At 33.8% G+C, this 72,089-nt stretch overlaps 1 protein-coding gene across 7 annotated transcripts; it reads right to left on the reverse strand.

Annotated features, from left to right (window-relative positions):
* Positions 1–8,917: 8,917 nt before the first annotated feature.
* On the reverse strand, positions 8,918–39,346 carry LOC110659866 (uncharacterized protein At2g02148). Of its 7 annotated transcripts, none has more exons than XM_058135691.1 (10): positions 39,218–39,346; positions 38,738–38,930; positions 37,882–38,005; positions 37,408–37,749; positions 36,996–37,158; positions 12,713–12,824; positions 12,380–12,436; positions 11,242–11,502; positions 9,331–9,424; positions 8,918–9,232 (listed from the first exon to the last, which is right to left on the reverse strand). In XM_058135691.1, exons 2-10 carry the CDS (start codon positions 38,918–38,920, stop codon positions 9,210–9,212), a joined length of 1,359 nt encoding a protein of 452 aa, XP_057991674.1. In that variant the 5' UTR covers positions 38,921–38,930; positions 39,218–39,346; the 3' UTR covers positions 8,918–9,209. The 7 variants fall into 7 exon arrangements, with proteins under 7 accessions (XP_057991674.1, XP_057991673.1, XP_057991675.1 ...); XM_058135690.1 differs by having other exon boundaries at positions 37,849–38,005; XM_058135692.1 differs by having other exon boundaries at positions 37,585–38,005.
* Positions 39,347–72,089: the final 32,743 nt, after the last annotated feature.

Consider the following 72,089-nt stretch of genomic DNA (forward strand, 5'->3'; position numbering starts at 1 on the left):
ACTATTGTGATGTTTTCATGCTTAAGAAGGATGTGATTTGTTATGCTTTGACAAATTGTGTTTTTACCTTAAGTTTTGAAATTTTAGTTATGCACCACTTAGTGATATACTCAGCGATAGCTTATTTATGCTGTCGCAGGAAAGGGAAAGGAGAAGGCTGCTAAGTGAGAGACTTGGAAGTAACATTTTGGTTTTGATTGTGGGTATATATAGTAGGTATACCTCTGTAATTTCTTTTCGATGTATTTTGTACCTATATGTATGGATGTACGGACATTGAGCAGTTTGTATTTAAAAGCAATGCATTGCTATCACATTTTGAGTTTGTAACTATTTTGTATTTCACTTTGAAACTTATAATAATGTAACTTTTGCAATATTTATTCTATCACTATTTCCAATGAATGTTTACATGGAATTTTAACTATTCTCATGCAATTTTTCGCAACAGAATTGATAAGACAAAAAGCTATGATTTGTTTTAAAATCCCTTGTAGCATAACTAATGGGTTATCGGTAGGTGTAGTTCGGTAATTCATTAGGTATGCTACGGGAACATGTCATGCCTTACCAGGGATAAGGTGTGACAAGAAGAGTTCTTGGAGAGAAAGCATCAGGGGTTATCTTAACCCTTCCCTATATATGATGTATGGGCAGATGGACACGTATTTTATGAATGGATAGTTTGTGCTAGTAATTTAAGGAAAAATGTAATAATTATTTAAAGTATAATGATGTTTATATTGTGTAAATCCTTTTAAGGGTATGCATGTTGAACTATTATACTTTAGATCTTATGTATGTTAAGGTTTAAATTATGAACTATTTTTATGTTATGAATGTTTGTGTATGGATGAAAAGACTAAGGTATAATAGTTTGGTTTATGTTAAGATAGTGATATGTAGGAATGGTTTGATGTATGTTTCACAGGTTTTAGGCTTGTTATAGGTTCCAGCATCCTTAAGCTGACTCGATCCTTAGCATCGGTAATGGTTCCTGGTTTGGGTCATTACATAAGCAGTCTTCAAGGCAATAATATATTAGATTTCATAATGCAATAGTGTCGTATGATTTCAATATGATCAATGAAGACCATTGCGTGTATATTAAAAGATCTAGGGACAACAAATATGTAATCTTATAATTATATGTAGATGATATACTGATAGTCAAAAATGATAAAGAGTATGTTAAGAAAGTTAAAGGATGGTTGTCATCTAATTTTGAGATGAAAGATATGGTTGAGGCTGCATATATCCTTGGAGTTAAGATTTCAAGGAATCGCTATAAGAAATTGTTATCGCTTTCTCAAGAGTTATATATCAAGAAGGTTTTAGAGCGATTTAATACACAAGACTGCAAGGCTATAGATACTCTTATTTCAAAGGGTGAAGTTTTAAGCCAAAGATTATATCCTCAGACTCCATAAGAAAAGGAACAAATGAGGAATGCTCCTTATGCTAATGCGGTTGGAAGTATGACGTATGCCATGATGTGTACTAGACTTGATATTTGCTATGCGATTGGCATGGTAAGATGATATCAATCTGACCCGAGTCAAGCACATTGGAAAGTAGAGAAAAGAATGCTGAGGTATCTTAAGGGCATAGTTGATTACTCATTATGTTATCTACGAAAACATCTGCAATTGAGAGGTTATAGAGATGTTGATTGGGAAGAAGATTTAAATGAGAGAAAATCTACATTCGGATATGTTTTCTTACTAATGGTGGCACCATATCATGAAGTAGTAAGAAGTAGTCGTGTATAGCTTTATCCACAATGAAAGCTGGGTTTGTAGCATTTTTAGCTGCTGTGCAGGAGGCAGTTTGGTTAAAGTGATTTTGAGTACACTTGGGAATCTTTGATAGTGCTATTGAACCAATAATTGTATATTGTGATAGTCAAGCAGCAATAGCCTACACGAAGGATCCTACAAAGGATCCTAAGTATCATGGGAATACCAAATACATCGATATCAAGTATGATTTTGTTAAGGACTTGGTTGCGCATAAAGAAGTGAACATGAAGTACATTTCTATGTACGAGATGATAGTAGATCCATTAAATAAGCCTATTGTAAAAGATGTTTTCTATAGGCATGTAAAATTTTTGGTTTTGCGTAGATGTTAATATACTAGAATAGATTATTTCCCAAGAATGTTCATGTAAATGATGTTATTTATGGAAATGTTATTTTCTATTTATTGCAATTTGTTGCAAAACATACATACATATTCTTAATAAGTACCTAAGATAATTTTTAAGGGAAGTATGTCAGACAAATAAAAATTTTGGTTTTCTCACATAGGCAATCATTTTATTATTTATGAGGTGATGAAAATTAAACTATTATAAGTGTTAGCATCTGGGAGATAATATTGATAGCTTCAACTTATAACACAAATAATCATATCAAGAGAAATATGATTAAAGAGTCATTGTAATAATTATATTGACACTGTGTGAATAAGTCACATTATTTGTCTTAAATGCCAGTTGTGAGTTTCACATGATATTGAGTAGATAAGGAAACTTAGAAAAAAAAAAAATCCAATCATTAGATATGCTTGAATCATCATTTGTACTGTATCTAGAATAGAGACATACACTCTATGGGAAAGGAGTTGATATTATAACATGTGATTCATACCACATGTGCTTGTGTCCAAAGAAAAATACAAGTTTGAGATCTCTACTTGTTATTGTGTGAGAGCCTAAAGATCATAAGTAATCTTTACCCGTACCCTCATGACTCCAATATGTTACTTAAGACTTGATTTAATGGTTGCTATCTTAGGGTGTCCCTAAAGGATTATGTGAGATATGGTTTGACGGGGCAATCTTAGAAAAGCGAATTAAATCAAAGTTGAGAGTATCGAGAGAAGAGAAAGATCATTGAATATTATAATATTAAGTTTGTGTTCATCAATTATGTTTGTCAATGGATATAACATAATTATAAACTCAAAATACATTTAATGAGATCTAGAGAGATGTAAATGTTATAAAATGATCTAGGGTGCTGTATACTATATCTACACTAAATCCATCATTCAAGTAGTTATATTATCCTAACATATATATATATATATATATATATATATCACTGTAGTAATTCCACACATTCTACTATTCCGGTGACCCGTGTTCGTCTGGACAGCTAGAACATCTGGAAAAAAATATTTAGACTAGAGTGAGGAGTCATAAATAACTCAAATAAGTATAAGAAAAATTAAGGAAAAATTTTAGAAATAAAATACAATCAAGTTAAATGAGCCGGTGCCCTAGCGATGGGTAAATCAGACAGAAGTATCCAGAAGACAGCGATTCACCCTGCACTCGGGAGAAAATTCATGAAATAATTATTGAGACTCCAAAGAAGAGCCATTGAGATTTCTATGGCATTAGAATGCCAAGAAAAGATTTAGAAAATTTTTTCAATCGGTATAGACAATTTTAGTCTGTTAAGCCAAACGGAGGGCATTTTGGTCATTTCATCTTCAGAGATGATTTTTGGCCGACTTGTCCAGTTAAGTAAATAATTATTATGATCCAAAATATGAATAAATATTACTAAAAATTAAATTAAAAATGAGTAGAGAAAAGAAGAAAAGAAAATGAAAGAAAATACCTAATTATGACATCATATGATGTCATTAAAAACCTATCCACCAATCACAATTAAGCACCACTTAAATTAAATAATAAAAGAGGATAAATGATACAAAAAAATCAAAAAGCAATCTGTTTCTTCTTCACCCAAACAAGACGTCTCACTCTCCCTAACCCATTCCTCCATGGAAACTTAAGTCAAGCTTGAGACAACCCACCAAATCACCTCCAAACCCTAACTTCTCTTCATGAAAAATTATCCCTACCACTAGAGCAAGTATTGGATACCAACTTAAAGAGGAAAAAAGAAAAGTTTTGGCAAGCTTGGGAGTAGCTCCAACAAGGTTAGTGCCTATACTCACTTCCTTATCTTTTTAATCCTTGTTAGAAAGACAAATTAAATGAGAGTTTGTTGAAAAATTGAACAAAACAATTATATTGAAGTATGTATGAAAATCGACAGCCATGGGAGAAGGATGAGATTTGTTGATTTGTATGACTTGAATTTTTTAGAAGTGGTTTGTGATGAGATAACTTGAGTTAGATGTTAAACTATGTGTGTTGGATGTGTTAGATGACATGAAAAGCATGAATGGACACTTGGGAATTAGGGTTTATGAAAAAATTGGAGTTTTACTTATGAAATGGTATATTAACCTTGTAATAGTCAATTAGTGACCATTTGAATGTGTGTGAGGAGGAATTGAAGTGAGTAAGGATAATGGAGTTGAGTTTAGGCATGCTGCCCTTGGTGACCTACAGGACTAGTTGTGAGTCCAGCAGATTTGGGCAGCCATAAATGGAGTTGTATAGGTTCAATTAGTGCAAGGCCAATTGGACATGAAACTAAACACATAATGGCACAACTTTGGTGAAGAAACCCTGCCCAGAAAACCAAACCAAGTTGACCTAAAAATTACCCTAATCTGGGTGACCAATATGCTGTCTCTGGAAAATGACCAAATAAACAGTGTTTGTTCAAATGGTCATAACTCAATGTAGAAAAGTTCAATTGATCTAAAATTTTACCAGCAGAAATCTGAGACATAGCCCTACAACTTTCATGAAGAACACAAATCCAAATTCTAACCATAACCTCGTCAAATTGCCAACCAAACTTAGGTCACTAAATCTGGCAGAACCAAATTGCCCAGAAATTCTAGGTATAGGTCAATCCGGCCAATTATGGTAAAATGACTATAACTTGAGCTACAAAACTCCAAATGGAGTGATTCAAAAAGGGAATTAAATAAGACACAATAAGGAATAACTTTGATGAAGAAAGGTTAGCCCAGTTTCCATTGTAAAATTGTCCAATGGAACAGTAAACTTAGGTAATCAAAACTAAAAATTTAGAAATGCATCTAGGGGACTTTAAATTGCAATTGGCAATTAATACTAGCAAATGTAAAACTCAAAATGTGGGATCTTAGTGTAATGAGAATTAACATATCCATTAAGTATGAAAAAGTCAATATTTTGGTTGACTAGTAAAGTGAATAGTAATCAAAATTATTAGCAAATTAAGATGAAGACCTAGAACCAATTCTAAGATTAAATGCTTAGAATTGTATGACAAATGTGGACTATGCATCTTAGTCAAAATTGTTAAAGGGAAATTAAGGCTATAAATTTGAAATCTATGAAATGTTCATGGATTACTTGAAACATGAAAAATAAGTTACCTAATTGATGTGAATAGATCGTTAGGGCTTATATGCCCATCACAAATAGAATTCATAAAATATTAGTAACTCAACTTGAAATATAAAATTTGTAATTACATAAGTAGATTTTTGAATGTATAAATGAGAAAGGAAAAATGTTTTGAATACAATGGTACATTTGAACCATTGTTTTGAATTGTGATCAATATGAATAAAATAATGAATGAATAAATGAACCATATTAATATATGAATGAGACATTAGTTCTCATTATTGTAAAAGGAAAAGTACTTTGAGTATAATAGTATAAAGGATAATTGATGTAAATTGTGATCATATAAATGATCAAATGAATGTATAAATTATAATTAAAATTTATCATGAAATAATGAAGTCATAAAACACAATATATTAAATAATTAATATTTAATGATATTATGTGCCCTTATATTGCCTAGACATGTATGTCAGATTGGATAGTTTGGCATGCCAATAGGGTATTGTTTTAGCAATACTACGAAAGGTTTTATGCCCGCATTCATAGCTTTATGCCCGCATTCATAGCTTTATGCCCGCATTCATGGCTTTATGCCCGCACTCATGGCTTAATGCCCGATTATGTGTTATCATGACTTTTTAGCCATACTGACTGCATACGTGGTTGACGTTCTGCGTCCCATGGTATAACGGCCCGAGGCACCGCGATGTCCAGTGCCAACAACCTGTTATCCAGTTTAGTCAGCCTGTCATAGGTTTATTAAGATAAGTTACGAATATTAGCAATTAAAAATGCTAGAAAGTAAATAAATGAGAATAAGTTCTGAAATAAATTAGATTAACTCCAAAAATTTGTTCCTTAGAATGATATGAAGTGAATTAAATTAGTTCCAAAAAAAAATTTTTAATATTATGAAATGATTGTAAACAACTTAGAAAGTATCAAGAAAGTGATAAAAAGACTAGTAGAAGAATTATAACTTAAATAACATTACAAATGTGACTTTCCTAAGAATATAAGTATAAGTATAAATTTTAGATTTATTTGTACATTATATAAATGATTATTGTAAACTTATGAAAGAAGTGATTCTATAGAGCAACATAAATGACGAAAGATATATTGTATGAAAAATTTCTTATGAACCCAATAAAATTCTTGAGTATAGAAAATATGCTCCAATTATTTTTACTTGTTATATTATTTCCTTGTTATATTATTGCACCACTAAGCAGCAATACTTAGCGCGATGGATTTGTTTCCTTACGCAAGTACTGAAGATAAAGCCCAGCGAATACCAAACAGAGATTTTGGAGTTCTGATCTGCAGAGTGTTGAAGGTTGTCACCTCCTCAACAATACATGTAGATAGGGCCCATATAGATCTTATTATGTATTTTATACATTATAACTAGTTATTATTTGTAATGTAAACTATGAATTGTATGTTGAAATATAGATTATGGAACTGTAATTAATTTATAAATCATGTAAATTATAAATTTATATAATCAGTCTGTAAATCATGTAAATTAATGAAATTTGAGAACTTATATATATAAATTGTGCATGAATGGAAATGCATGGAAATGAATATGAAATTGAGATATATGAATGAGATGTGAATAATGAGAATAATTGATGAGATTTTTATTGTAAAATATTATTAAAAATTTCAAGCAGGTGAATAGTAAAATACGTTAACTGATAATAAAACAGGGGAAACTCTGCTGGTTTCTCCGTAGAAAAATAATTGATATTAAAATATAACGAGATCAAATTATTAAAATAATAAAGTAAGACAAGATAGAGTGCTCCGGCACCGAATGTAGCACACTTCACTCGGTTACACTGTAGTCAGGTGGAGGATGTTACAATATATATATATATATATATAACACTTAAGCTATTGAAATATGTACATATATATATATATATATATATATATATATATATATATATATATAACACTTAAGCTATTGAAATATGTACTAGTCACAGTCTATTTTTTAAGTATGAAAATTGCAGTATTAGAGAAAGAAGGTTAATCTCATCGTATGTGACTAGGAGATAATGAAATGAATTCCACCATAAGGGTTCATGAACTCAAGCCCAATATAAAGGTTATAAGCTTTAAAGAATGAAGCCCGTTATTAGCAAGTTTTAAATAAAAAATTGCACAAATAGAAGCAGTTTTGTCTCTCTATTATGCGGGGAGGCTGCTTTGGTGGTGATATAAAAGATTCAAAAACTGATATTGCATGAGACGGTTAGTAGAAAATTTTGGTGCATTTTCTTCTTAGAAATAAGTGGATGAGCAAAAAGCAATAGAAGGCAATTCATTTTCTACTTGTGTGATCATCTATATACAATTACCGGTGCAAAGCTTGTTTGGTGTTGGAAGTTCATTTGGGTGACAACTCTTTCTCAAGCTCGTTTTGTGTAGCTTACTTCAACAAGGAAAAGGTAACACTTAAATTGTGGACAATTAGTTTCTGATTCATTGTTAATGTGATCAAAGCTACACCATGCAATACAAGTTGGATTGTAGATTTAAAATGCATGTGTATATTATTTCTATAATTCTTGGCATGTTTTAAGTTTCTAACGCTTACTATCAAAAAAACCTTATTACTATTTATCAAAATAAAATTATAAAAAAGTTAATAAATATGGTAAAATTAAATTTTCAATGGTAACTATAAATAAGTTTAAAAATAGATTTCAAAATTCAATAAAAATTAAATAAAATTTTATAATTTTTATAAATTTTGTTAATTTTGTCAAGGTTCAAATATTTGAATTAAATTGTTAGAATGCGACAAAATTGAGATTTTTTTTTATTTTTTTATTTTTTATAATTGGGCCCTTCCAAAACCTTTGCATTAGAAAGGCTCCCTTTTAGCACTTTGATATCAAATTTTATGTTCCTTATCTTCTTATATTGCGAATCTAAGCGATCAAAACGCAATCTAACATTTTGCAAGTTGAGGGAAGATGTCGTTTGGCTTCAAAACGTTGCAAAGGAAAGCAATCGAAACCCCTGCAAGAGTTGCTGTCAAATTGCAATCTCACATTCCCAGTTATCATCAAAATCTAGCTTAATAAACTTCAGCGGAGGGGGGGAACACATTAAACAGTCAGATAAGGAAAGGAAAATTAGGGCTTTCATCTTAAGGAGCTTCATTGCAGAGTACTCATAAAGAAATAAATTTTGTCAGTTCAAATCGCTGATAGTTTGGAGAATGCGGTCAGATATGTTGGTGTATCAAACCAAAGGATCGCCATATATAACTGACTTATAAATGCTAAGCAAAGTCACATTAAACGCAGCTTTGTCATCATTTGTTCTTCACTAAATTGAAATGCAATCTTCAAAAATTAAAGATGCGATATGTACTCAAAAGAAAATTGTAATTCGATTGAGCAACTAGTTTTGAAAAAGAAAATACAAAGCTTGACATTGAAATGGAATATCGGAAAATAAAGCAAGAATTGGAATTGAAAATGACAGAATAATCGTAAAATGCAAGGCTGAATTGAATTGATTGAGCTCATGCTGATCGATTGAGTTGTTTGGATGAATTGCAAACATCTAATCAAATACAGTCTCACTTTATAAAGAAGCGCATCGACATTAAAAAATTTATATGCGTATTATGATATTCTATAGAAGTAGATTGTTCCCCATAGGAGATGGAGAATCCCATAAAAAATCTATATGCGTATTACTAGTTCGCTAATTACCCAGTCAGTTCTTACTTACGAGTTTACAGGGGATTTTTGAAAGAGTTCTACAAGCAGATCGGACTGGCTCAAACTCCAATTCTCAGTTAAACTAGTCCAATCGCCTGGTTCAATCCAGATTTGACAACTATGACTCTAACCACAATCAATCTCAGCTTGAAAGGATCCAAAGAGAGCCATCGCTAGCAAGAAACAAGACTAATCCCTGCCTAGTTATATAACCAAGATTTACAACTTACAATGGAGGAAACGGTTTAATACATTTACAGATCTTCATAGAGATTTTAAGATCATGTCACGTACCTAGCCTTTTTGCACCACATTCTGAGCAGAATTTAGAGGTTTCTCTAAGATATGGAGAACCACATTCATCACAAAACTTTGCCGGGCTTGTAGGCTGCAAGTTATGGATGGAAGCATGGTAAATAAAGCTTTATTTCATCCATAGGATTTTTATATGCATAATTCATCTATTGTTTTAACAACCTAAGAAAAGGGGAGCATAGATAAAATACTAATGAAAATTGACTTTTAAAACAATCAATTTCAAACACAACACAACAACAACTAAGCCTTGATTCCAAAGTAGTTGAAGTTAACTATATGAATCATTTTTCACCATTTAACTCTGTTGGATAGAAACAATTAATTTCAAATAAAAAAAAATAATTATTTTATTACCAAGTGATATAAATACAAATGAAAATTGGCTTTTAAAACAATCAATTTCTAACACAGAACAACAACAACTAGGTCTTAATTCTAAACTATTTGGAGCTAGTTATATTAATTCTAAACTATTTGGAGCTAGTTATATGAATCCTTTTTTGCCATTCAACTCTGTTAGATAAGAACAATCAATTTCAAATTGAAAACAAATAATTATTTTGTTACCAAGTCACATAAAATACTAATGATAATTTAGCCTCTATCTCACTCCTTCTGACCATCCTCCTACCCCCCTCTCTATCTCAATTTATATACATATATATCCTTGTAATAACACAAAGGTCAACTTGGATTGTGGTAGACTTTTGGAAGTCCTTTGGTCTGAACATTTTGTATAATCATTGAAATAGAAAGACGGAGAGAGAGAAGAGGTAAGGGAAAGAAAAAGAAACATCAACTATGGAGTATAATCATTGAAATAGTGAGCCAATTGTAATAATGATAGTGTTTTGGATAGTTGCAAATCATAAAACATGAACTATGTAAATTCAAGACAGGCTGTTGCATGATGTGTAAGAAACACCAAAAGGCAAAGTAAAAGAAAGGAGAATTTTTTTGAACAAATTAGTGACACCATGAGATTATTTCCATAAATCAATTATATAAATTGATATATACAATAAGAACAAGTGTGTAAACTAATTTATGTACTAGTTAAGAATTGAGAACAAATAACCTACAGCAGTTTATCTTGAAAACATATGTTTCAAATTAATTTGTGCAATATTACTGGAAACTTGACTATCTATTCATATTTGTGTGGGTGCATAAACAATCCATCTTTCATTTTTTTTTTTCTCCTGGTTATACAAGGGGGATCAAAGGCCTACAATACACCAAAAACAATGTAAACATCCTAGGAAAGACGACTCCGATTCTTATTTCCTAAAATGATTCCTTCCAAACCTAGATGGATGCTATTATACATAATGACACCCTACTTCTTATTGTGAGAAAGTGATTTTATCTTAAAGATAGAGGGTTATCATTCATGTAACTTATATGAAAACATTCAAGTACTACATGACTTGTGTGTGTAAATACAATCACATTATAATCCTAGTTCAATTAAAATCGTATTCTTTTACTTACAAACTTGTCAAAATGTAAATACAATCACATTATATGTCCAAAAATTTATAATGTAGCCATAGCTGCCAATCGGGAATATCACACAATCATTTAGCAATTATTTACAATTGCATTAGTTAGAAAACTTGGAGAACAATCTTGTACAAAACAAAGACACGTATTGCACCCTTCCCATTGCATACTGAACTTCACAAACACATGCATTGCTTATAGACATGATTGATTCAGGGTATAAACGTTATTTAGTCATTAGCATGTTTTATTTAGGCATCATGAAGCATTATCTAGTGTAATGGGAAAATGTTGTATCTCACAAAAACTATATATAACAAATCAATTGCTTCAATTGTTTAAAATAGAATAGAGAATTCAATCTATCAAAGGAATCCTCACCATTAAATGCAAGCGCCCTCCAACATGACCTCCTGTGAGGGGTTGTAAGTAAGCCATGTGTTGTGGAATGCCAGGAGACTGATTAGCATGGGCGATTTCAGGCAAGTGTGAAGTTGGTCCACATTGTTGACTTTGAGAAAACTGGGTTGCATGTTGACTTTGGTGAACTTGATGATGGTTCTGATGAATTGGGTGAAACTGAGGCTGATGCGACAAAGAATCAACGTGATGCTTCGAAGGAGTCTGCTGCTCATTTTGTGGCTACGTAAATTAAAAAAGAGCACATAAAGTCTTATATCTTAATTAATGATGCCCAAATATCAAGCAGATACAAGCATTTGCCTCAAGCACGATATAGCCATTTCAGTTTTTGGGCCAAATTGAATGACAATGTTTAGTGACTACTATCCTGAATGCTTCTATGTACCACTTATGCTTGGTAGGGCAATTCATTGAGTCAGAATACTGTTCATATTACATAAATAGGTAGATAGCATGTTCACAAAGTTTTCTAGTATTAACGTTGATGTTATAGTTATGAGTTAACATGTGAAAATAGAGCATATTGATATTGTTGGTGAAATTGAATCAAGAGGTTCCACTAGAAAAATAATCACATCAATCAGAGACTAGTTTCATATTTTTCAACAAAAATTCACCATAGCTCAAGAGTAATTTAATGGGATCTAATCATCAATAAAATAATGGGTTGATAAAGTTTGATTTTGGCCCTAAGCTAATGAACATAAGTGTGTAAAATTTCTGTACTGTTTTGAACATAACGACACTCTTTCAGCCACAGTTCAAACTTTATTAATGAGGTATACAAAGACAACAAGGTGCCTGAGGAAACTCAAACCAAGGAACTTAGAATTCTTTAAATCTGATGATGTGGCAGTTCAGTTGTCTCACTAATGGGGAAACTGACAGTATGGTATGATTATACAATCCTCAAAAGTTCACAATTTAATTGGTTTTTTTTTTTTTTAGGGTGGAATTGCAAACTTTTTGAAAGTTCAAGTTTTTTTTTTTTTAAAAATAATTTCCCCTATGATATATGAACAATTATATGATACACAATCACGTCTTACAATCCCCAAAAACTACAAATAGATGAGTTGAATTTGACTTCACTCACAGATCTAAATCCTTGTGCAGTAGCAATCGTAGAAGAATTGTCAGTAGCAGGAAGTGTCTGAAAGAACACAAAAATGGTCAATCACTTCCACCTTCAAGACTAGCAACAAGGCTCAACAAAATTATGAATAAATACATATCATCCTCCATGTGACAATAGAAATTATGTCAGTCATTGTCATAACAAAATTGAATTAAGAAAATCTCATGAAAGCTCTAAATTAGACCAACACATACATGTACTAGTAGATACTTTTATCTTCAAGAAATGTCCAAATTAGACCTTAGGTTTTAAAATGGTAAATTAACTTGCATATAAGGGATGCAAACTTACTGGCAAACCAGGAATGTTGGACACAGGACGTCTATACTTGTGCCTTGGAGAGTAGAATTTATAGTCTCGAGCAGAGACAACAACCTCATTCCGACCTGTCAATCTTTTAAACCTGCAAGTTTAGTAACCAAGCCAGAGTGAAGTTGGGTTAGTTTGGAGTTGTAGTATGGTATGGCAACTTATGCAAAATGTGATGGGAAAACGTTTTACAAAGAGGTTGATTGCCCAACTTTTAGGGAAAGAATGAAATTGACACTTTCTCCACAAGCAAGCCAATACCATAAATGGGTTTGCATAAACAGCTGAAGATCTATTCTTTTAAATCATCATAACTACCTATAGTTAAAAAGTACACAAAATCTGGCTAAGCACAAGGCTATGAATAGTGAAGCTAAAAAGTACAACCTTAATCCTCAACAAAGAGTTGTTCTCTAAAGAAAGATAAACAATTATTTTACTTAATAGAAGAAAAAAAGTGAAACAACATGAAATAAGCACCTTTGAATATATCACTATCTATCACATTAGTATAATTGAGTTCATATGATATTGAGCATTTAGAAGAGTTAATGATAACAGTTTCTATGCTACCTAGGAATGAGTAGTGGATAAACTATGAACTATAGATATGAAGATATACAATGAAAAAGGGGAACCTACAATATCTAAAGCTCAAATACACCTCATCAACAATATAACTACTGAAGCAGAGTGACACCATAAATGTGTTTGTAGTATGCCCTAGAGCATATCATTGTATTGTATCTTGTAAACATTCATTTCCCATTTAATGGCAAATATTCTTTTCTTTTAAATTTGAATGATTTGAATTTAATTAGAAAAAATCCTTTAATATCTTGTTAGATGTTCTATTCTTAAGTTGTTAAGAATACGAGTGACAAAACATTCTAGTACAAGTATTATAAATTCCGTTCACAATCTAGGATACTTCATTGGGGATGATTTATCCAGAAAGATTGTCACTTATGTTTGTTTCCATTTATTAATGTGAGATACTAATAGGATGGAATGGTGAATCTCATGCCATATGACAAACATGGTGGGCACAAATAAGATATGTAGGCCGAACCAGTGACACAAGATGACTTGTACATGGAGTTTACTCTTGTCAATACAAAGTTATCTAGATCATAATAGTGCATATAATCCCTTGACCTACGATAACACAGTTATCTTATATATAGGTAGTTTGAGTTTGATATTGCTTTCATACTTGTACTATGTATGGATATATGGGCATGTGTTTGCTCCGACTAGTTATATATGGAAATAGGTGTTACTCAAGATGGGATCCGTTATCCTAAGTAAATAAAGATAAAATCTTATGTCCATTTAATTGTTCTTGATAATTCAAGTTCCTGGCCAAGATAGAAAAACTTAGTTAGAAAAAAGTTTCTGACAGGAAAGTCTTATTAATCAAGAATTAGAATTAAAAGAGGACATATGATTCTAAGCAATAGGAGTTTAACATAAACTATGACTCTTGCTAGAATTGGGAACATAAACTATGACTCTTGCTAGAATTGGGATTTTATAACAGAGAGATTTTAATGCATGGTATGTATGATCAAGGTTCATGAATTGGAGAATTAATTCATAACTAATTGGGTAGTCTTGATATATTATGCTAAATGTCAACCATGATTTATGAGAACTTAAATAAAAAGGGAATTTCATTTGAAGTTGGAATGGTTTCAATAATATTGAGGAGTTAATATTATTCTCATAATATTGAGGAGTTAATATTATTCTCATTGCCAACTAGTAATAAACCTACTAAGTCACACACATAAGAGCAACTTGATCAAAGCAAAATTAGTTTAATTAGTTAATTAAATGGTTTAATTAATTAATTGAATTAATAAATCTAGTTTGTAATTAGATTACAAAATCTCTAGCATGACTTGAAACTAAATTTATCAATAAAAGTGTTCAAGTTAACATTTAAAGTTTTTAAATATAAACTTGAATAATTAAGCTTATAGAAGATTATTGACTTGGTCAAAATTACAAGTTTAACTTATTAAATTTTGACAATTTTGACTTGAACAAAAATGGGAGGAAAAATGCTAATTAATTAATAGTTAATTAATTAGTTAATTAGTATTTAGAATACTAATTAATCAAGTTTTAATTTTCTTAATTAAGATTAAGGTATGACAAATGGACCAATCATATGATGAGAACACATTCAAAGGTTGAATGGTTGTTGGACACTTGTCAATTTAATTTTAATTAAGTAAATTAAAGTGAATAAAAGGAAAATGGAAGAAGACAAATTTAATATTCTTCCTCTTCCTTCTTGGCCGACTCATTCCTCTCACTATAGAAAACAATTCCTCTTCCTTCTTCCTTGCTTGATTCAAGAATATTAAGTGTTAATACTCTTGAATTTCAAGTTGAGAAAGTGTTTCTCATCTCTTCCATAAAAGGAAAACCAAGAAAAACCAATCCCTTGCTTCTTTCCATCTTGGCCGATTCACTTAGAGAAGAGTTCAAGAAGTTTTCTTGATCCAAAGGTGCTTTGATCCAGGGGCTTGTGTGGACAAGCTAGAGGGCTAGCACTTGATAGTCTTCACTCTCTGTAATTGGTGTAAGAATTTTATTTTGCGCTTTAAGGGGTAAGAATTTCCCTAAACCCTAACTTGTAGGAATTTAGTGGTTTTATTTCCTTATGGCAAATTAGGCTTGTAAGCAATTTAGAAATATGTTTTATGACCAAAACTATGTGTTTTTGCAATAGTATAAAGTATTTATGCATGTTGCATGAAACCTAGGATAATAAAATTTAAAATTTCTAATCTTGTACCTTTTTGGGCTCTAAGGTGCATTTTTCTTTCAATTGGTATCAAAGCCACCCTAATTTACCATTAGGAACAAGTTATCATGTTGTATGATGTTTGGGACAATTATATGTTGCATGAGATGCAATTGAAAATAAGAAAATTCAAAGGCAAAATGGTTAGAAATGGTTCGGCCCATGGTGGTAACCATGGGGAAACCATTTGGCCAAAATTAACTTGGCCAAATAATTTTGTTTTGTGTATTTACTTGTTTTGTGGTGTTTAACATGTATGAAATGCAGTTTGGAACCATAGAAATCCAAGAAAAATCATCAAATTTGGTTAAAGCGCTAAAAGGCCAAAATGGTAGGACCATTCGGCCCATGATGTGATCATGGTGCTTGATCAAGTTTCATGGCTTTTCTTAGTGATTAAAATGTTTAATCTAAGTCTCAAAATCAGTATAACATGATTGTGAATGAGATTCATGGTTAATATATTTAATTTTGAATATGAGATATTTAGAATTAAATAGCATGTTCAAGTGTTGAATGTAGAAATTGGCATGAAGAATGATCACGGACTTTAGAAAACCAATGTGCTTGATTCCTTATTCATTTCTATGGGATTGTAATAATTATTTAAATTTTGGTTGTATCATAAAGTTGTTGTGATAGCTTTAGATTGTAATTTATTTATTTGAGCTTGAATGCTCAATTCTATTATAATTTTCACCTTGGTATGCCAAGGATATGTGATATAATTGACTTGGTGGATTTTACAACAAGAAATGGAGTCCAACACATTGATGGTGATCAGTGGGAGTACAAGCTTCAAGAGTTGAAGATTGTCAAAGCAAGTTGCAAATAGATGAATGATAACCTAGGATACCCTATAATCTAAATCCTTTTAGCTAGGATTGGATTTTCACAGAATAGTCTATGATCATGCCTTTTACTTTTTCATTTTGATGAATGTATGTATAAGATATGTATGTTCATGATGTGTATGAGATATGCATGCAAATTGGTTAATGTGCAAAGTGAGACCGAATAGTAATTAGGTCGGCCAAGGAAATCTTCTAATAAAATGATTAAGTTGGTAATGGTGTAATTTTAGAAATTGCATCATGATCCTCCACTAAGGCAATTATTTAAGAAGTTTTAAACACTTACATTGTTGGCTATAGTTACATAGGAATGATGTATTTGATTTAAGAAATCTTCTTGAAATAATTGTTAAGCATGAGATGTGATTATGTAAATACTTTGGTGGCCAAGAATGGATGTACTTGAGGTTATTAAGGTTCAAATTTGAATGCTCGCTGACTTAGTGGGCTCAACTTAACTAGTGCAAGATAAACCAAGAACGGATGTACCTGAAGTTTTGAGCATTAGGGGCCAAATAATTTATTGAACCTCATATAAGATATGATGAGTAAAGAGTTACTTATGAATTGTTATGTTTCCAAGAATAGATGTACTTGAGAATGATTAACAGTTTATAAGAATTAAATCACCAACTAGAAATCCAACTCAGTTGGGATTTCATTTCGTACTTTGAAAGTGTAGGATTCGCTAAATTAGTAGGAAGACCAATTTGATTAAAAGACCATAATCATTTTGGTAATATACTTGATACAATATACTAATTAGAATCTTATTATTTTTGATAGAATAATCTAATAAAATGAGCACACAACCACAACCATCCAACGTATTAGCAGGCATTCTTGACCATAACAGGCTAATTGGTCCAAACTTCTTGGATTGGTTAAGAAATTTGAGGATTGTCCTGAATCTAGAGCGTATTAGATACATTCTAGATTCGAAGGTTCCTAGTCCTTTACCTGAAGGGGCTACAGAAGAGGAATGGGACACCTTGGATAGATGGAAGGAATATGACATGCGGGCTAGGTGCTACATGTTGGTTTCTATGACTAATGAGTTGCAGAAGCAGTATGAAAAGATGCATTCTGCATCTAAGATCCTCGATCACCTACAAGAGTTGTATGGTAAACATAGCCGAAATGCAAGATATGAGATATCAGAGTAATTATTTTGGATGAGGATGACTAAGGGACAGGAAGTGGGAGCCCATGTTCATAAGATGATCAGATTGATAAAGCAGTTGGAAGCTCTTGATTTCACTATGGACTTCCAGTTACAAACGGATTTGATCCTCTAGTCCCTACCTGAGTCATTTGGATCTTTCATCACAAATTTTCATATGACTAAACAGAAGTACACCTTAGTAGCCTTGTTAAATTTGCTGGTCATTACCCAAAAGAATATGCTTGACAACAAGGGAACGGAAGTAGCTTTGGTTGCTTTTTCTTCTTCTGGAAAGTCCAAAAAGGAAAAAAGTAACAAGAAAAAAAAACCTTCTGTCCCTGGTCCATATGGCAAGATAGCCAAGAACCAGTCCAAGAAGAAGAAAACTGAAGCTGTTTAAGACAAGAGAAAGTGTTTCTACTGTCAGAAAGAAGGGCATTGGAAGAGAAATTGCCTTGAGTATTTGGAGGCTCTAAAAGAAAAAAAGGATAAACCTTCTGAAAGTATGTTCATTTCTTGTTATTAGATTCAGATAATACTCCTAATTTATCTATAACTTGGATTTTAGATACTAGTGCAAGTTCTCACATATGTTTTTATCTATAGCTTGGCTGCATAGGATGTCAGACTCAAAATTGGCAATGGAGCAACAATTGCAGCCTTAGCCAAAGGGTCTAAATATTTATATCTAAATGGACATGTTTTGTATTTGGATTATGCATTGTATGTACTTAATACTTTTAAAAACATCATTTCTGTATCTAATTTGACTAGTAATGGATATGAATTTCGATTCATAGATGATGTTTACAATATTTATTTTAGAAATAAAATTATTAGCATGAGTAATTTACATTATGGTCTTTATCATTTAGATAATAATTACAAAACAGCTCCAAGCAATCAAATTGAATTTAATGCCATCATTGAAATCAAATCTAGTCCAAAATATCTATAGCATTTAAGATTAGGTCATATTGCGAAAGATAGAATTATAAAATTAGAGAAAATGGGGATTTTGTCCTCAGTAGGTTCTGAACCTACTCCCACTTGTGAATCCTGCCTTCAGGGCAAAATGACTAGATCTCCCTTTGTTGCACAAGGGTTAAGGCCTGAAAAAGTTTTGGAACTGATACATAGTGATGTATATGCCTATGTGGTCCATTTAAAGAAATGGCAGGAGGAGACTATCACTACTTCATTAACTTTATTGATGATAAATCAAGGTATGGGTATTTGTATTTGATGAAATACAAACATGAATCCTTTGAAAAATTCAAGGAATTCAAATCTGAAGCAGGAAAACAAACAGGAAAGAGTAGTTAAACTCTATGATCAAATCAAAGATGAGAATACTTAAGTACTGAATTCCATGAGTTCTTGAAAGAACAAGGTATTGTTTCTCAATTAACTCCTCCAGGAACACCATAATTAAATGGTGTATCTGAAAGGAAAAATAGTATTTTATTGGATATAGTATGAAGTACGATGAGCTACACAGATCTTCCAATCTCCTTATGAGGATTTGCACTGGAGACAGCTTCATATCTTCTAAATAGAGTCCCTTCCAAATCAGTCTCTTCTACACCATATGAGATATGGCATCGAAAGCAACCAAATCTTAAGCATGTTAAGATTTGGGATTGCCCAGCTTATATAAAAAGCTAAAGATTGATAAATTGAAAATCAAATCAGAGAAGGAATGATTTGTTGGATATCCAAAAAATAGTTTTGGATATTATTTCTATCTTCCTTCGTCACAAAGGGTTGTGATAAATAGAAATACTATAAGCAGGGATGCTATCTTTTTTGAAAAAGAATTTATTTAAGAAGATGGTAAAGGAAAGCAGATAGAATAGGAATTAGAGAATTCTGATCAACCAACAGGCTAACTGGATGGATCTATGGATATAGATCCATCCAGTGAGCCTACACCTATTGATGATATATCCACTACACTTCCTTGAAGATCAACCAGAATATCTCATCCACCAGAGAGATATGGATTTCTTCACAAGAATGAACAAGAGTTATTTATTCATGAAGAAATAGATCATGGTAATGATCCTATGACCTATGAAGAAGCTATATTAAATATAGACTCTTCAAAATGGATTAAAGCAATGAAATCTGAAATGGATTCCATGTACAAAAACTAAGTTTGGGATCTAGTTGGCCCACTTGAAGGTGTTGTACCAATAGGGAATACATTGATGGAAAGGTAGAGACCTATAAAGTAAGGCTAGTTGCGAAAGGGTTTCGCCAAAGACAGGAAATCAATTATGAAGAGACCTTCTCACCTATAGCCATGCTTAAATACATTAGGATTTTATTGGCAATAGCGGCATACTATAAATATGAGATTTGGCAAATGGATGTCAAAACTACTTACCTCAATGGATACATAAAGAAAAACATATTGATGGAACAACATAGGGATTTTGAATCCCAAGATCGTTCCAAAGTATACAAGCTTAAACGATTCATTTATGATTTGAAGCAAGCTTCGAGAAGTTGGAACATCCGTTTTGATGAGGCCATTAAGTTTTTTTAGTTTATCAAAAACGAGGATGAACCATGTGTATACAAGAAGGTTAGTAGGAGTGCACTCACTTTCCTGGTCTTGTATGTGGATGATATCTTATTGATAGGTAATGATGCCAGTATGCTAACTACTATAAAATTCTAATTGTCTAATACTTTCTCTATGAAAGACTTAGGGGAAGCAACCTATATTATGAGAATTTGCATCTATAGAGATAAAGTGAAAAGAATAATAGGTTTATCCCAAAGTCTTTACTTGGAAAAGGTGTTAAAGAGGTTTAATATGCTTGATTCCAAGAGTGAATTGTTACCTGTTAGGCATGGTATCCACATTTCCAAAGAGATGTCTTCAAAGACACCTGAGCAAAGAGAGAAAATGGCAACGATTCCATATACTTAGGCAATTGAAAGCCTAATATATGCAATATTGTGTACAAGACCGGATATTTCATATACCGTTAGTTTGACTAGCAGGTTTCAATCTAATCTAGGTTTGGAATACTGGATTGCTGTCAAAAATATCCTTAAGTATTTGAGAATGACTAAGGATTTAATCTTGATATATGGAGAAAGTGAACTCCGCCTAAGTAGTTTGCGCTTAGCCAGTCCAAAGCCCGGATAAAGGAGGAGGGTTGCGGTAGGTGACAACCAGCGTAAAAATTTCGTCACACCTCATGATATGGATTCCAATGATATAAACATTGGGACGTCCTCTACTTACGACGCGCTACATCGAAGCCCGGGTGCAGTGAGAAATATGCAAGGGTGTTCACCAAAAGCGACGCACCATACCGGCGCCCGGGTGTGGTGTTAGGTGAGCAAGGGTTCCCACATCATGGACAGGTGTGGGTAAAGAAGTTAGTCCATAGAACAGATAGTAGAACAGATAGTGGAACAGAACACAATATAGACATAGAAAACAATAGAAGATATCATAGAATGAGACCAATTAGGAAGGAACAGGATAGGAGGAGGATTAGGGTTGGTACTTGGAATGTTGGATCACTTACAGGAAAATGAATGGAGCTTGTGGATACCTTGGAAAAGAGAATGTTGAATATTGCTTGCATTCAGGAGACTAAATTGGTAGGAGAGAAAAGTAAGAAAGTAAGTAATTCAGGGTACAAACTGTGGTTTACCGGAAAGGAGAGAAACAAGAACGGAGTGGGGCATAATCATAGACAGGACATTAAAAAACGCAGTAATAACTGTGAAAAGAGTAGTAGATAGAATTATACTAGTAAAATTTTACCGTACAGCCATACAACCAGCTATGTTGGGCAGTGAAACAGCAGTGAAAGAGTCGTATGCATCTAAGATAAGAGTTGCAGAGATAAGAATCTTAACGTGGATGAGTGGCCGTACTAGACTAGATAAAGTCCGTAATGAGAGTATTAGAGAAAAAAAAGGAGTGGTGCCAATTGAAGATAAGTTGAGAGAAGAGAGATTGAGGTGGTTTGTTCATGTGAAGCGTAGACATAGGGAGGCTCCAGTTAGACAAGTAGAGCACATTAGGTTAGAGGATAAAAAGAAAAAAAGGGGTAGACCTAAATTGACTTGGAGGAGAGTAGTACAACATGACCTAGAAGCATTATACATTTCTGAGGATTTAACCCAAGATCGTTTAGAGTGGAGAAAGCGAATCCATATAGCCGACCCCAAATTTTTGGGATAAAGGCTTAGTTGAGTTGAGTTGAGTTTATATGGAGAAAGTGACTTGCAACTGGATAGTTTTACAGGTTCTGATTTCCAATCAGACGTAGATGATAGAAAGTCTATCTCCAATTTTGTGTTCATATGTAATGGAGGCGCAGTTAGTTGGAAGAGTTCCAAGCAGAGTACAACTGCTGACTCCACTACAGAGGCCGAGTATATTGCTGCATCAAATGCTGCAAAAGAAGCTGTTTGGATAAAGAAGTTCATAACAGAACTTGTAGTGGTTCCCTCTATTGAGTTACCAATTCCATTATTTTGTGATAACAATGGTGATGTGATTCAAGCAAAGGAACTTCGGTCTCACCAGAAATTCAAACACATAGAAAAGTGCTACCACATTATCAGAGAAATAATTGGAAGAGACGATATAGCCATGCAGAAAATAGCATCAGTTGACAATCCGGCTGATCCCTTCACCAAAGCCATGACACAAAACTAGTTGGACCGACATCTTGAGAAGATAGGTCTTAGATTTTGTAATGAATGGCTCTAGTGCAAATAAAAAATTGTTAGTAGTATGTCCTAGAGCATATCATTGTATTGTATCTTATAAACATTCATTTCCCATTTAATGGCAAATGTTCTTTACTTTTAAATTTGAATGGTTTGAATTTAATTAAAAAAAGTCCTTTAATATCTTGTTAGATGTTCTATTCTTAAGTTGTTAAGAATATGAGTGATAGAACATTCTAGTACAAGTATTATGAATTCAGTTCACAGTCTAGAATACTTCATTAGGCATGACTTATCCGGAAAGATTGTCACTTATGTTTGTTTCCATGGATTAGTATGAGATACTAATGAGATGGAATGGTGAGTCTCTTGCCATATGACAAACATGATGGGCACTTATAAGATAAGTAGGCCGAACTAGTAACACAAGATGACTTGCACATTAAGTTTATTCTTGTCAATACAAAGTCATTTAGATCATAATAGTGTATATAATCCCTTGACTTGAGATAACACAGTTATTTTGTATATAGGTAGTTTAAGTTTGATACTGCTTTCATACTCGTATTATGTATGGGTATATGGACATGTGTTACTTCTGACTAGTTATATATGGAAATAGGTGTTAGTCAAAATGGGATCCGTTACCCTATGTAAATAGGGATAAAATCCTATATCCATTTAATTGTTCTTGATAATTCAAGTTCCTGACCATGACAAATAGACCTAGTCAGAAAAGAATTTCTGATAGAAAAGTCTTATTAATCAAGAATTAGAATTAAAAGATGACATATGATTCTAAGCAATAAGAGTTTGACATAAACCATGACTCTTGCTAGATTGAGATTTTGTAACGGAAAGATTTTATTGTATGGTATGTATGATCAAGGTTCATGAATTGGAGAATTAATTCATAACTAATTGGGTAGTCATAGTACATTATGCTAGATGTCAACCATGATTTATGAGAACTTAAATAAAAAAGAGAATTTCATTTTAAGTTTAGAATGATTTCAATAATATTAAGGAGTTACTATTATTCTCACTGCCAATTAGTAATGAACCTTATAAGTCACACACATAAGAGCAACTTGATCAAAGCAAGATTAGTTTAATTAATTAATTAATTAAATGATTTAATTAATTAATTAAATTAATAAATTTTATTTGTAATTAGATTACAAAATCCCTAGCATTACTTAAAATTAAATTTACCAATGGAAGTATTCAAGTTAATATTTAAAATGTTTAAATATAAACTTGAATAATCAAGCTTATGGAATATTATTGACTTGATCAAAATTACAAGTTTGACTTGTCAAATTTTGACCATGTTGACTTGGCCAAAAATGGAAGAAAAAATGCTAATTAATTAATTAGTATTTAGAATACTAATTATTTAAGTTTAATTTTCTTAATTAAGATTAAGGTATGACAAATGGACCAATTATATGATGAAAACACATTCAAAGGTTGAATGGTTGTTGGACACTTGTCAATTTAATTTTAATTAAGTAAATTAAAGTGAATAAAAGGCAAACGGAAGAAGACAAATTTAATCTTCTTCTTCTTCCTTCTTGGTCGACTCATTCCTCTCACTATAGAAAAAAATTCTTCTTCCTTCTTCCTTGCTTGATTCAAGATTATTAAGTGCTAATACTCTTGAATTTCAAGTTAAGAAAGTGTTTCTCATCTCTCCTATAAAAGGAAAACTAAGAAAAACCAATCTCTTGCTTCTTTCCATCTGGGCCGATTCACTTGGAGAGGAGTTCAAGGAGTTTTATTGATCCAAAGGTGCTTTGATCCAGGGGCTTGTGTTGACAAGCTAGAGGTCTTCCCTCCCCAAAATTGGTATGTAGAAAGAGATGATTCTCCTTAATCTCAATTAATCTGTACATGGGTATATACAATTAATTCCTATAATTGTGTTCTACTAATTAGGAAGAATCCTAAATAAGAAATCCTAAATAAGAATACAGAATACAGAATATACAAAGAAATAATATAGTGATTGACTTTCCATAACACTCCCCATCAAGTTGGAGCATAGATATTAATCATGCCCAACTTGTTACAAATATAGTCAATCCTAGCTCCATTCAGAGCTTTTGTGAAAATATCTCCTAACTGCTCTTCAGTTTTGATGTGTCCTGTTGAGATGATCTGTTGTTAAATCTTTTCATGAACAAAGTGACAATCAATCTCAATATGTTTGGTCCGCTCATGAAACACCGGATTAGAAGCAATACGGAGAGCAGCTTGATTATCACACCACAATTTCGCGGGCAGGGAGGTCTTAAAACCTGTCTCGTCTAGTAATTAAAGTATCCACATTACCTTACATACTGATTGTGCCATGGCACTGTATTCGGATTCAGCACTAAATTGAGAAACTACACTCTGCTTCTTGCTTCTCCAAGACACCAAATTTCCTCCAACAAAAACGCAATATCCAGTAATTGACCTCCTGTCAACCTTAAATCCAGCCCAGTCAGCATATGAAAAACATTCAACATTCAAATGCCCATGATTACCATATAACAAACCTCTTCCTGGAGCGCCCTTCAGATAACACAAGATTTGTCCCAAGGCTTTCCAATAAGCAACAGTTGGGGAAAACATAAATTGGCTTACCACACTAACGGCATAAACAATGTCAAGACGAGTGACTGTAAGGTAGTTCAATTTTCCTACCAATCTCCTGTATCTCTCTGGATCTTCAAACAACTCACTATCCCCCGCTAGCAGTTGTAAATTTGGAGTCATTAGTGCTCTACAAGGCTTAGCACTTAATTTTTCTCTCTCTGTCAATAAATCAAGGACATATTTTCTTTGAGACAAGAAAATACCCTTCTTACTTCTCATAACTTCAATACCCAAGAAATACTTTAACAATCCCAAGTCTTTGGTCCGAAACTGGGTTTGGAAGAAGGTTTTAAGAGATGAAATACCTGCAGAGTTACTCCCAATTATGACAATGTCATCCACATAGACTACCAGGAGAATTAGACCAGCCTCAGATTACCTATAAAATACTGAGTGATCATACTTATTCTTTTGCATACCAAATTCTTGTACTGCTTCAATGAATCTCCCAAACCAGGCCCTAAGACTTTGTTTGAAGCCATAAAGAGACTTCCCAAGCCTACAAACTTTATCCAACTCCTCCTGAGCAACAAACCCAGGTGGTTGCTCCATATACACCTCCTCCTGAAGATCTGTAACACCCCCATTTGCATAGCCTGGTAGATTTCACTGTTCCGGTGACCGGTGTCGGCCCGGACAATTAAGGGGATTAGAACCACACTTAAGTCAATTAGAGAAGCTATAAACACAAATAATTAGTAATGTTCAATTAGTTGAGTATAAATAAGAAAAACAGAACAGAAGAAGTTAAACGAGCCGAGAGTCACAGCGATGGGTGACCTCCTCGAAAACGACTGCGAAGTCGTTTTAAACTCAAATTTCGAACCGTAAAATGTGACGTCGCGGTCCTTAGGACCCTTATGAATACAGTGGAAAACATAAAATCACGAAAAAGAACTGTTAAGCCAGTCAAATAATTAGGTCAGGGAGCCGGAAGAAATATGAAATTATTTGCAAACCGGAATGAACCGGCGAGGGGCAATTTGGTCAATTGACCCCGAGAGCTGACTCCTGACCTAACTGTCAAATAAAATCGGAGAAAAGTAAATTTCGGAATCGAGAATTAAATTAAAGAACTAATAGAAAAAAATAAATAAAAAAAAAGAAAAAGAAAAAAGAAAGTTAAAAAGGTAGTGACATCATCATGGATGACATCAATTATGATGTCATAATTGAATTTAATTTTCCCACTAAAATTGACTAAGTTAAAAATCTATTACTTAAGACAAATAACATAAAAAAAAAAAAAAAAACAAAACTCTCATCTTCTTCCTCCCACCCATAAACCGTTTCTCTCTCTCTCTCTCTTAGGTTTCTCTCAAAATCCACCATAACCACACAAATTGGAGCTTTTAAACCTAGCTTCACTCCATAAACCCTACCCAAACTTTATAGAAAATCTCTAATTAACTCTAAATTGGAAGATTGAGAGAAAGGGAGTGAAGAAATTGAGGAAGAAAGTGAAGATTCAAAAGTCTCACAAGAGGTAAATTCTCTCTCTTTTAATTTAATTGGTTTATAAGTGTAAGTTTAAGGTTGAAAGTGAGAATTTTATGAAAATGTGAAAAGAAAAACAATTGTTAAGGAACTATGTATAAAATTGGACAGCTAGGGTTATGTTTGAAATGGATGTTTTAATGCAAACAATGAAGTTGTTAAGTGTAAATGAATGGATGAGTATCACATATACATTTAGAATTCAACAAATGCAATAATTTAGTGAAATTAGGGTTTGAATGCTAGGATTTGTGAACCAAATTTTGGAGAAATGCTTAAATGATGATTTTGGTCTATTATGAGATGAAAAATGGTCAATAATGACCAAAAGAGATGTGTGGGAATTGTAGGAATGAAAACCAAATTCGTAAGTCAAATGGTCATGCTGCTGGCAGCATGACCAAACCTACTTTGAAGGACCAAAACGGGAATTTTACAAACCCAATTGATATGCCATCAATTGGAGATGAAAATAGACATAAAATAACACAATTTTCATTAAGGAACCATAGCCAAAAACTGACTAAAACTTGGTGAACCAATTGACCAAAGTGAAATGAGAGCAGGCTGCCACTGCACCAAACTGACCAAATGACTGTTCATTTGGTCATAACTCGAGCTAGGAAGGTCAAATTGACCTGAAATTTTACCAGCAATTAGATAAGATATAGACCTAAAACTTTCATGAAGAACACCATCCCAAATTATGCCATTAACCTAGTCAAATTATTGAGCAAAGTGGAGTTACTGTACATGCGATTCTGCAGAATTGCCATTGAGCAGTAAAGTTCCAATGGCTATAACTCTCTCTAGGAAACTCGGATTTAGGTGATTCTTAAACCGATGGAAACCTAAGACATAGTAGAACATTTCATATGAAGAAAGTTAGACCAAATTATGAACTTAACTTGATCAAATTACTGAACAAAGTTGGACAAAAAATCTGCCAGAACCAAAATCTCAGCATGAACAGTGCACGTGAATAGTAATTGTATTTTGGCTATAACTTGAGCTACAAAACTCCGATTGAGGTGATCCAAAAATGAGAATACACTTAAGACAATAAAGAACATTTTCTATGAAGGAAGTTTTGCCAAATTCCAACAGTAGATTGACCAATTGAACAGTGCAACTTCGGAGCACCAAAACCTAAAATTGACAATTTTGCCTAAAAGACCTAAGCTTTGAGAAAATGGCCAAAACCAACAAATTTAATGACTAAAATGTGGTATGTGGGTGAAGTTGGAGTTTCCATACCCATTAAGTCTTAGAAAGTCAATAATTTGACTTGAATAGTGCAGTGAATAGTAACCCGAAACACAAAATTTCAAGAACGTCAAATTTAGCACGTTAGAGCTAGGTAAAAGTGAAGTTAAATTTATTTTTGGATTTATGTTAAATTATGGTACTGAAACACTATAAAATTGTGTGTTTCAGTGGAAAAGAATACCGGGACAGAACCCGAGGAGTTGAGTCAAGGCCAACAGGCGACTCATTTGAGGTTTGTGCACAACTAACTCTTTTATTGTTTTTCAATTTCAAATTGATTTGAAATAAATTTATTATATGATTCATGATTTTTGTTGTGTTGAGAATTTTAACTTATTGAATGAAATTGTATAATTTGAATATAAATTTTCTTATGCATTTAAGGATTTATTGCATTGCTTTTATGATTGTAAATATTAAGTTTGATGTGTTGTCAACCTTGAACATGAATTTATAATGATTAAATATGTTGATTTGTAAATACTTTGCAAATAGAAATTATTTTGAATATGATTTGAAACCACAGTTGACATGACAAAATATGTTGTGAATTCTCATTAGCTTGTCTAGTGAGATAACTCCTCCACTTGATGGGGCGAGTTTCTTTCTCTCTGGCTTGCCAATTGGGGAATGATGTGAATGAGTACTCATATATACTAGCTAGTCTTTGTTTCTCCCTTTTAGTCTCGATTATTGGGAGAATGTGAAATGTCGTGGTATACAACACAGCATCTATTCGAATTTTGGGTCATGGGTTCGACTGTTTGTATTGTTGGCAACACCCTTTAAATTATGCATGATTTGATAAATTGTGATTAAAATAAATAATTTGTCAGTGATTCAAAAGATTTTGTACTGTTTCGGAATCTAAAAGAAATGTAAATTAATCGTTATTATTTGATCAAAATGTTATTCAAATGAATAATTTGCATGAATGAAAATGTTGATTTCAGAAGGTCATGGATTTTGAAGAAGTTAGAAATTTTAAAATTCTATTTATTATGAATTGTCAAACATAAATTGTATTAAGTTTTAAATTATTAGTTTGTGCACCACTGAGTTCACCACTCAGCGATAACTTGTTATGCTGTCGCCGATATAGAGACTAGAGGAACAGCAGATTGAGCTGCTGAGGACAGGGGAGCCACCTGCTAGAAGTTATCGGGTATAATTTATACCCTGACTGTAAATATTCATTTTAATGTATGTATTGCACGTAATTGTATGGACATGTAAAATCGGTTTTGAGCAGCTTGTATAAAGTTTATATAAAATTTGTATAAAGATGTAAAATATATATTGTAGTTTGAAACTCTCTTAATGTAAATTTTGTAATGATGTATCTAAATTGTTTTGTTCCTAATGAAATATGAATGAAACTATTTTAATTAATTTGAATGAAATGTATTGCTAGTATATTGAGGATTATTGAATTTTGAACTTAAGAAATAGATTGAGTTGATTGTGAAATTGAAGCAGTTGTTAAGAAAAATTTTTAGAAGTGCTTTTTACAGGTATTTGAAGAACTGTTTTCTCAAAATACAGAGGGAACTCTGTCAAAATTTTTATAAAATTTGCGGAAAAAGAAAATGGGCTAAAATTTCCAACTAGATTTAATTTAACTAAATGTTTTAAGTACTTATTAGAAAATGCTCACCAATTGTCAAAAATAAGAAAATTGTTTTAAAATCCCTTGTAGGGTACTTAATGAGTTATCGGTAGGTGAAGTTCGATAGTTCATTAGGTATTCTACGGGATCATGTTATGCCTTACAGAGGGGTAAGGTGTGACAAGATCACCATGAAGGAAAGCATTCTTGATATCCAATTGGTGCAGGGGCCAATCATATGTAGCTGCTAAAGAGATAAACAAGCGAACAGAAGTAAGTTTAGCTACAGGAGAAAAAGTGTCAGAGTAATCAACCACATATGTCTGAGCATATCCTTTTGCTTACAAGGCGTGCTTTTAACCTAGCCACAAGACCATCAAGATTTACCTTTACTGTAAATACCCATTTGCAACCAATAGCTTTCTTACCAGTGGGCAAAGGTAACAGTTCCCATGTACAATTAGCATCTAAAGCCTCCATTATTTCCTCTTTCATTCATAGCAGCACACCAGCCAGGATGAGACATTGCCTCACCAACAGTATTAGGGATAGGAACAGAGTATAAAGAAGTAACAAAACACCGAGAACAAGAAGACAATTGTTTATAAGAAACAAAAGAAGAGATAGGGTAAGTACATGAACGTTTACCTTTACGAAGAGCAATGGGTAAGTTTATATCAGAATCATGATCAGTATGAGGTACAGGATCTCCCAACGAAGTAGCTGGTGGAGGATCTGAGTCGGGAATCTCCAATCTCCTAGAATAAACATGAACAATGGGAGGTCGAGTAAGTCTAGAGACAGAAGGAACAGGCTGTGGGAGAGGACTAGACATTAGTTGGACAGTATATATTAAGAGATCATCATCCTCCTCCCCCTGACTCTCATATACAGATGATTGAGGAAAAAATGGAGTGAACTCAAAAAATGTGATATCTGCAGAAACAAGATAACGATTAAGAGTAAGAGACAAACGACAGTACCCTTTTTGCAGTCGGGAGTACCCAAAGAAGACACATTTGAGAGACTTTGGATCCAATTCAGTAACCTGTAGACGAACATCACACACAAAACAGGTACAACAAAAAATACAGGGTTCAATAGGAAACAAAAATTTTGTAGGAAACAAAGCAGTATAAGGAATATCCCCATTAAGGGCAGAAGACGGCATACGATTGATCAAAAAACATGCCGTAGAAACTACATCCGCCCAAAAGTGTTTAGGAACTTTCATCTAAAAAAGAAGAGCACGAGTTACCTCAAGAAGATGCCGATTTTTTCTTTCGGCCATGCCATTTTGGGATGGGGTATCCACACAGAAAAACTGATAAAGAATGTCATTTTGTGTCATATAAGACTGAAATTGTGCTGAAAACTATTCTTTGGCATTATCACTTCTTAATATACGCACAGAAATATTAAATTGAGTTTTGATTTCATTACAAAACTCACAAAAGATAGAAAACAACTCAGAATGATTCTTCATTAAATATAACCAGGTAACACAAGAGTAATCATTAAAAAAAGTAACAAAATAACGAAATTCAGTTTTAGAAGTAACAGAACAAGGACCCCAAACATCAGAATGAACTAACTCAAAAGGGGATGAAGCCCGTTTATTAACTCTAGACATAGAAGGCAAACGATAATGTTTTGCAAACTGACAAGACTCACATTCTAGTACTGATAAAGACTAAAACTGAGGACATAGCTTTTTCATGGTAGACAAAGAAGGATGGCCCAATCTACAATGAGTTTCAAGAGATGTTAAGGTACTGGAGCAAACAAGCGAACGCGGTACATGATTTTCCAGAATGTAGAGACCACCTGACTCACGTCCCAAACATCATAATGAACTAACTCAAAAGGGGATGAAGCCCGTTTATTAACTCTAGACACAGAATACAAACGATGATGTTTTGCAAACTGACACGACTCACATTCTAGTACTGATAAAGACTGAAACTGAGGACATAGCTTTTTCATGGTAGACAAAGAAGGATGGCCCAATCTATAATGAGTTTCAAGAGGTGTTGAGGTACTAGAGCAAACAAGCGACCGCGGTACATGATTTTCCAGAATGTAGAGACCACCTGACTCACGTCCTCTACCAATAATCTGCTTCGTCATAAGATCCTGAAACAAACACCGGTCAGGAAAAAAAGAAACAGAACAATTTAAGGTACGAGTAAGTTTACTAACAAAAAGTAGATTAAAAGAGAATTTTGTAGACACAAAACAGATGACAAAGAAATTGACGAAGTTGAATTTGCAATTCCAGAACCCATGACACAAAAAGTAGAACCATCAGCTAAAGTAACAATAGAAGAAGTGAGATTAGACTGAAAAGCAGATAGAAGACTAGAATTACCTGTCATGTAATGTGTCACACCAGAATCAATAACCCATTTGGATGAGGAAGACACAAGGCATATAGTAGATTTACCTGACTCAGCGATCGCAATGACAAGGGAACTGGTAGGCTTTAGAGATGCCTAATACTGGGAAAACTGTGCAAAATCCTCTGTAGATACCAAAATAGTTTTCTCAGAGGAAGATACTGTAGAATCCTCTGCTGCCATATTTGCCATCTGTGATCGCTGATTTTTCCTCTGAAGTTGCAGACAATTATATTTTGTATGACCAGGCTCATAGCAATAATAAAAAATGACTCCTCTTGAGTCCTGATTAGAACTAGCCTCTCCATTACGCTGATTACTTCTATTGCTTGTAATTCCTCCTCTACTTCCTCTTCTATTACCCTGTTGTCCATTTGAATTACGGCTAATAAGAGTACTACTGGCAGGCTGTGAAGATTGGGTACTCTCTGTACGAAGAACCCATGTGAACGTTTCATGCAAAGAGGAAATCTCAGAACTGGAGATAATCTAAGATTTAGCCATCTCATACTCTAAAGTAAGGCCTGCAAGAAAACTCATAACAGCCAGTTGCTTCTGTTGGGCCTGCTGAACTTTCACATCAGGATTAAAAGATAACAATACATTAAGTTTCTCATATACCCGTTTAAAATCCATAAAATAAGCCGTGAAATTTTGCTCCTTAAGGGGTAAGAATTTCCCTAAACCCTAACTTATAAGAATTTAGGGGTTTTATTTCTTTATGGCAAATTAGGCTTGTTAACAATTGAGAAATATGTTTTATAACCAAAACTACGTGTTTTTGCAATAGTATAAAGTGTTTATGTATGTTGCATGAAACCTAGGGTTAAAAAATTTGAAATTGCTAACCTTGTACCTTTTTGGGCCCTAAGGTGCATTTTTCTTTCAAAATGAGCATAAGACCAGAATTTAGAGACACTAGTATCCAAGAAGCGTAGTGTCGAAGTTTTCCACACTAAATCTTGGAAGATATTTTAGCTAGTTATTACATAGTTTCCCATACAGCTCCAATCAATTCTACAGTTTTTTTTTCTTTCTTTTGAAAAACAGTCTAAGACTAGAGATTTTAGTCTGGCTCTTAAAACTCAACTCAACTCAACTAAGCCTTTATCCCAAAAATTTGGGGTCGGCTATATGGATTCGCTTTTTCCACTCTGAACGATTTTGGGTTAAATCCTCAGAAATGTTTAATGCTTCTAAGTCATGTTGTACTACTCTCCTCCAAGTTAATTTAGGTCTACCCCTTTTTTTCTTTCTATCCTCTAACCTAATGTGCTCTACTTGTCTAACTGGAGCCTCCGTATGTCTACGCTTCACATGACCAAACCACCTCAATCTCCCTTCTCTCAACTTATCTTCAATTGGCACCACTCCTACCTTTTCTCTAATACTCTCATTACGGACTTTATCTAGTCTAGTATGGCCACTCATCCACCTTAACATTCTCATCTCTGCAACTCTTATCTTAGATGCATACGACTCTTTCAAAGGCCCAACACTCACTACCATATAACACAAGGTCGTATGGTGTATGCAGTAAAATTTTCCTTTTAATTTATTGGGAATCTTACGATCACATAAAACTCCCGTGGCACGTCTCCACTTCAACCATCCAGCTTTAATCCTATGACTAACATCCTCCTCACATCCCCCATCTACTTGAAGGACTGAGCCTAGATATTTAAAGTGATTACTTTGGGACAGTACCGCTCCATTCAAACTAACTCTTTCCCTATCACCAGTTTGGCCTTCACTGAACTTGCAATGCATGTATTACATCTTCGTTCTACTTAACTTAAAACCCTTTGACTCTAGAGTACTTCTCCAAAGTTCTAGCTTCCTATTGACTCCTTCGTGTCTCATCTATCGAACAATATCATCCGCAAACATCATGCACCAAGGAATACTCTCTTGTATATGTTTAGTCAGTTCATCTAAAACTAATGTAAAAGGTAAGGGCTTATGGTGATCCTTGGTGTAATCCAATTGAGATCGGAAAATCACTTGTGTCCTCCTCCTTTGTGCGCACAATAGTAGTTGCTCCTTCATACATATCTTTCAATACTTGTATGTACTTAATAGATACCCTCTTTTGTTCTAACACATTCCATAAGACCTCTCTTGGAACACTATCATAAGCCTTCTCCAAATCAATAAAAACCATGTGTAGATCTTTCTTCACATCTCTATATTTCTCCATCAAGCTTCTAATGAGAAAAATCGCTTCCATAGTTGAACGACCGGGCATGAAACCAAATTGATTGAGAGAGATAGAAGTATCATGACGTAGTCGATGCTCCACAACTCTCTCCCACAACTTCATAGTATGGCTCATGAGTTTAATTTCCCTATAGTTTGAGCAACTCTGTATGTCTCCCTTATTTTTAAAAATAGGTACTAAAATACTCTTCCTCCATTCATCAGGCATTTTCTTTGAGTTTAGAATCTTATTAAATAATTTAGTTAACCATGCCACTCCCATATCTCCCAAATACTTCCACACTTCAATTGGTATTTCATCGGGTCCATAGGCTTTACCCACTTTCATTCTCTTAAGTGCTTCCTTTACTTCTAAAGATCGAATCCTTCTGGTATAATTTACACTCTTTTCTATTGTTCTATAATCTATATTCACGCTATTACCATTTTGACTATTATTAAAGAGATCATTAAAATAATTTCTCCATCTTTCTTTAATGTCCTCATCTTTTACCAACACTTTTCCTTCTTTATCCTTAATGCACCTAACTTGATTGAGATCTTGACATTTCCTTTCTCTACTCCTTGCTAATCTATAAATATCTTTCTCCCCTTCTTTAGTTCCAAGTTTCTTATATAACTTTTCAAAGGCCTGTGCTCTTGCTTGACTAACTGCATTTTTTTGCTTCTTTCTTTGCTATCTTGTACTGTTCATATGCCTCATTATTATCACATTTAGGTAATTTCTTATACCATTCCCTTTTTCTCTTCACTGACTTTTGTACTTCCTCATTCCACCACCATCTCTCTTTTGAGGGTGATCCATGTCCTTTAGACTCTCCAAGTACTTTTCTAGCTACTTCTCTAATCTTTGATGCCATCTGTATCCACATATCATTGGCCTCCATATCTAGCTTCCATACTTCGGACTCGAGAAGCTCATTTTTGAACTTCACTTGCTTTACTCCTTTGAACTCCCACCACTTTGTTCGAGCTACACTATTTCTTCTAACCTTACTTGAATTGTTCCTAAACTTGACATCCAAGACCACCAACCTATGTTGACTTGTTAAAGCCTCTCCTGGAATGACCTTGCAATCCTTTCATAGAGCTCTATTTGTCTTCCTGGTTAAGAGGAAGTCGATTTGGCTTCTATGTTGCCCACTTTTGAAAGTCACTAAATGTGACTCTCTTTTTATAAAGTAGGTATTTGCTAGTATTAGGTCGTATGCCATAGCAAAATCCAGGATGCTTTTTCCCTCCTCATTTCGACTGCCAAAACCAAAACCTCCATGAACATTCTCATAACCTTGCCTATCACTTCCTACATGTCCATTCAAATCTCCACCAATGAAAACATTCTCTTCATTCGGTATGCTTTGCATTAAATCATCCATATCTTCCCAAAACCTTTGTTTACTCTCCTTTGTCTAGTCCTATTTGTGGGGCATAAGCACTAACTATATTTATTGTTTCTCCTTCTAGTACTAGCTTTACTAGTATAATTCTATCTCCTACTCTTTTCACATTACTCTGCGTCTTTCAATGTTCTGTCTATGATTATACCCACTCAGTTCTTATTTCTCTCCTTTCCAGGTAAACCACAGTTTGTACCCTGAATTACCCACTTCCTTACTTTTCTCTCCTACCCATTTAGTCTCCTGAATGCAAGCAATATTCACCCTTCTCCTTTCCAATGTATCCACAAGCTCCATCAATTTTCCTGTAAGTGATCCAACATTCCAAGTACCAACCCTGATCCTCCTCCTATCCTGCTCCTTCCTAATTGGTCTCCTTCTATGATATCTTCTATTGTTTTCTATATCTATCTTGTGTTCTGTTCCACTATTTGTTCTATTATCTGTCCTATGGACTAACTTCTTTACCCACACTCGTCCATGATGTGGGAACCCTTGCTCACTTAACACCACACCGGTAGGCATGGCGCGTCGCTTTCGGTGAACGCCCTACACCCTTGCATATTTATCACTACACCCGGGCTCCGATGTAGCGCGTCGTTAGTAGAGGACGCCCCAACGTTTATATCATTTGAATCCATATCATAGGGTGTGACGAAATTTTTACGCTGGTTGTCACCTACCGCAACCCTCCTCCTTTATCCGGGCTTGGGACCGGCTAAGCGCAAACTACTTAGGCGGAGTTTTAGTCTGGCTCTTAAATATAAAGAAAATTATAAGGTAAAACTATTCTCCGTAAATACCTCCACTCATCAGTCAGAAGCCAGCAGCAAAGAGTGCATTCAGGTGCATCAGCATATATATTAATACTTCATGTCAAAGACTACGAAAAGAAAATAGTGTGCGTGTGTGGTGTTGACTAGTGGCAATTTGACAGATATGAACAGTTAAAGCAGTAGGCCTTTTTTTAGGGGGGAAAAATATAAAAGCAGGGCTCCATAAGTTATTATGACAATATATTAGGACTTTCGTATTAGGCCTTAAACTTGGTGCATTGTCAAGTGCAGAGTCTTAAGAGTGGCCAGTTTAGAAAACCATTGCCATTACTGGTTGAGCATGCAATGCTGAAAAATGTTTTTCAACCCTTCCTTTTGGAAGGATAGCTCTAGTTTGAATCTGTCCCAGCACTAGGTGCAAGCATAACTTTCAAACAACTCCTGGTGCACCCATTCCATTTTGATTATAATTTTATATTTTAAGTAAGAAGCTTAGTCATTATATATCCCCCTTCGTTTTGGAAGCATAGCCCTAGTTTGAATCTATCCTAACACTAGGTGCAAGCATAACTTTCAAACAACTTCTGGATGCACTTCATTCCATTTTGATTACAATTTTTTATTTTAAGTAAGAAGTTTAGTCATTATATATTCCTCAAGGTTCCTACATAAGGAATGTCATTGTATGCTATCTGGTTTTGGTTGAAAAAAAAAATAATATAAATATATATATATATATTGGGTATGAAAAATTAGGTTCTACAATAACACACTTCACCAACCTAGAATAAAGAAAATGATTAAAAAAAGGCCAAAGGACTACTGAAGCAATATAGTCATAAAACCACAATCTACAAAATGGCATATGTAGAAATGAGAAAATTTACCGTACAACTTACCACTCAGCATCTTCAATGGGCACATTGTCAGGTTTCTCAATTATATCCAAACCATTGACCACCACAAAACGTACTCTCTTCTCTTCCTGTATTACTAGTTCTGGGAATCGTGTCCTTGTCTCTAAAGAAGTTGCCAATTCTCTTCTTTTAAATACACAAGAACCTTTAGGATAAGCATATAGCCCAAGTTATCAAAAAGGGCCCAAACACAATATACAAAAAGAAAATATATCCAAAAAATATAGTATAAATATCCATCTGTGAGATATTATCATAATTTTAAAATGCATGCACCACATGCTGTCTAACACAAATAACAAAAAATGCTCATTTCCTTGTACTATAATTTACTTGAGTCAACCAATTCAATTATTCAACTGAGAAATGCCCTGTAGAAGGAAAAAAACTCTACCCTTTTTAGGAAATTTCTTAGCCATTCTTCTGTACAAACCACCCGCTGCTTCAAGGGCTACTCCAATGGTCTTATCTCGAATACCATTCAAAGAAGCCAGCCTCATATTTACATCATGCACTAGTGTTTCATACATATTTGCAACATACATCAAGGGCAAAGCAAACCTCGGATCACCTTCATATTGCACGTCTCCTGATTTCCTTTTACTCAATTTGTCTTGTCCTGAGTGAGCAACACATTCAGCCTCATTATCAGCCACTTCAACCACATGATCACTTATGAAGTGATCCACGATTATTTGCAAAAATCTTGCCCTGGCAGACTCAATAGGCGAAGCATCTAGTTCAAGATCCAATAGAAACGAGTTAATGTAACTTAAGACCAAAATGGTCAAGAACAGCTTCATATAAAATCTAACTAAGAATGTCATTAGGATACGTCCGTTTAATTTGAACATGTGTTGACTTGTACCCTCAATGGTCAATATATCATAGGCAACTCTTGAAGAACCATTGTTCTCAAGGCTAGGTCGATCTTCTTCCACTCCAACACCATGAAGTGGTAAGGAATTCCTGTAGGATTCATGCATGCAGTCCTGGAGGAGCAAAAATATGCATTTTATCAACTTCATACAAGAAGTATCAAAAAATATAAATAAGAAGCACAAAAGTTTGCATGAATTTCTGGGTGCATCATCTACTTTACAACTGTTTAATGAGCCTGGTCAAAGTGAAAGCCAGATTTTTGAGGATACTAAAAAGGTCAAATTTCAAGTTTCAGAAACCAAAAGACACTATACAACAAAATTTTCTATGCTTGCTGCATATACGAAAATTGGTAGACAAAACAAAATGGTTATGGAAAAAAATTAAGCCATTTTCCCAGAAAATCTTTCATGTCCTCTTGTTATTTGTGGAAAAATGAAAACTGAAATTTTATAAGAAAACGAAAAATTAAAAACAAAAACTACTTTTAAACAGGCCCTGAAATTTTCTTTTATCTATAAGAATTCATTCTCTAAAACTAAGAAACTGAAAAAAATAGTTACATATTGTTCAACAACTTTTTGATGAGTTCCATTAATAATAATAATAATAATAATAATAATAATAATAATAATAATAATAATAAATTCATAAACCATCCGAAACTTTTGGCACTCTTGTCCTTATGATAATTTCTCTGTTTCTTTCTTTTATTTTGCTATATAGGTCAAAAACCAACCATAAATTTAGATTTCATAAGAGAGAACTCCTATTTACACTACGGGAAAATTCTTATCCGCACAATTTCTTTTTTAAAAAAAAATAATAAAAAGCCAACTTACAACAGCAGCATTGGAATCATCGTCGGCATCCAAGCTATCATCGGCGTGGCTATCAACGGCATCCCCAATGGCATCGAGATTATTGGGGCGGGAATCGACGGTGTTAAGATCATGCAGCGAGCTACCGATGAAGGAATTCGCAGATCTCAAGTTGTACTGTTGCACAGGAACCCTACTCCCCATTCTTCTCTCTCTGTATATATACACATATACCCATAAAAAAGAAATTCAAATTAAACTCAGACCCAGAAATTCAACCATAGCCCTTTGATTGAACTAATCTTCCTCTTCCTCTCCATCTTCTGATAATGATGAGTTTAAGTGTTGAATTGGAGAGTAAAGAAGAAAGGTAGAGATTCGTGGGTTAGTATGTAGTTCTACTTTCGAGGTTTTGGGAGGAAAAACAGGTGGCTTATAACGGCTATACGGACTGAGGAAGAGGGAGAGAAAGAAGGAGAGAATCCAAGCCTGAGACCGTACCTGAGCGGCTGAGCTTTCGAAAGAGAAAAGGGGACGCATCCAAGCCTCACTCCGGCCTCCACACCTGCTCCCGAGCCGGTGGGGCTTTGTCTCTTTATTTAACATATATATATATATATATATATATATATATATATATATATATATATATATATATAAAAGAAAATATTTGATATTAAGAAAAACCAAAAAAATTGGATTGAATTTGGTTTAACTGGAAGCTGACCCTGCGTAGAATATAATTGGATAAAAAAGGTTTTATATATATATATATAATTTGAATCCTTAATTGCACAAGGAAAAAGAAAGAAATTGAATAGCAAAAATAAGAAAATTGAAAACAAGGGAATTTAATATTTTTTTATATTATTTAGGTAGATTATTAAAAAAATAATTTTTTTTAAAAAAAATAACTATTATATATTTTTTTTAATATCTAAGGGCATTTAAATAATTTTTATACAAAAAACACCTTTAGACCATGTTTGGTATGACGTAATTAAAATTATAATGTAATTGCGATTACATTATATATTTGATTACGTTATTTAGTAACACAAAAAAATTTGACATAATAGAATAACAATTACGTAACGTAATTAATTATACTTAAAGTAACGTAATTGTTATTACACACAAAAATGAATGTAATCATGATTACTTATTTTAATTTTTTTATTCATTATCAATACTATCACCATCACTACTTAGCCACAACTGCTACTATCACCATTACTTCTACTATTTCACCACTACCACTACCACCAAAATCACTACCACTACTAATACCGTCTTGTTACCACCATTGCTATTACCATTACTTGACAATCATTTGAAGGAATGGAAACGCGAAAAATACAAGTTTATATCATTGAATTCAAAAATTTTCACCAAGGGTCACATGCATCATGCAAGATTTATTTTTATCTATTTGATTTCAATGATAAACAACATATTAAAACACTTTTAATATGTTTTTGAATCTGTATTTGCCATTTAAGATTTTTAAATTAATCAGATTAATTTTAGAACCCTAGATTAAATAAAAAATAAATATACTAACCTCTTAATGCACTGCAGTGTATTTGTGCCTTTCAGATGCGTCTTCAGGACACCAGATGTTGTCCCTCTAGCATGTCCACACCAAGAACACCTATGGAAGCCCTTGAACAGCTTCTAAAGCTTTTTCTATTAATTAGAAAATCAAGTTCTGCCTTTTAAAAGATTAAAGATGTAAACAGGACACTAGAAACGATTTCTAGTATTTTAAATTCAAGAGATTGTTTGCTAATCTCTTGAAATTAGTGAGAGATGAAGAAGAAGAGAAGGGAGAGCCTCAAGGTGGAGGCACAAATGAGAGCAGCAGCTGGTTCTATTATTTTCTTTTCATAACAACACTTATATAGCTAGGTCAACACATTAAACCCTTGTCACATGTCACCCTCTGATTGGTCTAGGTTTAATTGACCCAATCACATTGTGCCAAGTGTCAAACCTATATTTAATCATAATTTTCATCATCTTACATGATTAAAAGACATTTGGTAAGCTTATGTGTAATGCCATGTGTCACCATCTCATGGTACCACATGTTACCCTGTGAAATAACCAAAATGCCCCTATGTCTTAATTTTGAGTTCTCAACCCAAAATAATTATTTCTCTTGTTCTAATCAATTTATATCAAATATAAATCAATTAATTAATCTTTATTAATTAATTTCTCATTAATTAAATTCATATTTAAACACTTTAAATATAAATTTAACTTATACTATACATCCAATAATCTAGATTTAGTTTCAAGTCATGCTAAGGACTTTGCAATCTAATTGCAAACCAAACCTATTTAATTAATCAATTAAACTCTTTAATTAATTAATTAAATCATATTTAATTAGGTGATTACTTGTGTATGTGTGTGACTTACTAGGCTCATCACTAATTGGCAATGGATATGATATCAACTCTTAATATCATCAGAACTCTTTCTTACCATAAATGATTTCTCTAAATCATTTTATGCACCACATAGACTATGGTTAACACCTAGCATAGCATGCCATAGCCACCCAATTAATAAGGTTTACCTTAAATGAACCTATAATCATATGTTACCATGCACTAGAATCTCTCTGTTACAAAATCTCAACTCAAACTGGAGTCATGGTTTATGTCAAACTCCATTTGTTATGAATATTATGTTCTCTTTTAATTCCAGTTCTTGATTAAAAAGATTTTCTCATCAGAAACTCTTTTCTGATTAAATCTATTTATTCTGGCCAGGAACTTGAAACATCAAGAACAATTAAATGAACATAGGATTTTATCTCTATTTACTTAAAGGAACAGATTCCATCTTGATCAACACCTACCTCCATATATAACTATTAGGAGCCAACACATGCCCATATACCCATACATAGTACAAGTATGAAAGCAGTATCAAACTCAAACTACCTATATACAAGATAACTATGCTATCTCAGGTCTAAAGATTATATGCACTGATATGATTTATGACAATGCATTGACAAGAGTAAACTCCATGTGCTTATCATAAGTTTCACTGTTCGATCTACTTATCATGTATAAGTGCCTATTATGTTTGTTATATGGCATGAGACTCACCATTCCATCTTATTTATATCTCATATAAATAACTTGGGAACAAACATGAATACAATCTTTCTGAATAAGTCATGTCCTTATTATGAAGTATTCTCGATTTTGAACCTATTTATGATACTTTGTGCTAGAAATACTGTCACTCATATTCTTAACAACTTAAGAATAGAATTTCTAACAAAATATCAATGGACCTTTTCTATTACACATAAATATCTTATGTAAACGGAAAAGTGAAAATGCCTTTTATTAATAAAAACATGTACAAGATACATACTAAATGATATGCTCTACGACATACTACTAACAATCTCCCATTAGCACGAGAGCCATTCATTACAATACCTTAAACCCATCTTCTCAAGATGTCGGTCTAGCTGAGTCTGTGACATAGGCTTAGTGAATGGATTAGCTGGATTTTCAGCTGATGCTATTTTTCTGCATGGCAATATCGCCTTGCCCAACTATATCTCTGATAATGTGGTAGTGCCTTTCTGTGTGTTTGGATTTCTAGTGAGACCGGGGTTTCTTATATCCAAACATCTTCTTTTGCAGCATTTTATGTAGTAATATACTCGCCCTCTGTAGTGGAATCTGCAGTCGTACTCTGTTTGAAACTCTTCCAACTGATTGTACCTCCATTACATATGAACACATATCCAGAGGTAGACTTTCTATCATTGATATCTGATTGGAAATCAGAATCAGTATAACCATCCAATTGCAAGTCTCCACCTCCATATATCAAGAATAAATCCTTAGTTCTTCTCAAGTACTTAAGAATATTCTTAACAGCTATCTAGTGTTCTAAACCTGGATTGGATTGATACTTGCTAGTCAAACTAACAACATATGCGATATCCGGCCTAGTACATAACATTGCATACATTAAATTTCAATAGCCGAAGCATATGGAATCCTGGTCATCTTATCTCTTTCTTCAGATATCTTTGGAGACATCTCTTTAGAAAGGTGGATACCATGTCTCACTAGTAACAATCCTCTCTTGGAATCAAGTATGTTAAACCTCTTTAACACCTTTTTCAAGTATAGACTTTGGGATAAACCGATTATTCTTTTCGCTCTATCCCTATAGATGCGAATCCCAAGAATATAGGTTGCCTCCCCTAAGTCTTTCATGGAGAACGTATTTGACAACCATACCTTTACAGTAGTCAATATACCTGTGTCATTACCCATCAACAGTATGTCATCCACACATAAGATAAGGAAAGTAATAGCACTGTCACTAATCTTCTTTTATACACATGGCTCATCCTTATTTTTGATAAAACCAAAGAATTTAATGGCTTTATCAAAACGGATATTCCAACTCCTCGAAGCTTGCTTCAACCCATAAATGGATCGCTTTAGCTTGCATACCTTGGAACCATCTTGGGATTTAAAACCCCTAGGTTGTTCCATGAAAATGTTTTCTTCAATGTATCCATTGAGAAAAGCTATTTTGACATCCATCTGCCAAATCTCATAATCATAGTATGCAGCTATTGCTAATAGAATCCTAATTGATTTAAGCATGGCAATAGGCGAGAAAGTCTCTTCATAGTCGATTCCTTGCCTTTTGCGAAACCCTTTAGCTACTAGCCTTGCCTTATAGGTCTCTACCTTTCCATCAAAACCAATTTTCTTCTTGAAAACCCATTTGTTCCCTATTGGTACAATACCTTCAAGTGGGTCAACAAGATCCCACCCTTGATTCTTATACATGGAATTAATCTCGAATTTCATAGCATCAATCCATTTTGAAGAGTCTATATCTGATATAGCTTCTTCATAGGTAAGTGGATCATCTCCATGATCTAATTCTTCATGAGACAACTCTTGTTCTTCTTCATGAAGAAAACCATATCTCACTGGTGGGTGAGATACCTTGGTTGTTCTACGAGGAACAACTGTAAATGTTTCATCAATGGGTGTAGGTTGACTAGATGGATCTATATCCATCTGATTTGTTGGTTGGTCAAAATTCTCCAATTCCAACTCTATTTGCCTTCCTTTGCCTCCTTCTTGAACAAACTGTTATTCAAGAAATGTAGCATCTCTACTCACCACAACCTTTTGTGAAGTAGGCAAATAAAAATAATATCCAAAACTATCTTTTGGATATCCAATAAATCGACCTTTTTCTGATCTGGTTTCCAATTTATCATAAGCTGGACAACCCCAAATCTTAACATGCTTAAGACTTGGTTTTCTTCCATGCCATATCTCATAAGGTGTGGAAGAAACTAATTTTGATGGAATCCTTGTCACACCTTACCCCTCTGTAAGGCATAACATGATCCCGTTGAATACCTAATGAACTACCGAACTTAACCTACCAATAACTCATTAAGTACTCTACAAGGGATTTTAAACAATTTTCTTACTTTTGACAAGTGGTGAGCATTTTCTAATAGGTATTTAAAACATATGATTAAAAGTAAATCTAGTTAATATTTTTTGTCCATTTTATTTTTCTGCAAATTTTATAAAAATTTTGATAGAGTTATATCTGTATTTTGAGAAACCAGTTCTTCAAATACCTGTAAAAAAACACTTCTAAAAATTTTCCTCAACAACTACTTCAATTTCACAATCAAACTCAATCAATTTCAACAATTCCACAATCATTTCAATCAATTTCTCAAGTTCAAAATTCAATAATCCTCAGAATACTAGCAATGCGTTTCATTTAAATTAAATAAAATAGTTCCACTCATATTTCATTAGAGACAAAATAATTTATATACATTCTTACAAAATTTACATCAAAAGAATTTCAAACTACAAAATATATTACAACTTTATACAAATTTTATACAAACTGCTCAAGACCCATTTTACATGTCCATACATTTATGTACAATATATACATCAAAAGAAATATTTATAATTAGGGTATAAATTATACCCGAAGACTTCAAACTGAATGATCCTCAATTTTCAGCAGCTCAGTCTGCTGCTCCTCTAGTCTCTAAATCTGTAACACCCTCCCGGTAGCAACTCCGTACATTCTACTGTTCCGGTGACCCGTGTCAGTCCAGACAGCTAGAACGTTCGAAAAAATATTTAAATTAAAGTGAGGGACCATAATTAACTCAAATATTAATAAGAAAAATTTAGTAAAAATTTTAGAAATAAAATACAACCAAGTTAAACGAGCCGGTGCCCTAGCGATGGGTAACCCAGAGGGAAGTTGCGGTTCTCGCAACTAGGAGCCCTAGACCCGGGGAAAAATTCATAAAATAATTTTTGGGACTCCAGAGAAGGGTCATTGAGGTTCCTATGGCATTAGAATGCCAAGAAAATATTTAGAAAAATTTTTCAATCGGTACAGATAATTTTGACCCGTTAAGCCAAACGGAGGGAATTTTGGTCATTTCGCCTTCAGAGGTGATTTTTGGCCGACTTGTCCAGTTGAGTAAATAATTATTATAACATAAAATATGAATTAAGGATGATGAAAAATTAATGTAAAGCTAGTAGAAAAGAAAAATCAATAAAATGCCAAATATGACATCATTATGATGTCACTTAAAAGCTTCCACCAATTATAACTAAACAACCAATTAATTAACCAATAAAAGAGATAAAATTAGACCAAAGGAATTAAAAATGCCATCAGCCATCTTCCTCCCCAAACCAGTCGAACCTATGCCTTGCCCTAAACCTCCATTTACACCCCATTCAAGCTTAAAAAAATCTCTCACACCTCAACCTAAAACCCTAAGTCACCTTCACTAATGCTTATCCACACACCCTAAGGAAGCTCTAGGCAGCCACAAAGAGGAGAAATTCTAGAGTTTTCACAAGTTCAATAAGTTGAGCAAAGAGGTTAGTGCCTATTTATACACCTATCTTTCTTATTCCATGTTAATGACTCAAAATAAGTGTGAATTTGTGAACCAAATGAATAAAAGTTAAGTGTATGTAGCCCATGGATTTTAGCTGCCCCTAAGGAAGGAACAAGATTGAGTGTTTTTGATGGACTTGGAGTGCACTAGAGATTATGTTTAAAGTATGAAAATATAAGTATAATGGATTAGTTAGTTAATTAAAGTATGTTGTGAAAACTCATAATGGGAATTAGGGTTTTGAGAGTAAAATTTTGACTTGGCTGATGAAATTGTTAAAGAAGATTTCAATGGTCAATTAGTGACCATTTGAGGTAAGTTGACCATAATTTGAAGTGCATTAGAGGGTTATAAAGAGTTTTGGTAGGCTGCCTAGTGACAGCTGCAGGGAGGCTGTGAGTCCAGCCTGTTTGGACTGCCATATCTTTGGCTGTGTAGGTCCAATTGGTGTTTGGCCAATTGTACATGAAACTAGACTTATAATGGCACAATTTTTTTGAAGAAACCATGTCCAAAAGACCAAAGCAAGTGGACCAAAAATTGGCCCCAATCCGGATACCACAAGCAGGTTACGAGAATGACCAAATGAAGCGATGGCTGTTCATTTGGCCATAACTCACTGTAGATATGGTCAATTGACCTGAAATTTTTACAGCAACAAGTTAAGACATAGAAAAACAACTTTCATGAAGAAACCTACCCCAAATTATGACCAGAATCTATCCAACAAGGCAGTGGCAGTCACTGTTCATTGTACTATAGATTTGGTAAATTCTGCAGTTTTGCAATCCGGCAAGCTGTGGTTTTTGGACCATATCTGGAGCTACAAAACTCCAAATGGAGTGATTCAAAAAAAGAAATTCAACTAGACAAAATAAGGAACAACTTTCATGTTTACCATTTCCTCAAATTTTCACTGTAACAGTCACCAATGGAACAGTAAAGTTGGGTTACAAAAACTGAAAATTTTGCATCCCTTGGTTTAAACTTAGAAATGGTATTAATGCTTAATGCCAACAAGTTTTGAATGCAAAATGTGGTATGTTGGGAGTGTCAAAACCAATGTACCAATTTTCTATCAAAAAGTCAACATTTTTGTCGACCAATGAGGTGAATAGTGACACCAAAACTTGAAATTCAAAATTTGAAGAATTCAAAAGTATCAAATGCCCTAGTATACCTAACAAGATTGGTTTGGATAGTTTGGCATGCCAATAGGGTTCAGTTAGCGATCGCACATGGCATTATGCCATTCTGTGATATTATTGCTTTTAGCAATTTTGATATTGAGTTGAGAAGTGGCCTCGTGCCTAATATTATTCTGACTTGTTACATTGCTGTTGCACACCGGGAGATACATATGTGACCGATGGTGTGACGGCCCGAGGTACTTGATACCCAGTGCCAATTTACCCGTTTATCCAGTCCAGTCGTCCAGTATAGGTTACTTGGGCAACCAAAAGAATGAAAAGGGACAAAGTTAAAGAAATAAATGAATATAACAAATACAAAACAAATAAGGCATATACATATTTATTTTCTGCTATTTTCTTTTATTTTATTATTGCACCACTAAGCATCATTGCTTAGCGCGTTGCTTTTGCCACGCGTAGGTTCTGGAGATACTGATCGTGAGCCCAGTAGACCGCAGACTGGGTGAGTTCATCCTGCAGCTCTGCATAGTGTCCGTGTCACCTCACCACCTACAGTGCATTGGTAGGACACTAGGTGTCATTTTGGCATTTTGTAATAAATTTTTATTTTATCATATGTAGTTGAACTTGTGTAATGTATTTTGATATTCATGTAAATAATGAGAATTGTGTTTGTGAATGTTTATCTGTGTTTTATACACGATTACCACATGAGCTGAATGATTGAGAAACGAAATTGAAAAATATTGAGATTTTGATATTGGAGTTTGAAAGTGATGAGATATGAATATTGGAAGTGTTTTTAACAGGTTCCGAAGAACTGTTTTCTCCATTTTTAGCCGGCACTCTACCGGATTTTCTTTAAAATTTTCGGAACCTCAAATAAATAATAATTCTGATAAATAGCTTAAATAAATTATATTTCATAAACTATATTCAAAACTATGATAAAAATTTATTAAGTTAAAATAGAGGGTGCCGATACACCGTGTGACATTGCTTACTCGAATATACTGTACACGGGTAAGGGGTGTCACATTTAGTGGTATCAGAGCACGGTTTAGGCGTTTCTGGGCCTAGATTGAGTCCATACCATGCATTGCATTTGTAAGAGTCGAGGTGACACTAATGCAGATCTGTTTGTCTTTCTTATTTTGAATAGGATATGGACCCTACATCTCAAAGGGCAGTTGAGGAGGAAGTAGAGAGTCATGCTCCACCTGCAGCGGTGAGGCCCAGGGTATGGGAGAACACTGCTCCACCGGCTCAAGCGAGCACCTCGGCCTCCACGAGTCATGTTCGACCAAATGGCGAATTCTTGGACAAATGGTGGGTAATGCCAAGAACACCACCACCACCACCACCTCCACAACCAAAATCACACACGGAAAAATTGAGAAAATTTAGAGCGGTGGACTTCTTGACAAGAGAAGATGATTACATTGCGTAGAAAATTGGTTGAAACAGAGCAGTGAGTTCTAAAACAACTCCACTGCACCCTAGAGCAAAACTTAGAAGCTGCCATATCTCTATTGCAAGATGATGCATATGAGTGGTGGGATACGGTGTCGATGAAATCTGACAGAAGCTATAACTTGGGACTTCTTCCTCTCCGAATTTAAGAAGAAATATGTGGGTACTGTATACCTAGAAGAGAGAAGAAGGGAATTCATTAACCTGAGGCAGAGACTATCAGTGGCCGAGTATGAGAAGGATTTCGTTAGATTGAGCCGCTATGGAAGGGAGATAGTCCCTAATGAAGCTGAAAGGTGTAAGAGATTTGAAGAGGGACTAAATGACAACATAAAGATCCAGCTCACTGCCCTGGGAATCATAGAATTTACCAAGTTAGTGGAAGCTGCAATAAAGGTTGAAAAAGTAAGAATCAGTGAGCAGACCAAAAGGGATAGACAGCAGAAGAGGGGCCCGGGTCAGTCTAGTTCATCTCCTGCACCTGGGAAGAGGTTCAAGGGTCCATCTGCACAGAGTTCAGGCCAGCCACAAGGTCTGGGTCAGTCTCAGGGGCCCAGGCCACAGTTTACCCCTAGGAGAGGTCAGTCCACACCATCAGTGGGAAGCTCTCCAGGGATGGGGTTCAGGGGACCAGCCCCAGCATCTTCTGCATGTCCACACTGTTTGAAATGGCATAAGGGAGAGTGTTGGAGAGTGGCGGTGCTGCTTAAGGTGTGGGTCGTGAGCATCGGTTGAAGAAGCGTCCACGCAGAACTACTCTGTTTGCTCCAACACAAGCGAGACAGGACACGCTCTGCACCACAAAGGGGTAGGAAATCGGCAAATCTGGTGTGGGACCATCATAGAGGCACATCCGAGCCAACAGAGAGGCTCGATATGGACCACTGCCAGAGCCTATGCCATTAGAGCTCGGGAGGAGCAAGATGCCGGGCGTCATCGAGTGCGTTCTCCTCTACAATACATCTGTGCATGCATTGGTGGATCCAGGATCCACTCATTCATACATCTGCATCAACCTACCCGTAGAAAGGGGATACTAGTAGGGAGAGTGACCAAGACATTACGGTCACTAATCCATTGGGCCATAGTGTAGTGGTGAACAAAGTATACAAGGGTTGCGTTAAGGATTGAGGTATGAATTTTTGGCGGACTGATTGAGTTGCCCTTCCACGAGTTTGACGTGATTTTGGGAATGGGTGGTTGTCACGTCATCGGACAATAGTTGATTGCAAATTGAAGAGAATTTCTTTGAAAACTTACGAGGGTAATGAGATCACGGTTGTGGGGAAAGAACGATTTTACGTCAACGTTATCTCACCACGATTGCAAGAAGAATGATGAGAAAAGGTGAAGCCTACCTAGCACATGTGGTGGATACTAGGCGAGCTAAGCCAAACTCGAGTGATATACCCACGATAAGAAACTTCCCAGGTATTTCTGAAGAGTTGTGCAGTTTACCACGAGAAAGGAAGTTGAATTTGCTATTGAGACAACTGCCGATGCAGCACCCATTTCCATTGCTCCTTATAGAATGGCACCCAGAATTGAGGAGTTGAAAACTTCGGTTGCAAGAGTTGCTTGATAAGGGGTTCATACGCCCAGATGTATCACCGTGGGGAGCTCGATCTTTGTTTGTAAAGAAAAAGATGGGACTTTGAGGCTATGCATCGATTCTGGCGATTGAATAAAGTGAGTATGAAGAACAAATATCCGTTGCCTAGAATAGATGATCTGTTTGATCGGTTGAAGGGAAGCGAGTATTTTCTAAAATTGATCTCGAATCGTGAGTATCATCGATTGAGGGTGAAGGATGTAGATGTGCCAAAGACTGCATTCAGGACCCGATATGGGCATTATGAGTTTCTAGTGATGCCCTTTGGCCTAACAAATGCACCAGCGGCATTTATGGACCTTATGAACCGTATCTTCCATCCACACTTAGATCGGTTCGTAGTGGTCTTTATTGATGATATTTTGGTGTATTCCAAGACCAGTGAAGAACATGATGAGCATTTGAGGATTGTTCTGCAAACCCTGAGAGAAAAGAAGCTGTATGCTAAGTTGTCCAAGTGTGACTTTTGGTTGAATGAGATTGCATTCCTTGGACACATAGTGTCAGCTGATGGGATTAGGGTGGATCCTAAGAAAATAGAAGCAGTGATAGAATGGAAGCCTCCCAGAAATACAACTGAGGTCAGAAGCTTCTTGGGGCTAGCTGGGTATTACAGAAGATTTGTGAAGGGATTTTCCTTAATAGCTGCTCCAATGACAAAGTTGTTACACAAGAATGTCAGATTTGACTGGAATAACAAGTGTCAGACAAGTTTTGAGAAGTTGAAGGCTATGTTGACAGAGGCACCAGTGTTAACACAGCCAGTGTCAGGAAAGGACTTTGTGGTCTACAGTGATGCCTCTCATAATGGGTTAGGGTGTGTATTGATGCAAGAGGGGAAGGTGGTCGCTTATGCTTCCAGGCAGCTAAGGCCACATGAACAGAACTACCCTACCCATGATCTAGAGCTTGCAGCAATTATCTTCGCACTGAAGACATAGAGGCATTACTTGTATGGTGAAAAGTGCTACATTTACACGGACCACAAGAGTCTAAAATATTTGCCAACTCAGAAGGAGCTCAACCTTAGACAGAGGCGATGGATTGAGTTCCTGAAAGACTATGATTGTGTAATTGACTACCATCCTGGGAAGGCAAATGTAGTTGCTGATGCTTTGAGCAGAAAATCCATGACAGCTTTGAGATCATTGAATGCCCGTCTATCTTTGGTTCGAGATGGAGCTATTTTGGCTGAGTTGCAAGTGAGGCCAAACCTGCTACAACAGATTTTAGATGGGCAAAAGGCAGATGAAAAGTTAATGGCTATTATGAGCAAAATCTCAGAGGGAAAAGCAACTGACTATGGGGTGACAGCAGATGGGTGTCTATACTACAAAGGAAGACTGTTTGTACCAGATGATGGGGAATTGAAGGCCAGTATTGTGAAAGAGGCACACACCAGTGTATATGCTATGCACCCAGGAAGTACAAAGATGTATCATGATCTGAAGCTTCAGTATTGGTGGCCTGGTATGAAGAAGGACATAGCTGATTATGTGACTAAATGCTTGACATGTCAGCAAGTCAAGGCAGAATATCAAGTTCCATCGGGTTTGCTACAGCCTATACGCATACCTGAATGGAAATGGGATTGGGTCACCATGGATTTTGTAAGTGGTCTACCTCTCACCCGGAAGAAACATGATGCAGTATGGGTGATAGTTGATAGATTGACTAAGTCAGCACACTTTCTGCCAGTTAGGACTGACTACTCACTGGAAAAGTTAGCAGAATTGTATATCAGTGAGATAGTTAGACTGCATGGAATTCCACTTTCCATTATATCTGATCGAGACCCAAGGTTCACATCGAGATTTTGGAAGAAGTTGCATGAGTCCTTGGGTACACAACTCCACTTCAGCACAGCTTTCCATCTTCAGACGGATGGGCAATCCGAAAGAGTAATCTAGGTAAATAATTGAAACCAATGGAATTGATACAAATATTGAATTGAAATGATAAAAATAACATGAAATATATGTCAGGTCCTTGGGGATATGCTGAAGAGTTGTGTCATTGAGTTTGAGGAAAGTTGGGATAGATACCTTCCACTGGCAGAATTTGCATACAACAATAGCTACCAAGCTAGTATCCAAATGGCCCCGTATGAAGCACTGTATGGGAGAAAATGTAGAACTCGGTGTCTTTGGACTGAATTGGGCGAACAAGCGGTGGGGCTGGACACAGTGAAACAGACTGAGGAGAAAGTGAAACTAATCAAAGCCAATATGAAGGTTGCCTCAGATAGACAGAAATCTTATGCTGACCTGAAGAGAAAAGAAATAGAATATGTGGTTGGCGACAAAGTGTTCCTCAAGGTGTCACCGTGGAAGAAGGTATTGAGGTTTGGAAGAAAAGGTGAGTTGAGCCCTAGGTTCATTGGCCCATATGAAATCATTGAACGTGTGGGTCCAGTGGCCTATAGGCTAGCTTTACCACCAGAGCTGGACAAGATCCACAATGTGTTCCACGTGTCCATGCTCAGAAGATACCGCTCAGATCCTTCACATGTCATCTCCAGGGAAGAAATTGAAATACAACTGGATTTGACATATGAAGAAGAACCTCTATGGATCCTGGCTCGGGAAGTAAAAGAATTGAGGAACAAGCAGATTCCACTGGTGAAAGTGCTTTGGAGGCACCATAACACCGAGGAGGCAACTTGGGAAAGTGAAGAGACGATGAGGCAACAGTTCCCTCAATTATTTGCATCAGGTAAATTTCGAGGACGAAATTTAAATTAGAGGGGAAGAGTTGTAACACCCTCCCGGTAGCAACTCCGTACATTCTCTTTACGGTGACCAGTGTCGGTCAAACAATAGAACGTTCGGAAAAATATTTAAATTAAAGTGAGGGACCATAATTAACTCAAATATTAATAAGAAAAATTTAGTAAAAATTTTAGAAATAAAATACAACCAAGTTAAACGAGCCGGTGCCCTAGCGATGGGTAACCCAGAGGGAAGTTGCGGTTCTTGCAACTAGGAGCCCTAGTCCCGAGGAAAAATTCATAAAATAATTTTTGGACTCCAGAGAAGGGTCATTGAGGTTCCTATAGCATTAGAATGCCAAAAAAATATTTAGAAAAAATTTTCAATCGGTACAGACAATTTTGACCCGTTAAGCCAAACGGAGGGCATTTTGATCATTTCGCCTTCAGAGGTGATTTTTGGCCGACTTGTCCAGTTGAGTAAATAATTATTATAACATAAAATATGAATTAAGGGTGATGAAAAATTAATGTAAAGCTAGTAGAAAAGAAAAATCAATAAAATACCAAATATGACATCATTATGATGTCACTTAAAAGCTTCCACCAATTATAACTAAACAACCAATTAATTAACCAATAAAAGAGATAAAATTAGACCAAAGGAATTAAAAATGCCATCAGCCATCTTCCTCCCCAAACCAGCCGAACCTATGCCTTGCCCTAAACCTCCATTTACACCCCATTCAAGCTTAAAAAAATCTCTCACACCTCAACCTAAAACCCTAAGTCACCTTCACTAATGCTTATCCACACACCCTAAGGAAGCTCTAGGCAGCCACAAAGAGGAGAAATTCTAGAGTTTTCACAAGTTCAATAAGTTGAGCAAAGAGGTTAGTGCCTATTTATACACCTATCTTTCTTATTCCATGTTAATGACTCAAAATAAGTGTGAATTTGTGAACCAAATGAATAAAAGTTAAGTGCATGTAGCCCATGGATTTTGGCTGCCCCTAAGGAAGGAACAAGATTGAGTGTTTTTGATGGACTTGGAGTGCACTAGAGATTATGTTTAAAGTATGAAAATATAAGTATAATGGATTAGTTAGTTAATTAAAGTATGTTGTGAAAACTCATAATGGGAATTAGGGTTTTGAGAGTAAAATTTTGACTTGGCTAATGAAATTGTTAAAGAACATTTTAATGGTCAACTAGTGACCATTTGAGGTAAGTTGACCATAATTTGAAGTGCATTAGAGGGTTATAAAGAGTTTTGGTAGGCTGCCTAGTGACAGCAGCAGGGTGGCTGTGAGTCCAGCCTGTTTGGACTGCCATATCTTTGGCTGTGTAGCTCCAATTGGTGTTTGGCCAATTGTACATGAAACTAGACTTATAATGGCACAATTTTGCTGAAGAAACCATGTCCAAAAGACCAAAGCAAGTGGACCAAAAATTGGCCCCAATCCGGATACCCTGCAAATAGGTTCTGCAGAATGACCAAATGAACAGTAACTATTCATTTGGCCATAACTCACTGTAGATATGGTCAATTGACCTGAAATTTTACAGCAACAAGTTAAGACATAGAAAAACAACTTTCATGAAGAAACCTACCCCAAATTATGACCAGAACCTATCCAACAAGGCAGTGGCAGTCATTGTTTATTGTATTGTAGATTTGGTAAATTCTGCAGTTTTGCAATCCGGCCAGCTATGGTTTTTGGATCATATCTGGAGCTACAAAACTCCAAATGGAGTGATTCAAAAAAAGAAATTCAACTAGACAAAATAAGGAACAACTTTCATGTTTACCATTTCCTCAAATTTTCACTGTAACAGTCACCAATGGAATAGTAAAGTTGGGTTACAAAAACTAAAATTGCTTCCCTTGGTTTAAACTTAGAAATGGTATTAATGCTTAATGCCAACAAGTTTTGAATGCAAAATGTGGTATGTTGGGAGTGTCAAAACCAATGTACCTATTTTCTATCAAAAAGTCAACATTTTTGTTGACCAATGAGGTGAATAGTGACACCAAAACTTGAAATTCAAAATTTGAAGAATTCAAAAGTATCAAATGCCCTAGTATACCTAACAAGATTGGTTTGGATAGTTTGGCATGCCAATAGGGTTCGATTAGCGATCGAACATGGCATTATGCCATTCTGTGATTTTATGGCTTTTAGCCATTTTGATATTGTGTTGAGACTTGGCCTCGTGCCTAATATTATTCTGACTTGTTGCATGTTCTATTACTGCCAGGAGATACATATGTGACCGATGGTGTGACTCGAGGTACTTGATACCCGATGCGGTTACCCGTTTATCGGTCAATCGTCGGTATAGGTTACTTGGGCAACCAAAAGAATGAAAAGGGACAAAGTTAAAGAAATAAACGAATATAACAAATACAAAACAAATAAGGCATATACATATTTATTTTCTGCTATTTTCTTTTATTTTATTATTGCACCACTAAGCATCATTGCTTAGCGCGTTGATTTTGCCACGCGTAGGTTCTGGAGATACTGATCGTGAGCCCAGTAGACCGCAGACTGGGTGAGTTCATCCTGCAGCTCTGCATAGTGTCCGTGTCACCTCACCACCTACAGTGCATTGGTAGGACACTAGGTGTATTTTTGGCATTTTGTAATAAATTTTTAGTTTCTCATATGTAGTTGAACTTGTGTAATGTATTTTGATGTTCATGTAAATAATGAGAATTGTGTTTGTGAATGTTTATCTGTGTTTTATACACGATTACCACATGAGCTGAATGATTGAGAAACGAAATTGAAAAATATTGAGATTTTGATATTGGAGTTTGAAAGTGATGAGAAATGAATATTGGAAGTGTTTTTAACAGGTTCCGAAGAACTGTTTTCTCCATTTTTAGCCGGCACTCTACCGGATTTTCTTTAAAATTTTTTGAACCTCAAATAAATAATAATTCCGATAAATGGCTTAAATAAATTATATTTCATAAACTATATTCAAAACTATGACAAAAATTGATTAAGTTAAAATAGAGGGTGTCGATACACCGTGTGACATTGCTTACTCAGATATACTGTACACGGGTAAGGGGTGTCACAAAATCTGCGACAGCAATAGAAGCTATCGCTGAGTACTAGGACTCAGTGGTGCACAACATACTAAAATAATCTTTATGTAAAACTTAAATCACATTTATTCAAAAGTTTGGCTGAACATGAGAATTAAGTACAAATCATGCATTATGAGATTTTAATCCCAAACAATTTCATTTTGAAGTATCAAATCACATTTCATAAAACCCACAGTTAGATCATGCCATTCGAAACAAATAGAATCTCAATAGTCAGAGGTTAAAAAGAAATCACATCACAAGGCTAGCTAGCTCAAATATATGGATATCCATTCACATCCTCTTCTACTGGCACAGCTCAACACTTCTCTAGAGAAGGAATCAAAATTCGAAACTAATTATCCCTACTAGTCGTGCTAGTGAAGTGTTCAAATATATGGTCATGACACTGTGGTTTCAAAACTTATCTTAACAATTTGCTAAACATTGTCATTTCAAATATACACAATATCTTTCACAATTTAAATCAAACATCATAAGAATGCCATAATTCAATATTTCACATTATTCAAAGCGATTATCGTAAGATAATTATAAAAAGTATACGTTGTGCACAAACCTCAAGCGAGTCGCCTCTTTGCCTTGACTCGGTTCCTCGGGTTCTTTCCCGGTATTCTTTTCAACTGAAACACACAATTTTACAGTGTTTCAGTACCATAACTTAGCATAAATCCAAAAATAAATTTAACTTCACATTTATCTAGCTCTAACGTGCTAAATTCAACGTTCTTGAAATTTTGTGTTTCGGGTTACTATTCACTGCACTATTCAAGTCCAATTATTGACTTTCTAAGGCTTAATAGGTATGGGAATTCCAACTTTACCCACATACCACATTTTGGTCACCAAACTTATTGGTTTTGGTCATTTTCTCAAAACTTAGGTCTTTTAGGCAAAATTGCCAAATTTTGAGTTTTGGTGTTCCTAATTGTACTATTTCATTGGTCAGTTTACTGTTGGAATTTGGAAAAACTTTCTTCATAGAAAATGTTCCGTATTATCTTAAGTTTATTCTCCTTTTTGAATCACTCCAATTAGAGTTTTGTGGCTCAAGTTATAAGCAAATTACTTTTACTGTTCATGCTACAGAATTTTATTCTGGCAGATTATTAATTCCAACTTCGTTCAGCAATTTGATCAAGTTAGGTCCATAATTTGGTCTAACTTTCTTCATATGAAATGTTCTACTATGCCTTAGGTTTCCATCGGTTCAAGAATCACCTAAATCGGAGTTTTCTAGAGAGAGTTATATCCATTGAAACTTTACTGTTCAAATGGCAAATCTGCAGTCTACAGATTCAGTGACCCAACTTGCCTCAGTAATTTGATTGGGTTAATGGCATAATTTGGGTTATTGTTCTTCATGAAAGTTTTAGGTCTATATCTCATAAAACCACTGGTAAAATTTCAGGTCATTTTGACCTGCCTAGCTTGAATTATAACCAAATGAACAAACACTATTCATTTGGTCAGTTTGTGCAGGGCAGCCTGCAATTTCTCAACTTCGGTCACTTTGTTCACTAGGTTTTAGTTACTTTTTGGGTAGGCTTCCTAAATGAAAATTGTGTCATTTAGTGCCTATTTTCATCCCCAATTGGTCTCATATCCATTGGACTTATAAAATTTCATTTTTGATCCCTCAAAGGAAATTTTAGTCATGCTGTCCGAATTGGATTTTAATTCCAACACTTCTAACACACCTCATTTGGTCACGAATGACCATTTTTCACTTCACATTAGGTCAAAGACACCATTTACAAGTTTTTCACATTTTTTGTCTCTAAACCCTTGAAGGAACGGAAGCGTGAAAAACACAAGTTGATACCATTGAATTCAAAAATTTTCACCTAGGGTCACATGCATCATGCAAGATTTATTTTTATCTATTTGATTTCAATGATAAACAACATATTAAAACTCTTTTAATATGTTTTTTGGATCTGTATTTGCCATTTAAGATTTTAAAATTAATCAGATTAATTTTAGAACCCTAGATTAAATCAAGAACGATTACACTAACCTCTTGATGCACTGCAACGTGTCTGCGCCTTTGACATTCGTTTTCAGGACACCAGATGTTGTCCCTCTAGCTTGTCCACACCAAGAACACCTATGGCAGTCCTTGAACAGCTTCTAAAGCTTTTTCTATTAATTAGAAATTCAAGTTCTGCCTTTTAAGAGGTTAGAGATATAAACAAGACACTAGAAACAATTTCTAGTGTTCTTAATTCAAGAGATTGATGGCTAATCTCTTTGAATTGATGAGAGATGAAGAAGAATAGATGAAAAGCCTCAAAGTGGCATGACAAAGGAGAGGAGTGGCTGCTGGTTGCTTTTCTTTTCATAACAACACTTAAATAGCTAGGTTAACACATTAAACCCTTACCACATATCACCCTTTGATTAGCTCTAGGTTTAAGTGACCCAATCACATTGTGCCAAGTGTCAAACCTATATTTAATCTTGATTTTAATCATCTTACATGATTAAAAGACATTTGGTAAGCTTATGTGTAATCCCATATGTCACCATCTCATGATGCCACGTGTCACACTGTGAAATGACCAAAATGCCCCTGTGTCTTAATTTTGAGTTCTTAACCCAAAATAATTATTTTTCTTCTTCTAATTAATTTATATCAAATATAAATTAATTAATTAATCTCTATTAATTAATTTCTCATTAATTAAATTCATATTTAAACACTTTAAATATAAATTTAATTTATACTACACATCCAATAATCTAGATTTGGTTTCAAGTCATGCTAGGGACTTTGCAATTTAATTGCAAACCAAACCTATTTAATTAATCAATTAAAATCTTTAATTAATTAATTAAATCATATTTAAATAGGTGATAACTTGTGTATGTGTGTGACTTACTAGGCTCATCACTAATTGGCAATGAGACATGATATCAACTCTTAATATCATCAGAACTCTTTCTTACCATAAATGATTTCTCTAAATCATTTTATGCACCTCATAGACCATAGTTAACACCTAGCATAGCATGCCATGGCCACCCAATTAGTAATAAGGTTTACCTTAAATGAACCTATAATCATATGTTACCATGCACTAGAATCTCTCTGTTACAAAATCCCAACTCAAGTTGGAGTCATGGTTTATGTCAAACTCCATTTGCTATGAATATTATGTTCTCTTTTAATTCCAGTTCTTGATTAAAAGATTTTCTCATCAGAAACTCTTTTCTGTATAAATCTATCTGTCCTGGCTTGGAACTTGAAACATCAAGAACAATTAAATGAACATAGGATTTTATCTCTATTTACTTAGAGGAGCAGATTCCATCTTGATCAACATCTACCTCCATATATAACTAGTAGGAGCCAACACATGCCCATATACCCATACCTAGTACAAGTATGAAAGCAGTATCAAACTCAAACTACCTATATACAAGATAACTGTGCTATCTCAGGTCTAAAGATTATATGCACTGATATGATTTATGACAAAACATTGACAAGAGTAAACTCCATGTGCTTGTCATAAGTGCCACTGGTTCGGCCTACTTATCATTTATAAGTGCCTATCATGTTTGTTATATGGCATGAGACTCACCATTCCATCTTATTTATATCTCATATAAATAACTTGGGAACAAACATGAATACAATCTTTCTGGATAAGTCATGTCCTTATTATGAAGTATCTCGATTGTGAACCTATTTATGATACTTTGTGCTAGAAATATTGTCACTCATATTCTTAACAACTTAAGAATAATATTTCTAACAAAATATTAATGGACCTTTTCTATTACACATAAATATATTATGTAAACGGAAAAGTGGAAATGCCTTTTATTAATAAAAATATGTACAAGATACATATTAAATGATATGCTCTAGGGCATACTACTAACAACCCTAATGTCCAAACCCTAATTCACTAACCTCATGCATTTACTTGATTCCATACCTCTAACCATAGTCATTCAACTAACTAAGGTTTATATACCCAATTAAATCCATCAAACCATGCAAATACACTCCCATATACATGCTGGCTGAAAATCATTCATGGTCCCTCAACAAATTTTTATTTCATTTTAAGCATTTTTCTAAGTTATTCAAGTTAAAAACACAACAAATAATCTCAAACTTTCAATTTGATGTGCTTACCTCAACTTTGATATCCAATCTTCAATTTTTCTCCTCTTTTCTTCTTTCTTTCTTGTTAAATTTCTTTCTCAAGGGAAGGGAATAAGGTTTTATGGAGTGATTATGGAAGAAGTTGAGATTTGGTAAGGGTTTCAAAGCTTGAAAACAAGCTTTAATGGAGGTTTAACTATGGAGATATGAGGGAGAGGGAAAGTGACGTTTTGAAGACGAAGACTTTGTGTTTTATTTTTTTTTCTTTTCTTTCTTTATGTCTTTTGTCTTATGGAAGACCCAAAAATCCATTTAATCAAATTATTAATTATGAGATTTATGACATCATGCATGATGTCATGCATGATGTCATTTCCCTACACCTTTTTCATTTTCCTTCTTTTTTCTTTTTTTGTCTATTAGTTCTTTAATTTAATTTTCGATTCCGAAATTTTCTTTTCTCCAATTTTATTTGACAGTTAGGTCAGGAGTCAGCTCTCGGGGTCAATTGACCAAATTGCCCCTCGCCGGTTCATCTCGGTTTGCAATTAATTTCATATTTCTTTCGGCTCTCTGACCTAATTATTTGACTGGCTTAACAGTTATTTTTCGTGATTTTCTCTTTTCCACTGTGTTTATAAGGGTCCTAAGGACCGCAGCGTCACTTTTTACGGTTCGAAATTTGAGTTTAAAATGGCTTCGCAATCTTTCCCGAAAAGGTCACCCATCGCTGTGACTCTTGGCTCGTTTAACTTCTTCTGTTCTGTTTTTCTTATTTATACTCAACTAATTGAACATTACTAATTATTTGTGTTTATGGCTTCTTTAGTTGTCTTAAGTGTGGTTCTAATCTCCTTAATTGTCCGGACCGACTCCGGTTACCGGAACAGTGAAATCTACTAGGCTATGCAAACGGGGGTGTTACAATCCTATTCAGAATATACAAAGCTGATTCTAATGCAAATCCCCAAAAGGAGATTGGCATATCAGTATAGCTCATCATACTACATACCATATCCAATAGGGTACGATTTCTCCTTTCAGATACAACATTCAGCTGTGGTGTTCCTGGAGGAGTCAGCTGGGAAATAATGCCGTGCTCTCTCAAGTATTCATCAAATTCAGTACTCAAATATTCACCTCCACGATCTGATCGAAGAGCTTTAATACTCTTTCTTGTTTGATTTTCATCAGTAAAGGTAATAAAATAATGAAAACCGCCTCTAGCCATTTCCTTAAATGGACCACATACATCACTATGTATTAGCTCCAAAATATTTTTAGCTCTTAACCCTTGTCCAACAAAGGGTGATCTAGTCATTTTGTCCTGAAGGCAAGATTCACAAGTTGGAGTAGGCTCAGAGCCCAATGAGGATAGAATCCCCATTTTCTCTAATTTTGCAAACCTATCTAACCTTAAGTGCCAAACATATTTTAAACTTGAGCTGCTTTTCACCATAGCATTGCATTCTTTTAGATTGCTACACTCTGGCCAGTGGAAACACTTTCTTACTGGCAATGGAAACACTTTCCTATTGGCAATGGAAACACTTTCCTTTGCCTTTGTCAGCTTCAGTCTTCCTTTTCTGTTTAGCTATTTTCTTGGAAGGACCAGGAATCTGAAGTTTCTTTTTCTTATTGCCCTTTTTCTTGTTGGACTTTCCAGTAGAAGAAGATGCAATCAAAGCTATCTCTTTTCCTTTATTACCCGACATATTCTTTTGGGCAATAACCAACTTGTTGAGTAAACCAGCTAAGGTGCATTCTTGTTTAGTCATATGAAAATTTGTCACAAAATTCCCAAAAGACTCAAGAAGGGACTGAAGGATCAAATCCGTTTGTAGTTGGAAATCCATGTTGAAATCAAGATGTTCCAACTACTCAATAAGCCGAATCATCTTGTGGACATGATCCCCAACATTCTGTCTCTCAGACATTCTCATACGGAAGCTGCCTAGATATCTCATACCTAGCATTCCTGCTGTGCTCACCATACAACTCTTGTAGGTGAAGGAGGATCTCACTCGCATTGTAATATCCTCACTTTAGCTAGTTCGTACAGTTTACTGTTCTAGTGACCAATGTCGGTCCGGACAGCTAAAATATTTGAAATTATAAATAGACTAGAGTGAGGAGTTATAAAGAAACTAAATAATGCTCATAAAAATCAGGGAAAAATTTTAGAAACCAAATACACTAAGGTTAAACGAGCCGAAACACTAGGGATGAGTAACTCGAAGGGGAAGTGACGGTGAAGACCGTTAGCAACCCTAGACCCGGGGAAAAAATTATAAAATAATTTTTGGGACTCCAGAGAAGGGTCAATGAGATTCTTATCCCATTAGAATGCCAAGGAAATACTTAGAAAAAATTTTCTGTCGGTACACACAATTTTAGCTCGTTAAGCTAAACAGAGGGCATTTTAGTCATTTCGTCTTCAGAAATGATTTTTAGCCAACTTGTCCAGTTAAATAAATAATTTCTATAAAATAAAATATGAATAAATGTTGTTAAAATTTTAATTGAAATAAATAGACAAGAAATGGAGAGAAAATGAAAGAAAATGGAATTATGACATCATCATGATGTCATTAAAATTCTCCCAACCAATCTAATGTTGACACATGGCATAAACTTATTTAAAAGAGATCAAATGGGCTGAAAAATGAAAAAAAAAATCAGAACTCTCTTCTTCTTCTTCTCTTTGCCGTCACACTCCCACCATTGCTAACCATAAACAAGCTTTTCAAAGCTTGATTCCCTTAACTTTTACCCAATAAAACCCTAATCTAGCAACACAAAAAAGTGTTCTTACACCTTGGAGAGTCTTTTAGGAGCAAAAAGAAAAGGAAAGGAAGAACCCTAACAAGTGGGAAACTTCACTCCATTAAAGGTTTGTGACCTAACCTTGAATTTCACTTTAAATTCATGTTTAAGGACTAAGAATGAGTGTAAACCACAAAGAAATTTATTGAATATCATTTGTATGCTAACCCATAATTTCAGCAGCCTTGATTGGAGTGAGATTGTGATGATTTTTTTGGAGTTAAAATGATAGTATGGCTGCCCACAATATGTATTTCTTAAGTGGATTGATGAAATGCAATGATAATGCATGGTTTGTAATGTTTGAGTTAGGGTTTGGGGTGAAAAATGAGACTTCGATTATGTGATGATGGAAGTAGGTTTTAATGTTCAATTAGTGACCATTTGGTTCTGTTTAAATAAAAAATAAAGTGAATTGTGTAGTGGGATTGGAGTTTGGTGTGGTCGCTTGGTGACTGGGCAGATGGGCATGAGTCCAGCAGGTTTGGGCAGCAATAACTGGAATTGTAGAGGTTCAATTGGTGCAAGGTCAATTGAACATGAAACTAGACACATAATGGCACAACTTTTGTGAAGAAACCATGCCAAGAAAACCAAACTAAGTTGACCAATAGTTTGCCCTAATCCGGGTGACCTGTATTCTGCCTGGGCAAAATGACCAAATAAACAGTGTTTAGTCATTTAGCCATAACTCAATGTAGAAAGGTCCAATTAACCTAAAATTTTACCAGAAATAAGCTGAGATATAGACCAACAACTTTCATGAAGAAACCTAACCCAAATTATAACCATAACATATTCAAAAAGTGACCTGAAGTCATTTCTCCTAATACTGTAGATTTGTTTAGTCCAGAAATTCTGGAAAAATTTCAATCCGGCCAGTTGTGGTTTTTGGGCCATAACTTGAGCTACAAAACTCCAAATGGAGTGATTCAAAAAAGAAAATGTAACTAGACAAAATAAGGAACAACTTTCATGTTGATCATTTTGCCAAATTCCCACTACAAAAAGACTAATGGAACAGTAAACCCAAAGCTTGAAAACTGAAAATTCTGTCCAATTAACATTAAGCTTAGAAATGGTATTGGCAACCAATACCAATAATTTTAAAATGCAAAATGTGGTATGTTGATGATATTTAAACCAATATACCTATTGTCAATGCAAAAGGCAACATTTTAGTTGACTAATGAAATGAGTAGTAGCCATAAAATTTCAATTTCAAAGAATTACATAAATTAAAAGTGTTAAATGCCCTAGTAGGCCTAACGTGATTGGTTTAGATAGGTTGGCATACCAATAGGGTTCTGTTAGCAGTACTGCATATGGCTTCATGCCATTCTGTATTTCATGGCCTTCCATGCCATTTTGTGATAAAATAGCCTTTGGTTATATTGATTGAGATAATATACTTGGGTTTTAGCCCTGATGATTATTACAGCTTATTAGTTGTTCTGTTGCACACCGGGAGACAAAATGTGATGGATGGTGTGATGGTCCGAGGTACTTAGTACCCAGTGCCAGTTTACCCGTTTATCCAGTCCAGTCAACTAGTATGGGTTACTCGGGCAATGATAATAAACCTTACCAAATCTTAATCGAATAATACTGCAAATAATATCAGAAATTAAGTCTACCCAAAAATGTAAACATACATTCTGCATATTTATTTTTATTTTATTTTATCTTATTTTATATTGTCACCACTAAGCAGAAATGCTTAGCGCGCTGGAGACCTAGCTGGGGAGCCCAGCAGACATTAGACTGGGTGAACCTTCAGACCTGCATCCGGAGTCTAGAGTCACCTTACATCTGCAGTGCATATGGTAGGACATTAGGACTTTGGGGTAGCATTTTGTATTTTGTATTTTGTATTAGTTTTGGATTGTAACTGTAAACTCTTGAAGTTATTTGATGGTGTAAATATATGAAATTTCATGTTATTGAAATTTTCTGTATAATGTATGTTGATAAATGAAATGTTGAGAAATATTTATGAATGAGCTTCAAGTGATGAAGTGAACAGAAAATTTTCTAAAAATAGTGTTGTGATTTGAGATTGAGTTAAGATATGTGTGTATAATGGAGTTTGAATTTGGAAATTATTTTGGAAGTATTTTTAAATAGGTTCAGAAGAACTGTTTTTCCAAATTATGGCCGACGCTGTGCCGGATTTTCTATAAAAATTTTGAAAAAATTCAGATTTATCAAAAATTGTAAATAAATGAATTAAAAGGAATAAATTGTAATTGAAACATGAATTAATGCTCCGGCACACTGAGTGGCATATCTTGCTCGGCTACACTGTAGACGGGTAAGGGGTATCACACGCACTCTGTATGTTCTCATGCTACTTCTGTAACTCATTAGTCATGGAAGCAAGCATGTAACACTTAGCTCTCATATCATGCTCCTTCCACTTGTCCAAAGTTTCATGTTCCTCTGGAGTAGCCTCTGGAGGTAAGGAACCAGGAACATTTGAGTCTAGAACATATCATATATGTTCAAGGTTGAGGACAAGTTTCAAATTTCTTAGCCAATCAGAGAGATTAGGTCCTGTCAACCTATTTCGATCAAGTATGCTTGCAAGGATATTGGATGGTGGTCGTTGTTCTGTGCTCATTATTATCAGAAAATTAACTAAAGAAAATAACTAGATTAATTAGTAAATGTATCATATAATTAACCAAAATGATTATGGTCTTTTAATCAAAATGGTCCTCCCACTAACTTAGCGAATCCTACACTTCCAAAGTAGAAAACGGAAATCCCAGTTGGATAGATTTCTAGTAGGTGATTGAATTCTTATAATTCTATTGATCATCCTCAGGTACATCCATTATTGGAATTACAATAAACTATAAGTGAGCAACTCCTTGCCCATCACATCTCATGTGAGGTTTAATCCTTTACCTAGCCCCTAATGCTCAAAATCTTAGGTACATCCATTATTGACTTATTTTGCATTAGTTAAGTTGATTCCATTGAGCCAGTAATTATGCAAATAATTTTAATGTCCTCAGGTACATCCAATATTGGCCACCAAACCATTTACATATTTACAACATCTCATGCTTAACAATTATTCTTAAGAAAATCTCTTAAATTAATTGCATCTTATGCAACCATTTAAAATTTCTTAAAATAATTACCCCAATAGAGGGCCCATGTTATAATTACTTTAATTATAGTATTTCCAACTTAATCATTTGTTTGGAAGATTTTATGGTCGTCCTAATTACTATTAAGGTCTCACTTTTCACATTATCCATTTAGCTATGCATATATCATATACTGCATACATTCACATATATCTCATGCATTCATGGACAATAAATAAATATGGTATGATCATAGACTTTCTAAGGGATTCAATTCTTAGCCACCAAGAATTGAATCAGGGAATTCCTAAGTTCATTTCATTCATTCATTTTACAAGAGTTGCTAAAGGAGTACATAATCAACACTTGATCTTGAATTCCTCCCATTGGTCCCACTAATGCTCTTGACCTCCTTGAACTTCTTGCAATCCAATTACATAGTAATCCTTGGCATACTAAGGCGAATTTACAAGAACTTAAATAAATAAAATTACAACCCAAAAATTATTACAACCTTAATAATACATGCCCAAAAATAAATTAATTTAAATTACAAACGCAAAGAAACAGAAAAGAATAAATCCAATCACATTGATCTTTTATAGTCCATAATCATCCATCATGCATATCACTATTTAACAATTAAATAAAACATACATACTTAAATTAAATTGAATATCTCATATTCAACTTAAAAATCCAGATTTAAATATGATTTAAATAAATTTAAAAATTCAGATTTGAATCTCATTCAAACAAATTTAAAAATTCAGATTTGAATCATATTCAAACAACCTTAAAAATTCAGATCTGAATCAAATTCAAACAATTTTTAAAAAATCAGATTTGAATCACATTCAAACAATTTTTAAAAATTCAGATCTGAATATTATTCAAACAACTTTAAAAAATTAGATTTAAATATAATTCAAACAACTTTAAAAAATCAGATTTAAATATGATTCAAACAACTTTAAAAATTCAGATTTGAATCACATTCAAACAACTTTTAAAATTTAGATTTGAATCATATTCAAACAATTTTTAAAATTCTGATTTGAATCAAAATTTAATTGTGTAATTAAAATTCTAATTAAACAATTTAATTAGACATAGGATGAGCTTTTAGATCATACAACAATTGCAAATTAAAAAGCCAAACCTTGAGCCACCCATGGAAGCCAAAATTGGCACACCAAAGATGGTGTTCTTCAAGCATACCGCCACACATCCATTGCAACCAGCAATGGATTAATCATCTCATAATCAAATCACACAATTAAATCATATAATCAACAATCTAAATGACAAATATAGTGGCTCTGATACCAATTGAAGGAACGAAAGTGCAAAAAATACAAGTTTATACTATTGATTCAAAAATTTTCACCTAGGGTCACATGATTTCAATTATAAACAACATATTAAAACACTTTTAATATGTTTTTGGATCTGTATTTGCCATTTAAGATTTTTAAATTAATCAGATTAATTTTAGAACCCTAGATTAAATCAAGAATAAATACACTAACCTCTTAATGCACTATAATGTATTTGTGCCTTTCAGATGCGTCTTTAGGACACCAGATGTTGTCCCTCTAGCTTGTCCATACCAAGAACACCTATGGCAGCCCTTGAACAGCTTTTAAAGCTTTTTCTATTAATTAGAAAATCAAGTTCTGCCTTTTAAGAGATTAAAGATGTAAACAGAACACTAGAAACGATTTCTAGTATTTTTAATTCAAGAGATTGTTTGCTAATCTCTTGGAATTGGTGAGAGATGAAGAAGAAGAGAAGGGAGAGCCTCAAGGTGGTAGCGCAAATGAGAGCAGCAGCTGGTTCTATTATTTTCTTTTCATAAGAACACTTATATAGCTAGGTCAACACATTAAACCCTTGCCACATGTCACCTTCTGATTGGTTCTAGGTTTAATTGATCAAATCACATTGTGCCAAGTGTCAAACCTATATTTAATCTTAATTTTAATCATCTTACATTATTAAAAGACATTTGGCAAGCTTATGTGTAATGCCATGTGTCACAATTTCATGGTGTCACATGTCACTCTGTGAAATGACCAAAATGCCCCTGTGTCTTAATTTTGAGTTCTCAACCCAAAATAATTATTTCTCTTCTTCTAATCAATTTATATCAAATATAAATCAATTAATTAATCTTTATTAATTAATTTCTCATTAATTAAATTCATATTTAAACATTTTAAATATAAATTTAACTTATACTATACATCCAATAATCTAGATTTGGTTTCAAGTAATGCTAGGGACTTTGCAATCTAATTGCAAACCAAACATATTTAATTAATCAATTAAACTCTTTAATTAATTAATTAAATCATATTTAATTAGGTGATTACTTGTGTATGTGTGTGACTTACTAGGCTCATCACTAATTGGCAATGAGATATGATATCAACTCTTAATATCATCAGAACTCTTTCTTACCATAAATGATTTCTCTAAATCATTTTATGCACCTCATAGACCATGGTTAACACCTAGCATAACATGCCATGACCACCCAATTAGTAATAAGGTTTACCTTAAATGAACCTATAATCATATGTTACCATGCACTAGAATCTCTCTGTTATAAAATCTCAACTCAAGCTGAAGTCATGGTTTATGTCAAACTCCATTTGCTATGAATATTATATTCTCTTTTAATTCCAGTTCTTGATTAAAAAGATTTTCTCATCAGAAACTCTTTTCTGATTAAATCTATCTGTCCTGGCCAGGAACTTGAAACATCAAGAACAATTAAATGAACATAGGATTTATCTCTATTTACTTAGAGGAACAGATTCCATCTTGATCAACACCTACCTCTATATATAACTAGTAGGAGCCAACACATGCTCATATACCCATACATAGTACAAGTATGAAAGCAGTATTAAACTCAAACTACCTATTTACAAGATAACTGTGCTATCTTAGGTCTAAAAATTATATGCACTGATATGATTTATGATAATGCATTGACAAGAGTAAACTCCATGTGCTTGTCATAAGTGTCACTGGTTCGGCCTACTATCATGTATAAGTGCCTATCATGTTTGTTATATGGCATGAGACTCACCATTCTATCTTATTTATATCTCATATAAATAACTTGGGAACAAACATGAATACAATCTTTCTGGATAAGTTATGTCCTTATTATGAAGTATCCTCGATTGTGAACCTATTTATGATACTTTGTGCTAAAAATACTGTCACTCATATTTTTAACAACTTAAGAATAGAATTTCTAACAAAGTATCAATGGACCTTTTCTATTACACATAAATATCTTATGTAAACGGAAAAGTGAAAATGCTTTTTATTAATAAAAACATGTACAAGATACATACTGAATGATATGCTCTAGGGCATACTACTAACATCATTATCACTACTTAGTTATTTCCTCCTCTACCATTACTTGGCTAATACCACCACCACTATCTTACTTTGCTGCCACCACTATTACCACATAGCAATCACTATCACTCTCACTCGACTACCTATCACTGTAACCATTATCACTTAAAATGTGTTTGGTAGAAGATTAAAAAATTAAGGTTAAATATTGCTCTTATAAGTTTTAACTTTTAAAGAGGGTGATTATTAACCTAAGCCCCTTAAAGTTAACATTTAACTTCTCAAGAATGTATAAATATTAATGAGGTGAAAAGTTAAGCTATTCTTTTTTAAGTATCCAAACAACATTAATAAGAGTTAAAAATTGCAAGGGTAACAATTACTTCTTATTAACTTTATACCAAACACTCCTTTATTATTAACATTAAATATTAAAAATTAAATATTAAAACAAAAATTATCATTGCATTATACTGCTTATTTTTTTATTTTGTAACTAAATAGAGAAATGTAATGACAATTACATTAAATTACATTATAATTTTAATTTATTACATAATTGATTATATTGCATTACATTGTGCTCTACCAAACGTAACTTTATTGCATTTTCCTCCATGTCATTTTAATTTGAAGATAAATATTTTAGGTTTATTGTTAATTATGCAAAATAATTATGCAAACAAATTTTTTACCGTTTATTGCTAGGTATATCAATCTTTCTATATTGACAAGCAATTAATATGATTTTAGAAAGATTAACGACTATTTTTATTTACAAAATTATGGATGGTTTTGAAGATTGATTGTATGACCTATGCTCGGTCTATAATTTTAATGGTTATTTTATTATAATGTGATTACTTTGCATAATTGACAACTGAAAAAATTTTATAGTGTGATTATTTTATGATTACTCTATTATTACATAATTTTCGAATTGTTTATTATATTAAAATATATTTTAATAACAAAAATAATTTTTGTAATATATATATATATATATATATATTATTTTATATTATAAATGTATTTGATATAATATATAGAAAAGGCCAATTGACAGAATTAATTCAAAACTTTATGTGTATTGCTCATTTTATTCAAAACTTCTAATTTTGGATAGTTTAATCATAGTTTTTAAAATTAAAGAAATTTTCCAAAACCCATAATCTAATTTGAGAATTTTAACTTTTACCACTAGGAAATATACCACAACAATGGTATATATCACAATAATGGTGGAAATCATATTATAAGTCAAAATCTCTTCACTATTCAGCTAGTAGAAGTCAAAATTGCCAAATTAGATTATGGATTTTTGAAATTTATAATTAAATTATCTAAAATTAGAAATTTTGGATAAAATGAGTAATACATTAAAAGATTTGGATTTATTCTACCAATTGACCAATAAAAAATATTTAAATATAAAGTTTAAATCAATGTAGTTTTTATTAATCAGATAAAACTTTAAGAATTATATTATAATTTATCATTAACTATCTAAAATTTAATTTAGTCCCTTTGACTGCAATTATAACCACTAAGTAAGATTGGGCTATAATACACTCAATTTAAAGTTTTGATTACAATTGTGAATACCTTAAAAGTTTTGGATTTTTTTTTTTTTATCTAATAGACCTAAATTTTAATCTTTGCAATACATTTTTAACATTTTTTTCTTCATTTGTAGAGTTTGTATATGTCTTTCAATTATTATCTTTTATGATATTATGATTTTTTAGGGTTAATTGTACCAAACATCTCTCAATTTAAGTGAGTTTTCATTTCAATTATTCAACTTTAATTTGTTAAAATAAAATCTTTTAATTTTAATTTTATTTCAAAAAAAGTCCATATTACTTGCAATAATAGGTTTTCAAATAAAAAAATTATTGTTTTACCCCTCTTTTTCAAAAATAAAAAAACATTGACCCCGTTTCTCTTTTTTTTCTCCCTCCCTCTCACATTCTTAATTTATTTTCATTGGCGATTGAATTAAATTATTTTTTAATAAACTATTATTTATTAATTTATTATTATTATTATTATTATTATTATTATTATTATTATTATTTCCAAGTAGTTTTTTTTTTAATTTGGGAACCTACTGTTGAATGTTAGAGAGACTTTTTCAAGTTAAAACTAAAATTTAGATATTTTATTTTAATAAATTAAAGTTAATAACTAAAATAAATAACTGCCTAAAATATAGGATAGTTAATGCAATTAATCCATTTTTTTATTTATTATTATTATTATTATTATTATTAATAAATTGACTCTAAAATAATTGAAGAAGAAATCTGCCACAAGGTCAATGAATTTCTTCACTAAAAAAAATTTAAATAATAAATTAATTACATGTATTTTTACTGTAATTTTTATTTTTTTATAAAATAAAATGTACTTTATCAATAATTATCATTGAATGTATTAAATAATATAATTTACTTGTGTAAAGAGCTAAATTTTTGTATTGCTGAATTTTATTTATTTATATAAATAAAGGTGTTTATAGTCTATAAATCATTGATACACGTGTTAATGCAATTGACTTTGAAATATTTCTATATAAGTTCAAAATACACTTAATTATTTTTGCGACACAATTTTCCCTCCTTTCCGTGTTAATTTGGTTGTTAATTTATTGTGTGTGTGCGCCTGTCAAGTTCTTTTATTGGTATAGATTTCAAAGAAATTCCTAGTGATATTGAAAATTTTTATTGAAAAACATATTGATATTAATTAAATGATAGCTATATGGCATCAAAAGTTCAATATTTCATAGATATTATTCATGCAAATGGTAGGTTATACACCTTTCATGTTCGTTGCATGGCTATTCAGATAGTTATAAGAGATTATATTT

This window comes from Hevea brasiliensis, chromosome 14, assembly GCF_030052815.1.
Source record: "Hevea brasiliensis isolate MT/VB/25A 57/8 chromosome 14, ASM3005281v1, whole genome shotgun sequence".
NCBI lineage: Eukaryota > Viridiplantae > Streptophyta > Magnoliopsida > Malpighiales > Euphorbiaceae > Hevea > Hevea brasiliensis.

Coding starts and splice junctions, on each gene's coding strand:
- LOC110659866 (XM_058135688.1), bottom strand. CDS start 38,920: ATGGGGAGTAGGGTTCCTGTGCAACAGTACAACTTGAGATCTGCGAAT. Junction 38,006..38,737: donor ATGATTCCAATGCTGCTGTT/GTAAGTTGGCTT, acceptor TTGCTCCTCCAG/GACTGCATGCATGAATCCTA. Junction 37,159..37,407: donor TAAGAAATTTCCTAAAAAGG/GTAGAGTTTTTT, acceptor CTTATCCTAAAG/GTTCTTGTGTATTTAAAAGA.